Source organism: Dioscorea cayenensis, chromosome 18, assembly GCF_009730915.1.
Source record: "Dioscorea cayenensis subsp. rotundata cultivar TDr96_F1 chromosome 18, TDr96_F1_v2_PseudoChromosome.rev07_lg8_w22 25.fasta, whole genome shotgun sequence".
In the NCBI taxonomy this organism is placed as follows: domain Eukaryota; kingdom Viridiplantae; phylum Streptophyta; class Magnoliopsida; order Dioscoreales; family Dioscoreaceae; genus Dioscorea; species Dioscorea cayenensis.
In genome coordinates, this window is record NC_052488.1 from 5,556,158 (window position 1) to 5,628,246 (window position 72,089).

A 72,089-nucleotide genomic window follows, 5' to 3' on the forward strand; every position below is an offset into this window, starting at 1 on the left:
AGCTACTACCATTAAAGCCCAAATGTACTTGCCGTGTATGAGTATATGTCAGAGGCTTCAACCATGTTTTTTAGGCCTCCAAGGGAACAATTTAGGTTGAGAATTGTTCAAGCTCAGTAGATACATAGGTGGGTCATGAGATGGATTAAGTTTCTTTCCCATATTTTCCTCAATTTCCAACATTTTCTTCTTGTCCGGGATGACTTGATCACTCTCACAAGAAGTTGTGTTCCATTACTTTGGAGTTTGCTTCTTCTCAGAACATTTCATCTTGAAAACAAATATGTTTCTTCTGGCTGCAACTTGATATGTCCTTTGCGTAACCGCAAGTACACGGGTTGTACAAGTAGTAAAATATAACCGAATTGGTCCGGTAGTCGAATGCACAAGGACTGGTAATCTTTAAATACTCATTGCTCTTCTAATATCTAGCCACATCAAAAAGGGTAAAAGAATAAAATGGGCTAATTGCTTAAATAAAAGTAGAACTGGAAGATGAATTGGGTGAGGATCACAAAGATAGAGTAGTGCCCCAGACTAATCTCCTTGACAAATGCATTGACTAGGCAATGATAATATGTAGATCTCCTTGGACTGTAGTGACCACCGATAGAGGGTTTGATAATTGATAAGTGTCTAAATGTACGTATTTTAGTATATGTATTTGCCACGTATAGCATGTATTTGTATGAGAATTGATGCTCGTTTTATGCTTAATCGTGTGTTATTTGTTTTGCAGGGAAAGGAAACGCCATGGAGGACATGAAGATATGATTTGGGTGAAAAAGAGAAGAAAACCAGGTTGCGGTACTGTAGAGTATTCACTGTAGTCAAAGTACTGCAGCACCGACACTGTAGTAAGATCACTGTAGCTCCACTGTATCACCTAGAGAGTTTCCAAGACAGAAATTGAATCATGGCATACGACCTCAATGCTGCCCGGTATAGAGCCTGGGATGATCACTGTAGCACAAAGGAAGTTGATTGACTGAAGCCGTACTGGCTCAATGAGGTGCTCATTGAGCCAGTATGGATACTATTTGGAGTGCATTTGAGGAGTTTTCTTGCCCTGAACAGTGTCAATGAGGATCTCAATGAGGTCCTCATTGAGCCAGTATACCACCTCAATGAGGTCCTCATTGAGCTTGGGGTTCCACCCGGGATTGAGGGATCTTGGCGTTGATGATGAGGGGTATAAAAGGCATTTTTGGGGAAAGAAAAGAGGATTTTTGGGGGAGACTTTGCGGGGTTCTTGGCAGCTACCACTTGGGAGGAATGAGAGAAACGAAGACATCATATTCTTGGGAGATTTGGCTTGAAGCTTGGGAAGATCAAGGGCATGAACTTTAAGGGGAAGCTTCATCATCAAGGGAGGAGAAGCATCCGGCACCTTTAGGGCTAGAAGAAGCGTCATTCGGCCGGCATTCTCCCTCCTCTTCATCATTCGGACTAGGGAGTGCCATTTATGCATTTACTTCTTGCTTTTGTTGTGTTTGAGACATTTATTTGTATGATGGCACACTAGACCCCCAAGGCCACCGGATGTAGGTGAACCTTGGGGGGGTTCATCGTGTATTTTGGATAGTTCACTCTTATTTGGAATGCATTGGTGTGATTTGTGGTTTAGCTCATGTTGTTTCATGCCTAGAACTATAATATGGAGAAATCCTTAGTTCTTATTTGAGTTGTATACGTTGACGTGACCTACTCACGTGTACAAGATCATCATTGAGCTAAAAGGGGAGATCCTTGACCAACATGCCGAGAAATTGGATGTAGGTTGCCCCTCCGAACCATGAGGATGAACTTAGGTTAAGTGCGTCTTTATTTCGCCATCTCCATGCACTTAATGCAATCATAGGAATATGACTAAGGAGAAATCCTTGTCATCATTTGTATGGGATTAGGGTTTGACTACCGAGAAATCAGGGTTGAACTATTGTTGAGGTCCGTCGGCCTAAATCACCCATGTCATCTATTCTTATGCATCCGTACATCATGACGAATCCCTCTTGGGAATCCTCATCCCTAGGCCTGTTCTTATCATTATTGCTCTTGTGATTTTCTTGCTTGTTGTGGGGCTGCTATACTTGTATTCTTAATTACGTTATTGCACGTACTAGAGTAAGAACATGTTTGAGTTGTAAGGTTAGAAAATAAGTGATGGAGGAGTAATAGGAGCTCCTTAGCCCTGTGGAATACTACGACCCCTGTGTCACTCACAGGGTATTACTTGGCGATCCCGTACACTTGCGGGTACACAGCCAATAATGTATATCTTCACTCAAGGCTCGGAACTGACTCAACCCCTTCTCTAATATGTGCCCTAGCTAGACAAATAGGGACTATCCTCAAGACAACGAATAGATAATCTAGGGTTAACTAGCGACTTGAATGCAATTGTAACTATGGGGAACTAGCAATGAAAAATCAATGCTCATACGACTATTCTTGTGCTGAAAACTCTTGTAAAGTGCTGGGCAGAAGTGCGGGCGTGCTTCCATTTCTGCTTTCATTGTAATTCACATTTCAACTCCATTTTGCACCGGATTTGTTCCAAAATTCATTCTTTTGTCCCAAGACCTAATTTCTTGCATAATTAAACACAAATACCCAAAGTAGCATCAATTTACACCAAAATATATGGCAATAGATAAGAAAATCATATAATGGAGCTTGTAAAATGTCTATATGATATGCACTCATCACTAACTATTTAAGGGTCAAGAACATATTCGAGAGGAATTGAGTACAATCAGATCACTGCTAAACTGTATCCATTTATTTCGATGTTTGTCTGCTCACCTGTATCAATTTATTTTCTGAACTGTGATAGGCTTCTTATTGTTTTTAGGACTAATCATGAGGAAGCTACACACTCCCTGATCCTCGCAACTTACCCAGGTCAGTGCACATTTGACATTCATCTCATCGACCAATTGGGGAAGTTTCTTTACCTTGTCCCTTTATTTTTCTCGCATACCTTTCACCATGATCTGCTTATTTATTTAGAACTTCCTAGCTTGAAAGAATGATAGAAGTGAGTTGTATTTTTTGCTGTGCTTGAATAAAGTTTTGTTTTATCTTTAGTGCCCCTTCATGCTTTTTCATAATTACTCCCACCTTGTACACTCCAACAAAACCATCACAGTGATTTTGGCATTAAAATGTTAAATTTCATCTTCAATATTCCTTTAAGAGCCTTTAGGTCCTTTATTATTTCCTTTAGCCTTAAGTGAAGTTGTATAGCAAGTTTTAAATTAGGGGACATGAGATATAGTATGTACATTCGAAACAAAAATAATTGAGTCTATGAAAGTATTCCTCTACTAGTTTAGCATGAATGCGTCTATGTAGACTTTAATCGAGTAGGTTGGGTGGCTCTTGTGCCTAATCAGCATGTGTATCCTTCAAAAAGATTTTTTTTTAGTGCGGTTTACATTAGTCAGACTCAGAGAAAAAAAAATGTGTATGTATATACGTGAGAAAACAATAAAGTATCTCTATTGATCCCCTAGAACTTGTTGTATAGTCACTTGAGGGCTAAAGTTTTATTTAGGAACCAAAGGACTTTTAACTGAGTATTGAGGGTGCCTTTAACACTTTTAATGCTGATCTCATTGTGTGTGGGGTGAATGGACATCCTGGGGTAATGCAGGTTGTGGAGGTTAAGGCAGGGAGTTAGCACACACTCACAGGAGAACATTAGATGAAACAGAACTATCATTACTCGATACTCATAGAACAACTCACTGTCTGGATTCTTTTTCATTTGTGCTTGTGGAGTTCCTTACAGTTGAGCTTGAGATCATACATTTAGCTATTTATCTTCTTACCCCTATTCTTCATGTTTGTTTGCTTGGTGACAACCAAACGCTTAAGTGTGGGGATGCTTGATAAATGCCTAAATGTATGTATTTTATATGTATTTGTTATGTATGATCTATGTATTTCTTGATGATTTGATGCCCTTTTTCTGTCTAAATTGGTTTCTTTCATGTTACAAGTACAGAAAAAGCCTAGGTAATCTTGACAATAGGATTCAAGATGAAATTAACACCGAAAATCACCGTTTTAGAACCCAAAACTATAGCAGCACAGTAGCACAAAAATTGGACAAAAAGGCTAAGTCTGGAGTTTCATGCGGTCAACCATATGGGCGCGAAGACAGCCGCATGCATTAATGCAATAGTTTTACTTTAGCAGCTATTGTATAAGTTCATTGTAGCAGTTACTATATCAGTTTCACTGTAGCAACTTAAGCGAATTTCTGGAATCTTCACTGCCTTACCGCATGGCACCCTGAGATGGGGTTTTAAATGAAGTTTTAGGGCATTTTTTATAGAGAGAAGACTCTTGTTCTTAGAGCTCACCACCACCACTCTAGATCTAAGCTAGAAGAAGAGTTTAGAGGGCATTTCCGAGTGGAGAACGATGGGGAAAGCGAGATACAACGAGATCCACCCTTTGGTCTACACTTTGAGGAGGTTAAAGACTAGGGAAGCCACCCCTTGAGTGGCGTCTTTAGAAGCTCATCTCTGAGGGATTCAAGCCTCATTCGGCCTCCAATCTTTGAGGGAGTTTATTCTTGCTTTGTTTAGTTGTTTCTATGGCTTTGATTGTGTGTTTTGTGACTATGAACAACTAAACCCCCAAGGTCACCTGATACAGGTGAACCTTGGTGGTGAACTTGTGTAGAATAATTGCTTGATTTGTTTATTGAATTTAATATGTTTGTGATCCTTGTTTGGTGTATTTGAATTTACTAGGTAACATGACCATTATCCTAGTATTAGACTCACCAAGCTTAGAAGGAATACATGTATGAATACGCTGTGACCATCGGGTATTTGTACCCCTCCATTGTTAGGGGTGCCCTCGGATGTGTTGCAACCCTAACTTGAGAAATCCACCACCCACATTGGAATCATTGGAGGATTTGGGTGGAAGAGATTTCATATACAATACTCGTACTGGATTAGGAGCCAATTGTTGTGACCATCGGGTTGGCCTACTTAAGGGTTTCTCTTTCCAAACTACCCAATTGCATGCTAGTTATAGTATCCTTCACACTTAAGTAGCTCCCAAGGGGATCCACATCCGTATCCCATTTCTTGGTCTGATTATCACTCAAGAATTGTCTTTATTGTAGAGCTTTATATTAGAGTTTGAGTTGTTATTTTATAATTTTGTTACAACACTCGAATTTGTAGGCCAAACAACACATGAAGCGGAAGTAAGGGTAGCTCTTCGGGCCCTTGGGAATACAACCCCCTCGTGCTTGTGTGAGGGGTATTTCTTGACGACCCGTGCCCTTGCGGGCATACTGGCCAACTTTTGGCACCATTGCCAGGGACCCACATGAAATACTTGGAAAACTTAGAACTTGTTTATTTGACCATTGTTTTGTTTCTTTGTTTATCTTGTTTTTGTTTATTGTTCTTGTATATATTTCTTCATTTCTTGATTTGCATTGACTATTCTTGGTTTCGTTCAATTTCTAGGTCTTGACTTTAATTATTTTGCAAGGTACATCTTATGACACGAGCTAGTCAAGCGAACTTAGTAGAGCCCGATAACGAGATCGAAAGAACATTGCATCAAAGATTAAGGGAATTGGCCGAAAGTTCAAGTCAATAGGAAATTCGTGTTGAATCTAGTGAACCCTCAATCATGGCCGAGCCTAGGAGGACTTTATCAGATTATGAGAGGCCATAATTTACTGGGGAGGAGTTCAGTGTGCAAGCACCCATAGTTCCAACAAATAATTTTGAGATCAAAGCAAGCACAATTGGGATGGTACAGAACTCAGTATAGTTTGATGGTCTAGCTGATGAGGATCCACATGCTCACCTATCTCGCATCCTTCAGATTTGCTCAACCTTCAAGATCAACTCAGATTCTAATGATGCAATTAGACTAAGACTCTTTCCTTTCAGTCTAAGAGGAGCAGCTTATAGATGGCTTACGTCCTTGGCTCCAGGATCAATCACTACATAGAAAGAAATGGTGGAGAAGTTCCTTGCGCGATATTTCCCTCCAAGCAAGGCAGTTAGGTTGAGACAAGAGATTTTAGCATTCAGACAAGGTGACTTTGAGACCCTTCTTGAAGCCCATGAAAGGTTTAAGGACCTTTTAATGGACTGAATTATCAAACTCGTCAGCTCCTTGATGCCGTAGCAGGTGGTTCTTTGAGCAATAAGTACCCTGAAGATGCCGAGAAGCTCATTGAAGACATGGCAAACAATGAGTGTCATTGGAGCACACGACAAAATGCACCAAGAGCAGCAGGTATCTATGAAATGAATGATAATACTGCACTTGTTGCAAAGGTTGAAGCATTGACACAGAGATTTGATCAATTCATGTTGGGATCTAGATTGAATTATAAAGCAATTATGTCATGTGATACATGTGGAGCTAGACATGCAACAACAGAATGTCCCATCTTTGTTTCCCCCTCAACAGTAGTGGAGACAGTAGATTATGTAGTGGCGGACCAAGAGGGCCAGGACACCCTTATGGTAACACCTATAAGCCAGAGTGAAGGAACCACCCAAACCTTTTTTGGAATCAAGGCCAATAGCAGAACTGTAGCACAAAAACACTAGGTTTGGAGTTTCATGCGGTCAACCATACGGGCGCGAAGACGAGCGCATGCATTACTGCAACAGTTTTATTGTAATAGCTACTGTATCGGTTCACTGTAGCAGTTATTGTATCAATTTCACAGTAACAACTTACGTGAATTTCTGGAATCTTCACTGCCTTACTGCATGGCAGCCCGAGAGGGGGTTTTAAATAAGTTTTAAGGCATTTTTTTTAGGAAGGAGACTCTTGTTCTTGGAGCTCACCACCACCACTCCGGATCCGAGCTAGAAAAAGAGGTTAGAGGGCATTTTTGAGGGGAGAATGACGGGGAGAGCGAGATACGACGAGATCCACCCTTTGATCTACACTTTGAGGAGGTTAAAGATGAGGGAAGCCACCCGTTGAGTAGCGTCTTTGGAAGATCATCTCCGAGGGATTTAAGTGTCATTCGGCCTTCAACCTTTGAGGGAATTTATTCATGCTTTGTTTAGTTGTTTCTACGGCTTTTGATTGTGTGTTTTGTGACTATGAACAAATAAATCCCCAATGTCACCATATGTAGGTGAACCTTGGGGTGAACTTGCGTAGAATGGTTGCATGACTTGTTTATTGCATTTGATATGTTCGTGATCCTTGTTTGGCATATTTGAATGTTTTGGTATGCATGAGAACTCGGTACTAATTTCTAGGCCTTACTAGGTAACATGGCCATTTCCCTAGTATTAGACTTACCAAGCTTGGAAGGGATACATGTACGAATACACCGTAACCATTAGGTATTTGTACCCCTCCATTGTTAGGGTTACCCTCAGATGTGTTGCAACCCTAACTTGAGAAATCCACTAACCTCATTGCAATTGTAGGAGAATTTGGGAGGAAGAGATTTCATATCCAATACTCGTACTAGATTAAGGACAAATTGCCATGACCATCGGGTTAGCCTACTTACTGGTTTCTCCGTTCAAACTACCCAATTGCATACTAGCTATAATATCCTCTTCACACTTAAGTAGCTCCCAAGGGGATCCACATCCGTGACCCATTTCTTGCACTAATTATCACTCGAGAATTGCTTGTATTGTAGAGCTTTACATTAGAGTTTGAGTTGTTATTTTATAATTTTGTTATAACACTCGAATTTGTAGGCCAAACAACACACGAAGAGGAAGTAAGGGTAGCTCCTCAGGCTTGCGCGAGGGGTATTACTTGACGACCCGTGCGCTTGCGGGCATACCGACCAAATATTTACTTTAATGCCTTGAAATTCTTTCTATTCTGTTAAGACTCTTCATTATTGATGCTTGAGGTCAAGCACTTATTCTGCCTTTGTTGTTATTGTTTTGTTAACTTAAGGACAAACAAACGCTTAATTATACAGGAGTTTGGTAAGTGCTTGAATGAAGATATTTTACCATTATTTTTTGACACATTTTGTATGTATGTCTTAGATTTATAGGTAAACATGGTGCTTAATTATCTTTCATTTTACTTTCAGGGAGAAATAAAGGTATATGGATCTATAGAAGTGAATCCGAGCTAATTTTAACAAAAATCAGAATATGGACTTTTTAGAGGCGTTTACTGTGAGGCTTATGAGCACAACCTAGACTGTAAAATTGAGATTACAGACGATTAAGACTTGAGGTAAATTCAATGCTCATAGAGGACTTTACAGTCTACCTTGATGACTAGATTATGCCCGTAAGAATATTTTATGCTCGTAAGCAATAAAGGGAATTGCCCACATTACTATCATAAGGATCAGGATGATTTTTAGAATTTCCCTTCGAGTATCATAAAAGGGTGGGAGTCATTACGGTATGGGGATTCCTTTTAGACTTTCGACTATTAGAAGGAGAGAGCCTCTTGGGTGATAGAGGAGAGATATTTATCACTGAAGGAAGTTACGTCACTAAGGAATTCCTAGAGGAAGTCACTTGAAGAGATTCGAGGTGGTATATTCAAGTCTCCGGGATAGAGGGAGTTTACTTTATGTTTTCTTTATCTTTTGTGATGTATTCCTTGATTATGAGGAACTAAATATCCTAGGGTACTGTGACATTCATGAACCCTCTGCTTAATCTTTTCTAGACATTAGTTTTGGAATTGATTTACTTGTGTAGGCTTGTGATGCCATGATTCTGAGTATAGTGAGAGCTTGGTTTCAAGTTTGATTACATGTGTGAGATTGAGGAATCCTCTTGTATCTGGCACAATTGAAAATTTTTTTTGAATAGATCTGAGGGTGAGACACACAAATTCTTTCATAATATAAATATTGCTTTTTGATTCAATTGTTAATGTAATTATAAAGGGTTAGATTAAAGAAAGATCTCAGAATAACATTCTTGTATCGGATTAGGCACTTATCACCTTGAGAAAGGGATTAGTGTAATTTAGGGAATTTAATTCAATTCTCTTCCAAGGTTTATAAACCGTAATGGAATTATTAGGGTTGGTAGATTGAGAAAAGATTCTAACTGAACTTCATATGAGATTAGTTGTTAATCACATTGAGAAATAGGCTATCATACCTTTTGAACACCCATGTTCTTTATCCAATCAATACTAATCCATTATCCTCGTCTAGAGTTTCATTAGAAACCCTTGGCTAATTCCTTATCTGTATATCTCCCTTTGATGATTGATTCATTTTTCTGATTACTTAGAGAGTTTTATAATAGAAGTCCAATAAGGTTCTCTTTAACTAAGCCCTTCTTTCCAATTGTTATATTAGATAGTTGGTGAGTAGATAGTACTAGTGCTTCTGGTCCCTATGGGTTTGACATCTTGTAGATTCTTGTTCACTTTATTACTAGAGAAGAAACATACAATTGTGCATAGTGTGGACACATTTAGGCAATTATAGGGAGTACGTAGATTAGAGTACTGATCACATGATTCTCCCAATTTATGTTTAATCCCACTTTCATGGATCATAGTGTTAGTACAATGGTAAGGAATGTAGAGTAGAGAAAGATTTTGATTTCGGTCAGTATAGGATTAATTAGTTGCTAATCACTTTGAGAAAATGGCTAATGTGCTTTAGGAGTACTTGTAGTTCAATTTACTCAGTCACCAATTCAATATCCTTCTCTCTAAGCTTCTAAAAGCCCGAGGGATTCCTTACTCGAATTCCCTCTTCTCTTGATTGATTACACCATGATTATCCACAGCTCTCATAGTGTTTGCTAGATTATGTTTAGAAATATTTACAATTTAGAAGGCATTATTGCTTCTATAGGCCAGATAATAGGTGGATAGTAAGTGCTAGTATTTTCATTTCTAGCGGAATCGACAAAACCCTACTTTCATAGTACACTCTACTACTTGATTGATGTGTGCACTTGCGCTAAATAGACACGACCCACATTAATACCAACTTGTTAGAAGTAATTAATGATAATAGTATAAGAAAATCAAATAAGAAGACACGAATTTACTTAGAATAAGAAAAAATTAGAAAAACCAAAGGCAAAGGAGGAGATGATCATACTATGTTCAAAAGTTCAGACAATAGTGGTCTTCTTGGTGCGTTGACTTAGTTTGCCAAACACCTGTGTATAATAAATCCTAAAATATGTTTAAAGACTCTAGTTTGATTATAAGTAGAAGCCCTAATTTGATTACAAGTCGGAATGCTGAAGTGGCAAAATACTTAAAAGAACAATAGTTTGCCCTTGTTCGGATAACATGTTATAAAACAACTGTGTGTGTGTGCGCGTGCGCGCGCGAGAGAGAGACAATCAAAATAAATAAATAAATAAATAAATAAAAAACATCAAAACATTGAAAAGAAATGAGAATGATCAAAAGATTTAAATAATATATAATTAATTACACATCTTATAGAATTTTAAAAAAAATTGTGATATCAATCTTGTCAAAAATCGTTATACTATTAATTTCATTCCGTGAAATTTGGACATACCAAAAATATGTTTTGTTTTTAATAAAAAGAAATTAATTGAGTTTACATAGTCTGGAAATCCTTTAGTCTTGCATGCAAACAAAATAAATTAATTAATTAATTAAAAAAAATTTACTACACCTCATCATAATTGCACATAATTTCAGAAATATTCATCATTTTTCCAGAACTCCTTTACTTATAGTTTTTAATTCATTGCTAACCATTGGTTTTCTTTAACTAAAATTTTAAAATGTCTAAATTAGTGACATGCTAATTTTAAGATACAGATAATTACTTAATTCTCTTAAAGGAGCAAAGGGAATGGAGAAGAGAAACCAATTCTAAGGCATTATGAAAGGAAAGAGAAATTAACTATTCTCTTTCAAAGAATAATAATAACGGAGAGCGGGTAAATTTTTTGGTGGGGTACCTTATTATGCCCGTGCTTCATTATGAGCACCTTTTTTCAATTCATATCAAAATGAATACTTTAATTTAATTTGCTTTCACAGGGAGGGCACTGGGGCTATTCCGGTGATTAAATGCTGATGTGTCTATCGGAGATCTGACATGGAATACTAATTTTCACTTGACTTGCACTAGTGGAAAAGCCATGTGGACAACTTATTCACGTCACCAAAAGAAGGACACGTGGATGAGCCCCTTCTTCTTCTTCTTCTTCTTCTTTTCCCCCAACAAGGATGGCGGTCCATTTTAGGCTAGTGATCGCTTCCCCGCAAGTGTACGTGATCGCCAAGTAATACCTCGTGCAAAGACACGAGGATCGTATTCCACGGGGCTAAGGATCTCCTATTACTCCTTCTCGAGCTATTATCTAGCCTAAGATCTTAAGTGATGGATTTACTCTACTAAATACAAATAAAACTAAACACAAGATTTGCTAGCAAATTAGAGAGAACAAGCAATAAGCAAGCAAGAGAATCAATGAAGTGCAAAGGCCTATGGATGTGGATCCCCTTGAGGGGTTATCATGCAACATGGATGATGATTTAAAAGATGCAAGGGTAAATTGGACCATGAGATTCCAAGATTAGAACAACCCCAATTTCTCGGCGATTGAACCCCTAATCCCATACGAACATAGATAGGAATTTCTTCCAAATCTACATTCCCTACGATTGCATTAAGTACAAGGAAATCTCGCTTAGGAATAAACCTACTCTTCTTCGGATTAAACCTACATGGAGGGCTACCAAACACCCGATTTCTGCGTGATGATACAAGTATCCCCTTCTAATCCATTCATGACCTAATACATGCGAGCAAGTCACATCTACATGCATCATTCATAAAAAGAGCTACGGATTTCTCCTTGGTGTAACACTTAGCATGAAAACAATGGATTAGATCTCAAACATACCCAAGCATAGAATTAACAAGTAATCATCCAAAATACATGATAAAACCCCCAAGGTTCACCAACACCCGGTGGCCTTGGGGGGTCTAGTGTCATCATCTCATAACAAAAGCATACAATCAAGCAAAACATGAAACAAAAGACATAGTATGACACTCCCTAGATGAAATGGTGAAGGATGAGGCGAGAATATGCCGAATGACGCTTCCCCGCCAAAGGAATGCCGAATGAGCGCTTCCTCTAGCCGTGGTTCTCCTTCCTTCAAGTCGTGATCGATCTCCCCTTTGAATGATGTTGCCTTCTTGCCTTGAGAGCCTTGGACCTTGGGCTTGAATGATCTTCTAGCTTTCTCGCCCTTTTTCTCCTCCCCAAGGTCGCCCAAAATCTCCCAAATGATCCCCCAAAAAGTCGGCCAGCAAAAAGTCCTTTAATCAGCCCTAAAAGTGAGTATATATACCCCCGAGGGCATACGGGCCGTATAGGGGGTCGTATGGGGAGTCGTATAGCACTCAGAAACCCTAGATTCGCGTTCCATACGGGGTGCATACGCCTCCATACGGCCCCGTATACTGGGTAGTATGGAAATCTGGACAGAACACCAAATCAGTCCAGTCCCTTTCAGATTGCATACGGCCCCCATCTTGGGTAGTATGGGGGTAGTATGAAAATTCTATTTTTCTTCTCTTTTTTTGCCAAAATGATATCTTCTTGTTCTCCATGGCTTCCATATGCCCTACAAAGCAAATAATAGAGCGATTAAGCGCGAAAGCGGGCATCAAACCTCACAAAATACATGCAAAGTGCATACGATATATATATGAAAACACCTACATTTAGACACTTATCAGCTAGCGAAGTTGCTTCGTGAGCAAAGAGCGCTGCTAGACTTGTGAGTCATGGAGGTCAGCTTTATTCTACTAGATCTGGCGGTGCCGATGGAGTTTCTACAGGAGAAAGGACATATATAGATGTTGAGCTCGGTGTTGACACCACCACCAAAGCTGGAGCTGGATTTTTTTGTCTTTCTTGTCATCTGGCTTCTTATCGGACACTCTGAAGAAGTCTTTTCAGCATTTTGAAGAGGAAGGAGAGGATGTGAAGGAGCTAGGTATGGAGAGGATGGAGGGGTATAATCAGAGGGTGGTGGTAGTGGTGGGGGATGGGAGGAGATAATGTGAAGAGGAAGAAGAACAATACTCCTTGCTTTTTCTCCATAGAAGGATTGTTTACCATCCATGGTGAAGAGGAGGAAGAATAACAAGCTCATCCGTGGTGAGAAGGTTGGGTTTCGACATATAAGGGTTGTTTACCATCCATAACTCAAACTCACAAGAGGAACAATACTCCTTGCTTTTCCTCCATGTGTTTTGCCTTTCTTCTTCTAAACTACAGTCCATCAACAAGATGAAGATGAAAATCAATGAAGATGAGAAGATGAAGACTTATGTGTGTGTGTGTGTGAAATAATGGAGAAGATGAAGAGGAATTAATGAAGGGTTGGAAGGATGAAATATATGGAAAATAAGGAAGTGGTTGAGAACTTGAGAATGTGGCATGCTTTAGAAGAAAGAGAGAGACACATATGCCTATATAACTTGGTTTCTAGGGTAATTGTGCTTTCTTTTTGAGAACTTTGGCTGGAGTCATGGTTATAGCAAATAAGTCTCAATGGTGGAGAAAGGATATCTCTGCTTTCTCAGGGAAGAAGAAGAAGAAAAAGAAAAAGAAAAAGAAGAAAAAGAAGAAAAAGGGGAACTCTGCTCTTTTTGCTAATGTAAAAGAAGACGAAGAAGTACAAGGGGAGAAGAAGGGGCTAGCGTCCACGTGGCTTTTTTTTGGTGACGTGGATAAGTTGTCCACGTAGCCTTTCCACGTGGGTAAGTCAAGTGGAAATTAGGATTCCACGTCATATATCCGATGGACATGTTAGCATTTAATCACCGGAATAGCCCCAGTGCCCTCCCTGTGAAAGCAAATTAAAATAAAGTATTCATTTTGATACAAATTGAAAAAAGGTGCTCAAAATGAAGCATGAGCATAATAAGGTACCCCACCAAAAAAATTACCCAACGGAGAGCAGTGAAAGGAAGGATGCAACATTGAAATAACAAGGCAATTTTGAAATCATAATTAAGGGTATTTGTGGAAATAACCATAACATTAATAATTTTTAAATTAATATTTCTCCATATTTCTAAAGCCTTCTTAACAAAGAAGGTACATGTAAAGTAAAAGTTGCTACTTGGAAAGTCGTCGTTTGAGGAAAGTCTGACCACAAATTCGGTCTTCTAACCAAGGTTGTCACACCCGGACCGGCTCGGCCGGTTCAACCGGAAAAACCGGGAATCTGCCATGAGGCCGGTCCAGTTACCATCCTTAACTCGTCCTTGGAGTAACCCGTCTAAAAACCGGATAACCCGGCCGATTTACCCAAAAACTCGGAAACCGGTTGACCCGGTGGTGAGAAGAAGAGAAAAAGTTGCCGGGAAAAAAAGAATAAGCAATAATGAGAGAGGGCCGAGAGCCGGAGAAGAACGAGCGAGTGCTAAAGAGAGCTGAAGAAGAATCAGGGAGAAGCGGGAGGGAGAGAGAGAGAGAGAGTCCGCAGTTTTTTTTTAATTTTTTTTTAATTCTTTGAGTCCCGAGACCAAGAGAGATGCTGAGTATAGAATTTTTCCTTTTTTTAATTTTTTTTGAGTCACGAGATAAAGAGAGAGGGTGAGTGGAGAAATTTTTATTTTTTTTAATATTTTTATATTTTTAAAACATCAATGATATCATGATATTATCGGTTTAATTACCAGATTGGTCCTTCTATTATAGTGAAAGTGCCCTTTCAGTCTCCCTAATATTTTTTGTCCTTCTGGGATCCCTCTATTTTACCATTTAGTGAAATATAAGTCCCTCTCTCTCATATCATTTGTCCCTAGAAGGTCTCTAAGAGGGACTTACATTTCACTAAATGATAAAATAGAGGGATCTCAGAAGGGCAAAAAATATTATGGGGACTGAAAGAGCACTTTCACTATAATAGAGGGACCAATCTGGTAATTAAACCGATATTATCATATAAAACTAAAATTTTAAATATTAAATTTAATTATATTTCAAATATTTTTAAAATAAAAAATATATATAAACTTAAAGTTTTAAATATTACATTTAATTAGTTGTTTTTTAATTATTAAAATATAGATTGTATTATTTTTTATCATTATTAATTACTTTAATATATTTTTTAATATTTTATAATTAACTCCGGTTCAACCCCGGTTCAACTCGGTCGAACTCATCGACCCCTGACCCCTGGGCTTGGCTGGGTCAATGTCCGAGTTGGGTCTGACAACCTTTTTTCTAACCAAACATAAGCCAAAAGGAGTACATAAATTATAGACAAAACTTTCCGGTATTTATGCATAATTATGAATTGAACATGGTGTTTTTCGAAAAACTAAATGATTTCAAAGTTGCATATATAAATATTTTTGGAACTTTGTTCACACCGAGTGAAAAGAATACCAACTGCCTTCGGGTCAATTGGTACTTGAATACTTCGTGGAGTCGTTTTGCAATTGGTAATAGATTGATTTCGTGTAAAAGCTATGAGCACAAACTGTGGGTAGTTTTTTAGCCCACATGCATGTTGGCATCATAAACTACAGCAAAAGCACGTGCACTCCTTTGCCTTGTTAGTGGTTAGCCGCTCATCTTATAAGTTCAAAAATTAAAAAATAAAAAATAATAATAAAATCTGTTGAGTGAAAAAATGGGAAAATATTAGGATTTTTTTAATGAAACATCACAGAAAATTAGATCTGTCTCAAGGAAGGTTTCTCGTTAATATATTAAAATAGTCAGTTCTATCAAATGGGCATGATTTAGAGAGCATTTGATCCATAAAATTATTATTTTATTTTATTATTTATTTTTTACAAATACAACAAGTGCAGTATAATTAGAGACTCAAAGACATGCGTACAGGGTAGAAATTTGACTATCTAATCGTTGCACCCTCACCTTGTGAAATGAGTCTCAGGATGTGAGTCTGCTCCCACGACTGAAGATCTGTTATTCCACTATGTTCAGCAGAACTTAAACTCAAGACTCTTAAATTTTCACACCATCAAGCTATGAACTTTTCGACTCATAATACAATACTATGTTTCTTGTTAAACCATATATATATACACACACTTTCTTTATCCCCTTTTAATATCCCAAATTCGTTTCAACAAAACGCAAATCCTGGCACACAGATTTTTCAGGACAAATATATATACATAAAAAAATTTGGGAATTTTTATGAACTTTTAATCATCATATTTATTCTTGTGAGCACTTAAACAAAATCATAAAATTTTTTGGAGTCAAATAACAGCCCAACCATTTTAAACCAAGTCTTGATTCCAATCACTTGTTGCTCAACTCCTTTTCATTGTCCATTCAGTTGCTCCTCTTTTTGTTTATTCCAAATATTTTTATAATAATTACATTATAATTGAAAATATAAAGATTAAAGAGCACCTTCCATGGGTTTATAAGAGAAGCCAAGAGCTTCCACCTCACAATCACACACAAACACAAACTTGGCTCTTTCTCCAGCTATCCTTGAGCTTGCTCTTGCTATGGGGCTTGTACTTGTAATATTTTCTCTGCTCTCCACTCTCATCTTCCTAAGAGCAGCATGGATCACCTTATCATGCTACTACCTAACTCCAAAGAGAATCAAGAAGATCATGGCTTCACAAAACGTGTCCGGCCCAGAACCCGGCTTTCTTGTCGGAAACCTCACAGACATAGCTTCCCTCATTGCCAAGAGCACCTCCGCCGACATGGAATCGATCGACCATGACATTGTGGGCCGTCTCATGCCCCATTATGTTCTCTGGTCCAAAATTTACGGTATGCCATTGTGTCTACATCTTGCCACACAAATAATACCTAGTAATTTTCATGAATTATTTCCTAAAGTTCTGTCTGTTTTTGGCATCTCAGGCAAGAGGTTTATGTTTTGGTATGGGAGTGAGCCAAGATTGTGTTTAACTGAGATTGATATGATCAAAGAACTCCTCTCTTCCAAGTATGTTCACATCTCCGGCAAGTCCTGGCTTCAACAGCAGGGATCCAAGCACTTCATAGGACAAGGTCTGTTAATGGCCAACGGCGATAACTGGTTTCGTCAGCGTCACGTTGTCGCCCCTGCATTCATGGCAGACAAGCTTAAGGTCATTAAAGATATGCATCACATATAAGACATAATGCTCTGTCTTATTATATCATATCACCTCATGATCGACAATTAATGTTGCAGGATCATGTTAGATACATGGTGGATTGCACCAAGAAAATGATAAAAGCATTGCGTTGTAGCATTGAGACCGGAGACGATGAAGTTGAGATTAGTAGCTACTTGAAGAGGTTGGCCGGAGACATTATCTCTCGAACTGAGTTTGACTGTAGTTATGAGAAGGGAACACAGATATCACATCTGCTCAATCTATTGCAGCAGCTCACAGCTCAGTCCAGCCGCCACTTGTGGTTTCCTGGTAGCAGGTGAGGATATCCCCATCAAATCTATGCACTGATCTCTTCTTGATCTTGAGCTTCTTTTTTCATCTCTTTTTTTTTTTTGTTTTTTGCCTGAAGTATTCTCTCCACCACTGGCATGCTTGTCATTGTCGGTGAGTATTTAGACATGGGCACTCACTTCAACTCCAGTGGAGCTGTTTGATTCCTCCAACTGGCTTTGTTTATTGCCTGCATATCTAAAACTTATACTATTGAATATTTACTGGACTGGTGTGGTTGTTGACAGATTTTTATTTAATCAATCACTCAGGTTCTTTCCCAGCAAATTCCGAAGGGAGATTAAGGCTTTGAAAATGGAAGTGGAAAGGCTACTCATGGAGATAATTCAAAACAGGAAAGACTGCTTCGAGATCGCAAGGAGTTCTTCATACGGCAAAGGTTTACTAGCAATGCTGCTTGCAGAAGCACAGAAGAAGAGGGAAGGATTCCGTTACTCCCTTCAAACTGTGATGGATGAATGCAAGACATTCTTCTTTGCGGGTCATGATACTTCAGCATTGCTACTTACTTGGACCATCATGCTGCTCTCAACAAACACATCATGGCAAGACAAAGGGCGAGAAGAGGTTGAACGAGTGTGTGGCGATGAGCCTCCATTAGCTGAGCATCTCCCCAAGCTCAACATGGTAATTAGTTAAACAGTAAAGAACAATACGAAATAATTCACTACTTGTGATCACTCAATCTTAGTTTTGTTCAATCCTTGCAGCTACAAATGATAATCAATGAATCACTGAGGTTATATCCACCTGCATCCCTTTTACCAAGGATGGTGTTTGAGGACATTAAGCTAGGTGACCTTAACATCCCTAAAGGGCTCTCAATCTGGATCCCTGTCCTTGCAATACACCACAGTGAGGACATATGGGGGAAGGACGTGAATGAATTCAATCCAGGGAGGTTCTCCGGCAAGTCATTCGCACAGACCCGGTACTTCATGCCCTTCGCAGCAGGGCCACGGAATTGCGTTGGACAAGCATATGCAATGATGGAAGCCAAGATTATTCTTGCCATGCTTCTATCCAATTTTAGTTTCTCCATCTCCAAAAACTACAGGCATGCACCAGTAAATGTACTAACCTTAAAGCCTAAGCATGGTGTCCTAGTCCATTTGAAACCATTGCGGCCTTAACCATTCAGTACTACTTCTCAATTCAATACCTAAGATCATTCTGAGAGTTTGTTGTACCTTAAGGCTTTGAGTGAGTCAGACATATATCAGTTTTTCAATGTACCAATAGAATAACTCATTACACAGAACAACATTTATATTTCTATTTATATGTATAAAGTTCGGCATTACTAATTAATCCAGCTCATGTTCCATCATTTCCTCACTTGTTTATAAGCATGCTTGTGCTTTCGCCTTTGAATATAAACATTTCAAGTGTAAATATAAAAAAAATGTGAAGAAAGTAAGAAATCATTGCTGGGACCATCTCCTTCCACTACGAATATGGACTAGCACCATCAACAATTATATATATATTACACTAATGCTACACTCTATATGTTTCTTGACAATAAATAGTTATATAATTAATGGAGAGTGCAGTTGAGCTCGCTAACTAAGATTCTTCATGAGCAAATTTACCATTTGGAGAGGAATCCAATCTCAAGTTATCAACTTTTGAAAACAATAAAAAAGATTAGAATTAGTGGCTATAAGAGATTCAGCTTCTTCTCCTCCTCTTCTTTGCTTAATGATGCTTGAAAGTGCTCCATGAGTTCCATTAGAAGCTAATCTAGTGGTAAAAAAAATTAGTGGATAATCCTGTTGAAGATTAAAGAAACCAATCCACCAAGTTGCATGTGCCCTTTAAATGATGCTCTCTGGGATGATCAATTGATTATGCTCTAATTTGATAATCTGAAAACTTTCATAACAAATCATTTCCACATCATCCAAAGCCGGTGCTTGGGCATGTGTTATAATCCGTCATTGCCATGCATATTAGTTTACCCTGCATGATAAATTCTTAAATATCATTAAATTATTGTAATTTTTACATTTCTATATCTACTTGTCATTTTTTATGGTCATCGCTTTTGTCAATATATATATTGTGAGAAATTTTATATATATATATATATATTATTGAAATCCATTTTATCAGTTGTTTTTCATTAACAAGACTTATAAAAGTTCTATAATGGAAAAAAATTTATATTTATATATGTTGCTAGAATTATAACAACTTTACTAAAATAGTGAACAATATCATCAATGTTCTTCTAAGAGAAAAAACCAGTTAGTAGAAAATAGTGAACTATATCGTCAGTGTTCTTCTAAGATAAAAAACCAGTTAATTATTTCTTTATTTCCATTCCTTTTTCGTAAATATTTTTAAAAAAATACATAACTAATAAAAACCTACATGCATATAATCATCTTGTCTACTTCCACATAATAATATTGGCTAAACAGATCACTCTACTTTTGAACTGCCAATATACTTGTCAATTAGTTTCCATAATTAAACTTGTCAATTTGTTAGATTTGTAACAAAGGAATTCAAATGTGGCTTAATATTTTCTTGATAGCAATGTTTCGAAATTGATATATTGGGTTGACTAGCTAGTTCGTTGCATGCTCCACTGTCGTTAAATTAATGTCACCAAAGTTTTTAGGCAAACACTCAAGGTTAACTTGGAACAAACATTAAAAGCCCATGTCAAAGAATAAAGCTCTCCACAATTGAAAAAAAGAGGAGGGTCAAAATGGTATTATGATTAAGCTAGTGAGGTTTGGTTGTGTTACTAATAAAGGTTCATGGCCAATGAGGAATAAGGTCATAGTACTTTTTTATATTCCCATCATTGACCCAAAATTAAATATTATATGTATATATATAAAAGAGAAGAAAGCAAAAGAAAAGACCAGAACAAGAACAAAAAAGACAGTTTGATGATGATGATTAGCAGCTAATATGTTCTTTAACATTTCTTACACGAGTGGGAGTTCAAGTGCTCAAAAAGTTAAGCCACTCAAAACAAATCCTAGAGATGCCTCTTGCTCCTCACTATGATATTGTCATGCCAAAGGTGGGAGATAACCTCAACCGTCAAAACATACGAACGCCAAGACAGTGCCTACCCACTGATCTTATAGCTTAGCATAGCAGAAAAAAAATATCAACATCTTTCTTAATTAAGCACACCATGTGTCACTCTTATCATTGGGCTAGGCCAGACTGGCTCGGCCTAAAAAATTGACGTTTTGACCCATCACAGCTCAAATCAGATGAGCCTCATGAATAGTTTGGGCCGGGCTAAGCCCACTCCAATTTAAAATATGAAACTTATGACCCAGCTCATGGGTTTGGCTATTTAGATCAATCATCTAATCAAGCTATGATCTGCCAGTTGGATTTGGCTCGATTGTCCTGTTGTTTAACTTTACTTAATTAAATTTTGTAATGATTTAAAAATAATAAGGTAAATAAAAATAAAAACAAATAATTTTATTAATTGATTAGTATTATTACATTTTTACATTAGAAAAATATTGCATCACCACAATATAAGTATATCCTAACTAGGTTAGCATCTATTCATTTGTTAATCATATATATTTTTCCATTGTATATAAAATCGGGCCTCTATGTACTTGATTGATCAATGAAAATACAATCCTCTTCCAAAATAAATCATGGAGGGAGTTGTTGGTTGGCACATAACAATTAGCCACTTAGGTAGTTAGCTCCCTTATATAATGGGCTTATCTCAATCAATTAATTATTTGTAATATATTTTATTTTTATTATTAATATTTAGTAATAAATCCAATGGACCAGATCATGGGTCGCCCTATTGGATCAGCCTGAAAAAAGGCCAAAATGGTTGGCCCGCGGACCAACCCATCACTTAAAAATGATATCCATATCCAGTTCAAAGTTTATTTAAGTTGGGCTTGGAGTGGGCCATCAAATTTGATTTTGGATCGAATTTGAATCGGGCTTGGACCAAACTTGGGCCGGTTCGTGGGCATTGACCAAATGATGAGAGTGAACCATGTGTGTACTAATTGGTTAATTTGAACTCCTCTAACAATTTTATTTTTTGTTAATTAAGTGGACATTAGAAAATTAGTGATTGGTACTATTTATTATTGTCATCATCTTGGACTCTCTTATTAAAATTAAAACTATAGTGACCGTACCAAAGTAAAGGTTAGCCAAAATGGTGGGGTCATACTTATTCAATAGATGATTATTACTTTCAAGAATAAATAGAGCCTTTACTTTCTTAATGTACTTTTAAAGTATGGTTAATTCTTAGATTCAAGCAATACAATACAGTATAAATAATTAAGGTACAATATAAGTGTTTAAATTATTTTAAAATTGTCGAAAAACGGATAACACCAAATTTTTGTGCTATTTTTTTGTTGAATTCATATAAGTACTGGAAAAAAAATTATGAAATTACTATAATATCATTTGTACCGGTTATGTTTGTTTTCTAAATTAAAAAAAAATTTAAAAGACAATATTTTAATAAATTCTCTAGCCTTACCAATATTAACCACTTAATTTTTTATCATTAAAAAAATTATTAACTCTTAATTACATTTTTTTTAATATTCAAAATATATTGATTAATAGTTGATTACCGAACACATTTTAGGTAAAAAATTAGATTTTTTTAATCACTAAATATATTCATTCATAAATTATATATATAAACTTTTCATAAAAACAATGAATATGATTAATTAATATAATTATTAGTTAGCATCCAACACTTATATATATGTTCATACATATACTAGATAATGATATTGAGCATCCTAATATAATTGCAGTTGACTTTAATTGAGTTCCCTGCCACTTTGTGGATAACTTCAAGGTTCTTTCTTGATGAGAAATTTCCTATGGAGAACGATGGGGATTAAATGATGAACAAAATGACATTGTTACCCATGTCCTTTTCTAATTCTTAATTTATACAAACGGTAGTGCATTAAAAGTAGAGGTACTACACATTTGTCTTTTGTTTTGTAAAAGGAGGAGCAAGTGGCAGTTCCGGCAACAGGGTTGATTGCAGCCTTATAACGAAGGTTAAGAGTAACGATTCTATCATGGCAGCAAAGTGAGGTTGTGTACCCAAGTTTGCTAATGTGTGTTATTCTAAGAATTTGGAAACAATAGAGGTTCCACCAGTTTTTGAGATGAACTCGAAATGGATTTGAAACATGTGTAAGCAAACCTGGTATCTGCTACAAGTTTTAAGTCTCGATAGAGTATATGTACACTTCCCAAAATGTTAGAGCAATAACCAGCCATACAACAATTACGATGAGTTAGTTAATGAAAATACAAACTGGTAGGAGCACAACACCAAGGAATCACATATTGGAGGCACATGGCCTAGGAAGGGAACAAGGAAGTTTAAACCGTCACACTGATGACTGAGATAAGAGCATCAGAGGAAAATAGAGAAGAAGATTATCTAAATACTTGAACTGATGATCTTCAGTTCATACTGCTTTCATTACTTCATTGAGACACTAGATAAGCAACAACATGAGTCAACTAGATTCTCAAACAACAACTAGGAGACACACCGATTAACTTACACAAGTAACCAAGCAACAAAAAACAGTAAAAAGAATAAGCTAGGATAAATACATACAGTAAACAGCATGCATAACAAGCACTAACTACAGTGCAACCTACTCATCACGTGGATTCTCAGAGCAACCAACACAACATTCGCTCCCCTTGCTCTGAAAATCCACAACACCTAGCTGATTTCTCAAAAGCTTCATGCTTTGGACCTGGAAGAGCTTTTATAAGGATATCAGCCAGCTATTGGTGAGTACTACAATGAACCACATCACTTCCTTGTTGGAAATCAAGCACCTGATAAAATGGAATCGCACATCTATATGCTTAGTCCTGCCTGTTATGCTAAATTCCGGGCGATAGCAATAGCTGATAAGTTGTCACAATGGAGAATGGTTGCTCTTGTCTGAGGGACCTCCATATCTGCAAGTAGACGACGCATCCAAACTGCCTGACAAGCTGCTGAAGTCGCAGCAACATATTCGGCTTCTATGCTTGAAAAAGCAATGATTTCTTACCGTTTTGATGCCATGCGACTGCCCCTGAACCTAAATGAAAGATCCATCCTGTGGTGCTTCGGTGATCTTCTACTGAATCTCCCCAATCACTGTCAACATATCCTTGCAAATGAAAATCTTCAACACTCTCATATTTAAGTCCCATGTTGAGAGTTCCTGCTATATAGTGGAGAATTCTCTTCACTGCTCCAAAGTGGTGCTTTGTAGGTCTTTGAATGAACTTAGAGATTAGGCTCACAGCAAACATTAGATCAGGACGGGTGTGTGAGAGATACAATAGACTTCCAACTATGCTTCGAAAACGATTCTCATCTGCTCTCCTTGAATTATCCTATGATTGAAGCTTTTCATTGGCGTTTAATGGTGTGGATTGATGTTTGCTATTGATCATGCCAAACTTCCTTAATAAAATTTCAACAAATCTCTTCTGTGAAACTAGAATTATCCTTGGATTTTGATCCACTTCAAGAACCATAAAATAGTGCAATAACCCTAAATCTGTCATCTTGAATTCATGTTTAATGTTTTTCTTGAAATCATCCACCATTGATAGTGATGAACCCATCACTAAGATATCATCAACATACAAATAATGAAGCAAAACATTTGAGTGTTTATCAATCTTTTTGTAAACTGTTGGTTCATTCTGATTCCATGTAAGACCAAGCTTATTGAAATAAAGATCAATCTTCATGTACCAAGCTTGTGGTGCTTGTTGAAGCCCACAAAGAGCTTTATGATGTCTGTAAACCAATCCCTCATTGCCAGCTTGAATGTAACCTTGAGGTTGCATCACATATACCTCTTCATGAAGCTCTCCATTGAGGAAAACTGACCTCACATCTAGCTTGAACACATGCCAATACTTCTGAGTTGCAACAGCGATAAACAACCTCACTATTTCCAGTCTTGCTACCGGAGAGTAAACTTCATCGAAGTCTATTCCATTCACCTGAGAGTAACCCCATGCGACTAGTCGAGCTTTTCTTTTGTATAGTGTGCCATCTGATAGAAATTTGGATTTGAAGATCCACTTTAAGCTGATTTTGTTGTGGTGAATGAGGGGTTGTCAATTGTTTTCTAATACCATGACTTTCACATTATGTTCGAAACTTATTTGAAGTAAATTCACCTCCATAGTCTGTTCTCAAAGCCTTCAGCTTGTGTTCAAACTACTTCTCAACTTGAGCTTTAAATACCTTGAAGAATTCCAATACTTGAGATTTAACCTGCAAGAAATACACCAAAGCATACCTTGTGCAATCATCAACCAGCAACATGAAGTATGAGTTGCCTCCCCTCGACTTGGTTTGCATGGGACCACAGAGATCTCCATGAATTAACTCTAGGGGTTTGGTTGATCTCCTTAGACTTTCAACAGGAAAAGGGAGATTGGTTTGTTTCCCAAATGTACAACCTTCACAGGAATGTGTTGTAGTTTCTTATGGAAGTCCATTAACCAGTTTGTCCTTCGCCAGCTTCTGCAAGTTAATAAAATTAATGTGATCAAACCTCTCATGCCATATGAAAGAGTTGTCTGGTTTGTTCGCTGCTACATGTGCTGATTCAACATCATTAATTGAAAGAGGACACAAGTTATGCTGGGACTTTCAAATTTGAGCCAGCTCAACATCTGTTTTCTTGTGTTTAATAACACATACTTGATCATCAAAGAGGAGCGTGTAACCTCCTTCCAATAGTTGCCCAACACTAAGAAGATTGTGAGCAATTTCTGGTACAAATTAAACTTTGTCAAGTTCCTTCACTTGTGCTCCTCTTGTCTTAATTCTCACAGTCCCCATGCCTTGTACTTTCATAATTCGATTGTCTCCCAATCGAAAAACTTGCTGATAAGTAGTATCTAGAGACTGAAAGAGAGACTTTATACCAGTCATGTGGTTGCTACACTCACTGTCCAACAGCCACACATCTTCAACTTGTTCATCTGAAACATTTCCTGCCATGAACAACTGAGTAACCTCATAGTCTTCTTCCACAACATTAGCTGAGTTATCCTTCTGCCAGCATTGGGATATATAATGTCCATATTTCTTGCAATTATAACATTGAATGTGACCTTTATTTTTCTTGTCTTCTACTTGAGTTTCCTTCTGTTCAGACACACGACCTCTTCCTTTGCCCCTTCAGCGACCTCTGTAACCTCCACGCCCCCTTCCTCTACCTGTAATGACATTAGGATTTGATGTAGAGCCTTCTTCCTTAGCATGAAAAGCCTTCACTTCAACTTGATCTGCTTTCATAGCCCTTCAAAGAACCACTCAATTCATCCACTGTGAGGGTAGAGAGATCCTTAGCTTCTATGATGGATGAGACCATGTATCTGAACTTCAGTGATCGACTACAAAGTATTTTTCCAACCACCGTCTGCTCAGTGAGATCCTTTCCGAGGCTTCTAATGTAGTAAGCAACACTTAGCACCCTGCTAACATAATCCTGAATGGACTCTCTATTCTTCATCCTCATGGTCTCAAATTCCCGCCGATATGAGTACAACTTTGCAACTTAACTCTTTGAACACCCCTGATACTCTTTCTTTAATATATTCCTAGCCTTTTTACCATTTTTCATCTGAGAAATTCTGATGAGGACTCTCTCATCCAAGCTTTGCTGTATAATGACAAGTGCCTTAGCATTCCTCTTGATATTCTCATCCAACTTATGCTCATCCTTTTCTTCCTCATCATATCCATTATCAATGATCTTCCAAAGGTCCGGAGAAAAAAGAATGGTCTCCATCTTTAGACTCCACAGCCCATAACCTTCCCCACTGAAAAGCGGTACATTGGTTTGGGATGAGCTTCTTAAGTTGGTACCTAGATTGGCCATCTCTGATACCACGTTCACTGAGATAAGAGCTTGAGAGGAAAATAGAGAAAAAGATTATCTGAATAGTTTAACTGATGATCTTCAGTTCATACTGCTTTCATTACTTCATTGAGATACTAGATAAGAAATAACATAAGTCAACAAGATTCTCAAACAACAACTAGGAGACACACTGATTAACTTACACAAGTAACCAAGCAACAAAAAACATTAAAAAGATTAAGCTAGGATAAATACATGCAGTAAACAACATGCATGACAAGCACTAACAATAGTGTAACCTACTCATTATGTGGATTCTCAGAGCAACCAACATAACACATGCTTTGTGGAACATTATTTAATGAAAGCTTTTAACTACAGTTACGACACTGTGGTGCAAAACCTACGAGAACTAGTTTACATAAAGGGCTCGAAGATATTGCTTATTAAGTTTCTAGGTAAATATCTTGAGTGGGTACTATACTATGGGCAAATTTCACTTTAAGCATCAAACTTCAATTTGTATCATGTCAGTTATCCAACTTCAATTTAGTTTTACAAGAAGGGTATCATGAGGCTTCTAGGAGGAATTTCATGATGTTCCAGCCAGAATTGCCTTGTCAGTAGTAATTGACAATGGCATCTACTAAAGTGTACATACCACATCATCAACAATGTCCATGTTGCCACATATTATTGACACGAGGACATCATTAAATTGCATAATAGGTGGCCACATTGACATAGTTGATGATGTGATATGTACATGTCAGTAGATGACGCCATGAATTGCTACTGACAAGGTAATTCTGGTAGCATTGCAATCAAATTCCTCTCAAAAACCTCTTTATACCCGCTTTATGAAACCAAATTGAAATTGGGTAACTGAAATAATACAAATTGAAGTTTGATACTTAAAGTGAAAATTGACCATAGTATACTACCCACTCAAGATATTTACTCTTATGTTTCTTATAGCATTCCTGCTAGGTATGTTTTACTTTTGCAACAAACAAAAGTCAACACCTGATTGGTTGGACAAGTATATAAATAACTTTGATAATATTGGCAGTTACGTTTATGTTTAGGTTGTTTACTAATTAATTATTGGTGATATGGCTACTGATGATATGGTTAGACACTCATGATATAGGTCAAACAATAAGACAAATGGTTGCCTGGTAAAAAGGGATACATCCTAGATTGTGTTATTGGATAAATGATATGATTCTACAAGTTTGCCAGTTTCGCCGAATGGAAAGGGTATGTTCACTTTCCAACGATTCTCAACTATAGTGCACATCCTTACATCAAGCCCAACATAGTCACCACACTGATAAAGATATTTGCTAATAGAAGGATAATGTTCCCTAATGTTAACTAGATAGAACTACTCAATCCATTGTAACCTCTCATGGCCAATATGTTATCCTTTGAATGCAGTTCTAGCTACTTAAACCCAATAGCAGTAGAGAGGTTACCCAACAAGAGTTGGTTTTTGGTACACACCACTAAGCACCAAGTGTGAGATAACACTCGGTAAAGTCCTCTAGCTTAGAGGATCATAGTAGCAAAAGACCTTGTGTGTGGTGTTTCCTTGTTCTATGGATGTTTGGGAGAACAAAGGAAAGGCCCTCGATAAGACATACTCCTCTTTGTTTCATTAACTTTAAGTGATCCTAGACACATTCTAGAGGAGGGACTTCCATATTGACAATGTCAAATTGGATGTGGATGACGTATATGAAAAAAATTGGTGAATTGTAGAATTTTGATCACTAACCATTTGGGTCCATTGTTGTTATGCAGAATAAAGGCCCACTGTGATAATGACAATGTTGCCTCACCACCCACTATCTTGGAAAGAGTGGATATTGTATAGAAGCACAAAGTGAAACATGGGCATGACCCCAAGAACAAATGGATAATAGGCCCGAGGGAACTCTTGATGGTGACGGTTGGAACTCGCCTACTGCAGTAGGTGGATCCTCACAACCAACCTGTATAGGGGGCATGAAGGGTCCCATCCATGTTGCCCAATTCTGGAGATGTACAGAAAGCCCCGATGGGGACTAAACTGAGAACCTGAAGTCATCACACAGGGTCTTAGTGCCCACCGTGTTGGTTATGAAGACCTTGATGGCTCTCAACTTAGTTGCGATGGTGACTAATATCGGAAAGTGTTTTTAGGCCATTGAATTTAGAATGGCTTTTCATTTCAGTCATGTAACACCATGTTATCTTAGATTGTGATGAAGGAGAAAAACCCAGTTATCACTATTGGGAGGATAGTCTCTAACAAAATTATATTCCTTGGAAAATTTATTTAATTACGAGTTGCGATGAGTTTTATATTTTAATGCTTTAAAAACTTGTATTATGCCAATCTTTCATATTCGGTTTTGAGACGGCTTTACGTTTTAGTTCTTGCAAAATTATAATATTTTTGGATTGAATGCTTAAATTGTAAATTCTTTGTTTTGTCTCTTTAAATATCCAAGATTTTCAGGCATATATTCTTAGAAATCATGTTTTTGTGCACATGAAATCTTTGAGTTATGAATCCCTTTATTCTTTTGGAAAGTTGGTTTATTGTCAAGTTTTATGATGTATATTTCTTTTGAAACACATATTATACAAATAGTGATTTGTGAACGTTGGAAAATTTCATTTAATCAAGTTGGTGTTTATGCTTATTATGATACTTATGTATAATTAATTGTTATACCAATAATGATATGCTTTCAGTCTTTAAGCACATTTTTGAAGGCCTATGTTTTGGTTTTAAATAATGTGGGTTTACATCCCACATTTATAAATTGTTTCAAATGTTGAAATATTACAAAACTATATGTCCTATTTCAAAAAGTTTGGCTATTGGAAATTTATTGGTTTGTTTGGATATCCTTTTAGAATTGTGCTAACTCATTCATTGAGTGACTATAGTTATTCACCCTCTCTCCCTATTCTAGGCTTTAGCTTGTAGTGGCATTGCGGCGGGAGGAATTGCTAAGCATTGTCCTATCTATCTTTCTTATTTCCACTCTTATGTATGTTTCTTCTTAATCATTTTGCATGGTATATGGACTTGGATCCTCTAGTGTATTTGCCACTCTATTTGCATGATTTGTATGTCATCTATTTCTTCTTGAAAACCTTGTGGTATTTTTGATCAATACATTTCTTGAACTCTATTATCAGGATTTGCTGTTGATGCTTCCTCTATGCTATTGTTGTACTCTTGGCCTTGTATATTTTTTAAGATATATGACTTTTGGTTAAGAATTATGAAACTTAGCCTCAGTGACTCGAGGGTTGAGTGGAATGGGTGTTCCTCCTCGGGTTGTCGAGGTGGTTGTAATGTGCCGGTCCAGCAAGATGGGGCGTGACACATCATACTTCTATTCGATGCATAAATCCACTTCTTTTTGCATGGATCGTCAATAAATCCATGTCTTTCTGATGAGTATAATTTGCACTCAATATATAGACCTTCTTTAACTCATAATAAATTAAATTTGAATTATTTTGAACTAATTTTACTCCTAATCTTATTATTATTGCATTGTAGGAAAAAAAGAGAATGATTTGAAGGAAGAACATGTAAAAAGCACAAAATTGGAGGAAGAAGAGCAAAGTTTCAACAAAGAGGGGACAATCAAAATAGAAAATTTAGTGCCTAGGCGCTAGCATGCAGCGCTTAGGCGCTACAAATCAAGAGGTGCAAAACAGAAAGTATAGCGCCAAGGTTGAGACGAACGATGGGGGAGAATTTCGGAGATCAAGAGAAAGGGAGCAAAGATTGGGCACAGATTCATTGCCAGGCTTTAGTTTTTAGGTTTTTCTGTTTATTTGATTATGAACCTTATTCATATGTCGAACTTTGCAATTATTATGTTCTAAATACTTTTTCTAGGGCTACGATGTAGCCAGACTATGAAACCCTAGATTCATCTTTGTTTAATTTAATTGATGCTTGTTTCAAGACTATGTTAGAAATTTTAATCTATACTTAATGCTTGTGATTGCTTGATCACCAATTGCATGATTATTAATTTGATTTGAGTCCGAGAGGTGATAAGTGAATTAGGTCTTGGTTGAAATATCGTACAATCATCATAAGATAGAGATATTTATGAGGTTGTATGCATCATTATAAATTTCTAGAGCTTAATGAGTTCTATAGGTTCACAGTTATCTCAGAGATGATGTTAACTTATCTAGTGGAATATGCTATTGATGCTTGAGAAAGTTCAACATGTAATTTAGGGAAATTTGATGACAACATAAGAAACAAACATTGATTGATTGAATTAGATGATCTAGGTGGAATTAGTCTAGGTGAACTCGGAAACCCTAGAATCTCTTGACATTGATTTCTCCTTATCTCTCTCTCTCTATAGTCCTTGAATTAGATTTCCTAAATTAAACCTCTTCAATATCATTAATCAAGTAGAATTAGGGTTAGTAATTTTGGTAATTAATAAGCTCAATTCTCGTGGGAACGATATTCTCTTATCACTATATTACTTGTTTGTGATAGCGTATACTTGCGTTATATAAATTGCAACCAACAAGTTTTTTGGAGCCGTTGCCGGGGATTGTGTTCTTTATTAATATCAAGATAAAAAAACTCTAGTTTTACTTCATAATTCATTGTTCTTGATTTTTTTTATCTTTTAATCAACATTTTTAAAATTGAATGCGAAAATTTGGTACTGAAAGTCTCATACCTTTTGACTCTGAAATAGAATGTACGTATCGCAGGAACAGGAAGGAGACAATACTTACAAACAATCAATTACCATAAGCCATGAATAATCCTGAGGAAGCAAGAGCTAGGGATAATGCACCAGCAAATGAGCAAGTATTTAATAATCCAATGGTGGTCAATTAACCAATGGTTTTGCGTGATTATGCGATGCCATCAAATGGCATTCAACCTGCGATTAGGCGGCCAGTCATTCAAGCAAACAACTTTGAGTTGAAGCCGGTAACTCTTCAAATGATTCAAGCAATTCAGTTCAGTGGGCTACCTAATGAAGAACCCAATCTTCATATCGCGAACTTTCTTGAAGTTTGTGATACATTTAAGTATAATGGAGTGGACGATGAAGCAGTTCGCCTACGTCTATTCCCTTTCTCTCTAAGAGATAAAGAAAGAAATTGGTTAAATTCATTGCCATCGGATTCCATTGTTACATGGGATGATATTGTTCAGAAATTCCTTGCCAAATTATTTCCACCAGCCAAAACAACAAAGATGTGGATTGAAATCAATAATTTCGCTCAACATGAAGGTGAAACTTTATATGAGGCATGGGAAAGATACAAGGAATTATTAAGGAAATGTCCTCATCATGGGTTGCATAAGTGGATGCAGATCCAAAATTTTTACCAAGGTCTGAACAACACCACTAGAACACTAGTGGATGCATCTGCAGGTGGAGCCTTAATGAAAAAAAACTATTGATGATGCATATGAATTGCTAGAAGATATGGCTGCTAACAATTATTAATGGCCTAATGAGAGAAACATGCCAAGGAAGGTGGCTGGAGTACATGAGATAGATGCTATTACCAACCTTTCAGCCCAAATAGCAGCTCTCTCAATGCTGGTACAGAACAATAATCTGGCAGCAAATGCAGTAAAGACTACATCTCTGGCTTGTGAAATGTTTCATGGGCCTCATTAAAGATTTGAATGTCCAGCTGGTTTTTCTATGTCACAAATAATAGTAGAGCAAGCTCAATATGTGGGAAATTTCAACATGCAACAAGACAACCCCTATTCCAATAGGTACAATCCAGGATGGCAGAATCATCCTAACCTATCTTGGAAAAATAACTCAACCATGTAAAAACAAATCAATCTACCATAAGAGAAGAAAATAAATCTGGAGGAAGCAATGGCCCAGTTAGCTACAACTCAAACATAGTTCATGAATGAAACTCGCACTAGCCTGCAAAATCAGTCTGCACAAATTAGGAATTTGGAGGTTCTGCTAAGTCAAATGGCGAGTATGTTAACAGAGAGACAACAAGGAAACTTGCCTAGCACATCTGAGGCAAATTCAAGAATGAGTGGCAATGAACAATGTAGTGCAATTACTTTGAGGAGTGGAAAGGAATTGAAGATGCCAGAGAAAAAGTCTGAGTCTGTAGATCAGAAGCATCATCAAGATAACCTTGAACACAATAAATCGGAAGCTCAGATTGAAGCACCATTACCACAAGATAGATTTACCAGAATCCTTTTTCCTCAGCGCCTGAAGAAGAATAAGCTTGACCAGCAGTTTGCTAAATTCTTAGATGTATTCAAGAAGCTTCATATTAATATCCCATTTGCTGAAGCTCTTGAACAAATGTTAAGCTATGTGAAGTTCATGAAAGAAATTCTTTCAAATAAAAGGAAGTTTCAAGATTATGAGACAGTCGCACTTACTGAAGAATGCAGCGCAATCTTGCAAAAGAAGTTGCCACCAAAACTCAAGGATCCGGTAGTTTCACCATCCCGTGCTTGATTGGGAATGTGGTGTTTGAAAGGGCATTGTGTGATTTGGGAGCAAGTATCAATTTAATGCCCTTATCAATCTTCAAGAAGCTTAACTTGGGAGAAGCACGACCTACTACAGTCACATTGCAACTAGCAGATCGTTCATTGAAGCATCCCAGGGGAGTAATTGAAGATGTTCTTGTCAAGATAGATAAGTTCATATTTCCAGTTGATTTCATTGTACTTGACATGGAAGAAGACAAAGATATACCAATTCTGCTTGGCAGACCATTTCTAGCTACTGGGAGAGCGCTTATTGATGTGCAAAAGGGGGAATTATGTCTTCGGGTACAAGAAGAAGAAGTGACTTTCAATGTTTTTGATGCTATTAAATATCCTCAAGCCAGTGATTGTTGCTTTCGTATTGATGATATGCAAGTAATACTGCCGAACTCAGTGAAATTACAAGATTTCTTGGAGGCCAGCTTGACTCAAGAGTATATTGATGATGTAGAAGAGACGGAGGTGAAAGAATATCCAAAGTGGATGGATTCTTTTGAGCTAAATAGGAGGAAGTACTTTGAACCATTGGGACCAAATCCTATATGTCTCATTCCATCAATTAACAAACCACTAATTCTTGAATTAAAACCTTTACCAACACATCTCAGTTATGCATATTTGGGAGAATCCACTACCCTACCGGTGATTATTTCGTCATCACTTTCTCTTAAAGAAGAAGGCAAGTTATTGAGAGTCTTGAGGGAGCACAAATCAGCAATTGGATGGTCATTAGCTAATATTAGAGGAATACGACCATATATGTGTATGCATCGAATTTATTTGGAAGATAATAGCAAGCCATCTGTAGAAGCATAAAGAAGGTAAAACCCGGCCATGAAAGAAGTGGTCAGAAAAGAAATATTAAAGTGGTTGGATGCTGGGGTAATTTACCCAATTTCAGATAGTTCATGGGTGAGACCAGTGCAAGTAATGCGTAAGAAAGGAGGTATGACAGTGGTCAAAAATCAAAACAATGAGTTGATTCCCATAAGAACAGTAACTGGCTGGAGAGTTTGTATCGATTACAGGAAGTTAAATAAAGCCACATGAAAAGATCACTTCCCTCTTCTTTTATTGATCAAATGTTAGATCGATTGGCAGGACATGAATATTACTGCTTCTTAGATGGTTACTCAGGTTATAATCAAATTGCCATTGCTTCAGAAGACCAAGTGAAGACCAACTTTACAAGTCCATATGGCACATTTGCCTTCAGAAAAATGCCATTTGGACTATGTAATGTGCCAGGTACTTTTCAAAGATGTATGATTGCAATTTTCTCTGACATGGTAGAACATATAATTGAAGTTTTTATGGATGATTTCTCTGTTGTTGGAAGCTCATTTGACAATTGCTTGGATAATCTACAATTGGTGCTGAAACGATGTGAAGAAACCAACTTAGTGCTGAATTGGGAAAAATGTCACTTCATGGTTCATGAGGGTATAGCATTGGGTCACAAAATTTCATCCAAAGGCATTGATTGAAGTTGATCGAGCAAAGATTGAAATAATTGAAAAGTTACCAGCCCCAACATCAGTTAAAGGAGTTCGGAGTTTTCTTGGTCATGCTGGATTTTATAGAAGGTTTATCAAAGATTTCTCCAAGATTGCCAAGCCATTATCTCATCTTCTTGAGAAGGGAGTCTCTTTTGTGTTTGATGAAGAATGTAAACGGGCTTTCTTTATTTTGAAGGACAAACTTGTGTCAACACCCATAGTTGTGACTCCAAACTGGGAATTACCATTTGAACTGATGTGTGATGCAAGTGATTATGCAGTTGGAGCTGTTCTTGGGTAACGTACTAATCGGGTGTTCCGTGTCATCTACTATGCAAGTCGAACTCTTAATGAGGCACAACTTAATTATGCAACAACAGAAAAAGAATTATTGGCTATTGTTTTGCCTTTGACAAATTCCGGCCATACTTGATTGGGAACAGAGTTATTGTTTTTACTGATCACTCAGCAATTAAATATCTCTTAGCAAAGAAGGATGCAAAGCCAAGACTTATTCGGTGGGTATTATTATTACAAGAGTTTGATTTGGAGATCAGAGATAAGAAGGGTTCAGAGAATCTAGTTGCAGATCATCTTTCTCGACTAGAGTTAGCTAATGACATGTTGCCATCAGAAGTGCCTATTGGTGATAATTTCCCATATGAGCAAATACTTGCAGTATCTCATAATTGGCCTCCATGCTATGATGACTATGTAAATTACCTTGCAGCTAATATTCTTCCACCCGAATTGTCATACCAACAAAGAAAAAAGTTTCTCTCTGATGTGAAGCATTATTATTGGGAGGAACCAGTATTGTACAAGCATTGTGCTGATCAAATCATAAGCCGTTGTGTTCCTGAAGAAGAAATGGAAGATTTGTTGCATCATTGTCATACACATGAGTGTGGAGGACACTTTGGGGGTAACAGAACAGCTGCAAAAATTCTTTAGTCAGGATTTTATTGGCCAACCTTATTTAAAGATGCTCATGTTTTTGTCACTTCTTGTAATCGCTGTCAAAGAGTGGGAAATATTTCTAAGCGGAATGAAATGCCTTTGAAGAACATGATTGAAGTAGAACTGTTTGATGTATGGGGCATAGATTTTATGGGACCTTTTCCTTCATCATATAATAACAGGTACATCTTGCTTGCAGTCGACTATGTATCCAAGTGGGTAGAAGCTGTAGCAACTCATACAAATGATGGTAAAGTGGTGCGCAATTTTCTTCAAAAGTTTATTTTCACAAGGTTTGATGTTCCACGGGCAATAGTAAGTGATGGAGGTTCACACTTTTGCAACAAACCATTTGAATCCCTATTATTGAAGTATGGAGTCAAACATAAAACATCATTAGCATATCACCCGCAAACCAATAAACAAGCAGAAATATCTAACCGACAAGTAAAATAGATTTTGGAGAAAATCGTAAGCAATTCTCGTAAAGATTGGGCTAAGAAACTAGATGATGCATTATGGGCATATCGCACTACTTTTAAAACACCAATTGGAATGTCCCCATATTTGCTAGTCTATGGTAAAGCGTGTCATCTTTTCCTGTTGAGTTGAAACATAAAGCTTATTGGCTATGAAGCAGTTGAATATGAGCATGCAAGCAACATGAGAGAAACATATTTTGCAATTAAATGAGCTCGATGAATTTCGAAATGAAGCTTATGAAAATGCAAAAGTTTATAAGGAATGAACAAATGCTTAGCATGACAAATTCATCTTGCGCAAAAACTTTTTGCCAGGATAACAGGTACTTTTATTTAACTCAAAGTTGCGATTATTCCCAGGTAAATTTAAGTCAAAGTGGTCTGGACCATTCAGCATCACCAAGGTGTTTCCTTATGGCGTCGTGGAGATCAATCATCCCGAAAAAGGAGCTTTCAAAGTTAATAATCAGAGGTTAAAGCTATATTTTGAGGGGAATTTTGACAAATACAAAACGAACATTGTCCTTAACTCACCATAAAAAAAAATAAAGAGAAGTCGTCGGGTTGAGGACAATAAACCAAGCGCTTCTTGTGAGGCAACCCAGGCATTTCTAATCCTTTATTTTATTTATTTTATTATTATTTTTCTCTATTTTTGAACCTGTGCTAGTTTTATTTTATTTTATTTTATTTCCATTCTAGCTATCTTATAGGTGTGTCAAAAGTGTTAAAAAAATATAAATAAATAATAATTAATTAATTAAAAAAACCTACTACTTAAAGGTGTAGATAGAAAGTGGGGCGCTCAGGCGCCACATGTGTAGCGCCTGAGCACCTTGTTTCTATTTAAAAATTAAAAAAAAAGAATAATAAATATATTCAATGTGGGGCTGAGGTTGTGGAGCCTCAGCGTTGCTACCTTAGTGTCTAAGCTTAGGAGGCGATGTTGATGTGCGCCACTTTGCATATTCCAAACAGAGAAATCAGCGCCCAGGCGCTGTCTTCATGGAGCCTAGGCGCCATAACACACTTTGATTAATTTCAAACAGAGATATTAGCGCTTAGGTGCTGTGATTCTGGCGCCTAGGCTCTGGCCCAAATTTTAAAAAATATATATTTATATCTATATTAAATAATGAAACCCTAAACCAATTGAAAGGTAAAAAGTAAAACCCTAGGCTTTCACTTTCTCTTCTTCCTTCTCACTTTGCCTCTTCTCTTATTTACTTTCAATCCTTTGAAATCTATGAAATCTTGGTGTTAGATCTTCATCTTGTTGGTGTTTTTAACAAAACTGTGGAAAATCATCATTATGAGTGGAGTTGCTTTTGATATGCTTAATTTAAATAATATGTTTGTGGTGAATTGTTTGAATTGCGATTGAATTCAAGTTTGGGGGTAATTATTCAAGAATTTAACTACAAAACCCTAGACACAAAATTATTCCTCACCATGGATCCTAAAAGACATAGAGCTTCCACTTCATCTGAACTATTTGATCGTCATCGTTTTGTTGATATTGAAGCATCGAAGAGATATTATGAGTCGGTAGTCAAGAGAAACCTAATCCCTGAAAGAGGATTAAAGTCGTGTTGTTCTAATCAATGTGAAATATTTTTAATTATTAGGGATCAAGAATGGGAAGACTTTGTTAAACAACCTAAAGCCGAAGTTGTTTCTTTAGTAAGGGAATTCTATGAAAACATGGATGAATCTAGTTTAAGTGTCATTGTAAGGGGAAAACTAGTGAAATTTGATCATTCCACCATCAATAGATTTTATAAACTCCCGAATATTGACAATGATGAATATAGCACTTATATAAACGATGAATTAAATTTAGAACAAGTGCTAGAGACTATTGGGAGACCGGGAGCTCAATGGACTATGCGAGGAGATGACCCTCTATCATTTCAAACTTCTGAATTAAATAACCTTAATAAAGCTTGGCTTAGCTTCATTGGAGCCAAATTGAAACCTGTGACTCATTATAGTGATGTTAATAAAGATAGAGCAATTTTGCTATATGCTATTGTCACAGGTAAATCAATTGATGTCGGAAGAATCATTTAACAATCCATTAGACACTCTAGATGAGCATCAACAACTGGTGGTTTAGGACATCCTTCTTTGATTACCGCCTTATGTAGAGAAGCTGGTGTTACATGGCAACAAGATGAAGAGTTATTACATCCTAAAAGTCTCATTCATAAGAATTTTATAGCAAGATTAAAAAGTTGGGATTCACCACTTGCAAGTAACACAGGTGCTAGCTCTTCTAGGCCACCTTGCCTACCAAGACACCCTTCCTCTAAATCTCGTAAGTCCACGGAAGAACAATTTGATAATTTACAAAGGGAAGTAGAAAACCAAAGGCAAGAGTTAACACAATTTTTTTCTTATCAAGTGGCATTTAACTCTAGTCTTGTGCAGTTGTTCAATCAATGTGGCTTCAACACAGGACCCAATGCTGTTCAATTTCCATCAGCCCCAACCTTCCACGAACACCCACCACCAAATAACGATGAAGAGGATGCTAGTTGAGACACTCAGGGGAGTTTTTACTTTTATTTTGTGCTTTCTATTTATTTATTTATTTCTCTTTACTTACATTGAGGACAATGTTTTCTTCTAAGTTTGGGGGTATGGTGGTGTTTATAAAAAAAAAAAAAAAAGTTATTTGGTTTGTGGAACAATGGTGGCCGATGATAAAAATTCTAGTGACTTTCTAATCCATGAAAAACAATAGATGTGTCTCTCTTTTGACTATAAGCTTGTGTTGCTCTATTTTTGGTTGCTTTACACAATTAGCACACCCAGTTATGCTTACTAAGTTGTCCAAATACTTAGAGATCATTTATGCAAATTAGGAGCTTACTAAAGCCTTGAAAGACCCTATAATTAGTTAGTTAGGTCATTTGTTTAAAAAAAAAAAGAGATAAAAAAAGAAAAAAAACAGAAAAAGCTACCACCTTTGATGTGTGAAGCCACTTCTGAAAAGTCGGATACTAAGTATGCCCTATTGGGAGAAAGGGCTACCTCAAAAGATGTGTGAAAGTTACTGTTGTAGAAAAACAAATGATGATGGAATAAATAAAAGAAGGAAAAAAAATGACGAAATATATTTAAGTAAATAAGTGTGGGGGTTCAATTAGAGGTTAAGTGGCTTCTTATTTTTGCATAAATTAACAAGAGTTCAAGGATAGTGAAGTAGCAAAGACTGGACACACACACACATGGAACCTTTAATGGAGTAAGATTTGCCCTTTAGTTGAAATTGTGGACCGTGCTTAAAATTTCTTTTTATGGGTTTGAAAAATCTAACTTTGAGACCAGAGTTTCACTTAATGTTGCCGTTAATCATATTGCTTTGTTTGACAATATTTTTCTTTCTCTTTCTTTTGTTCGAGGATGAACAAAACTCTAAGTTTCGGGTATTTGATGAGTATAATTTGCACTCAATATATAGACCTTCTTTAACTCATAATAAATTAAATTTGAATTATTTTGAACCAATTTTACTCCTAATCTTATTATTATTGCATTGTAGGAAAGAAGGAGAATGATTTGAAGGAAGAACATGTAAAAAGCACAAAATTGGAGGAAGAAGAGCAAAGTTTCAACAAAGAGAGAATAAGCAAAACAGAAAATCTAACGCCTAGGCGCTAGCATCCAGCGCTTAGGCGCTACAACATCAAGAGGTGCAAAATAGAAAGTATAGCGCCAAGGCGCTATAGTCTTTGGCGCCTAGGCGCTACCCCGATTTTTATGTGATAAAAGGGGCTAGGGTTAAGATGAACGAGGGGGGAGAATTTCGGAGATCAAGAGACCGGCAGCGAAGATTCGGCGCGGATTCATTGCCAGACTTTAGTTGTTTAGTTTTTTTTTTGTTTATTTGATTATGAACCCTAGAATCTCTTGACATTGATTTCTCCTTATATCTCTCTCTCTATCTCTCTCTCTCTAGTCCTTGAATTAGATTTTCTAAATTAAACCTCTTCAATATCATTAATCAAGTAGAATTAAGGTTAGTAATTTTGGTAATTAATAAGCTCAATCCTAGTGGGAACGATACTCTCTTATCACTATATTACTTGTTTGCGATAGCGTATACTTGCGTTATATAAATCACAACCAACACTTTCTCTTTCATGATTTTTATAAAGGAAGAATTTCCAGCTCTAAACTTTCTATGTCAATATGTTTTTATTATAGATTTAATCTACGTACAAGTCTAATGGCAAATTGTTAATGCTAGGCAGGACATCTTTTGAGTATATAATTCACATACTACTCTCACTTAGAAGTCACAAATGCTAAAATATTTCTTTGTCACAATTTCTTGAAATCAAAGATAATGTATAGTTATAAGTCTTGAGAGTATAGAGGTGTACAACATATCTATTCTCTCACCTTTCCCTATAACCATTGCCTTTTCATAAACTTGTACTGAATATTTCAAAATGACACATGATGACCTTCATTGTGTAGTTTATTAACGTATATAAGTTTTTTTTTCTTTCTTTTTTTTTCTTTACAAATATAGTATATATCTAGCCACATCCAATAGAAGCAAACCCGCATATTAGGCAAGTTTAACTAGAGTGTTCTTACTCTTACAATTTTACAAGATTATCTGTTATCGATGGTAACATGTGTAAAATCCCTTTAGACATAGTTGTAAAACTAATCCTTATGAGAAGTACACTAAAAGAAAGCTCTAGAATTAACAAAACTCATTTTGGACCTTATCTTAGTAGAAGTCAACAAACATAATTCTATGTAAGCATTGGCCGTACAAACAACATTTGCATTATCTTCACCTCTAGTCTTATTTCTCTCAAAATAATCTTCCTCAAATATCCTTTTGATTAATAATTAGAATAAATATATTACATCTTTTCTTTAGATTTCGATCTTCTTTTTTGATTTGAAATGCCCCTTTTCTTAAATTCATGTCTCTTTGTTGTTGCTTACCTCCTCAATAGATTAAGCTATACTAATAGCAAAATATGATTTGATTAAAATTTAAATTTTGTATTAATCTTCTTTAACATTTCAAGAAGACTTCAATTGTTAAAAAAATAAGTGCTCTTCAAGTATAAATTTTTTAACAAAACATCCTCTTTCATCATTATAGTTAAATCATATGAATTAAATATAAAGATCAATGACAGTTTTTTGTGATGAATTAATTAGGTAACAAAAAGATGCATAACTAATCCCTTAATATAGAAATAATAAAATAACTATAAATTAATATCTATTACTTTCTAATTTACCATGATATTTTAATATTTTAACTCATGAAAATTCATGTCATTTTATAATAGTTTAGATTTCTTCGTGTGATAATAAAACATAAATAGATTACCTTGATAAAGTTTTCTAAATTAAAGTTAAAAATAATCTATGAAACAATATTAGTATAATTCCCTAAACAGTCCTTCTATTTTTTTAAACTTATCCTTTTAGTCCATTATTTCAAATTGTAACATTTTAGTCCCTCTGCTACTTTTAAATGAGTCATGCCAATCCCCATATACCCTAAACCGTAATCCTAAAGAGAACTAACATGGCTCACTTAAAAGTAGTAGAGGGACTAAAGGATTACAATTTGAAGTAAAAGACTAAAAGAGTAAGTTTAAAAAAGTAGAGAGATTATTTACATAATTATACCTACAATATTTTAGAATTTTTCACTTTAGAAAATTATTAATAATTCTCTTAACTCATGTGCTTAGTATGCGTGTAGGGAATTAAAATTTAATAAAGAATTGAATTTTTTTTTTAATTTATATATCTTTGTGTAATTATATCTTAAAAGTTTTCACTCTATAAAATTTTAATATTTCTCTCCAGAAACTCATTTACTATTTTAATCAATGCCTAAATTCTTTCATGATTAAAGTTTGATTCATCTAGTTCTTTAATCATATACAATAATAGCATAATTAAAAATCAATTTTATATCTAACATGATAAGGAACCTATTTTGATAGTGATTGACTTTGATTCATAATCTTTATTTCAAGTAACCTTTTATAACTTCACTTCAAATAAAACTAGTGACATTTTTGCTTTGTTGTGCTACTCGGTTTATATTCCAATCATAAAACTTGATGATTCTAGAACCAATATGAAGCATCTTCATCTTTAACGAACAATATATTTATGTGAAATTCTCAACCATAGAAACATTTAAGATATATTTACAGATGGTGGAATGATTATGAAACAAAGATTGATTTTCCCACTTAATAAATATATAAATAAGAGAATATTAGTACGTACAAGGAAAACATGCTTTTAGTGAATTATATACTTATTATAGAAGACATATTATTTTTATTAAGAAAGCTATTGGTTTCTTATATATTTTTCTTCACATTATAATCTATTACATCTTGTAAATTATATAATTAAAAAGAAAACTACATTTAGTTTGAGCTATTCCTTTCCTTTACCCTTAGCCACATTCTCTTAATCAACCATTAGCTTCTCTTTGTTAGAGAGCTCACTCTCTTCTAATTTGCACCCCTCTATTCTGGAGTGGATAGTTGGTTACCCGGGGGTTAATTTTGTTGAGCTTGTCCTTGGGGAGTGCTCCATTAGAAGTTAGGATGATTCCTTCACCAAAAATTGTAGGTAGAACTGTAAGGGTTGTTTAGGAACTGATTAGTTTTTTTGACAAAGTTGACTTGCTCAATTGGTCCAGTGCTTAAATTGCCAGCTTGGCACATAGTGCTCACCTAAATTCTACAAGTCCTTCAACTTATGACTGCATTTGGATGTTGCGGGAGTTGTATCACATCAAGCTGCTTGGTAATTGCTTTGACTTAGGCTACAAAAGTAGTGAGGGCCTCAACTTCATAAATCCCAGCCTCCTTGACTACCTCTTTCCTTTTAGAACTCCATTGGTACCCATTGGTGGCCATCTCCTCAATCAACACTTTCACGGAACCCGATTTTTTACTACATAATGATCCTCTCATAGCGCTATCTAACATTTGCTTTGTAGCTACATTGAGTCCATTGTAGAAAATCTAAATTTGTATACATTCCATGATGCAATGTTGGGGGCACTTCCTCAAAAGTTCTTTGTATCACTCCCATGTATCATATAGAGTTGTATACAGCATTTGCTTAGAAGAAGAAATGCCATTCCGCATCTTCGTAATCTTCACAGAGGGAAAATAACAAGTAAGGAATTTCTTAGCAAATTGTGACCATGTAGTAATCGACCAAAGGAACGTTGCTATTGCTTGGCCCTTCATCACACCAAAAAGGGAAAAAGTCAAAGGTGAATCACATCCTCAGGCACTCCATTCTGTTTAAATGTGTCACAAATCTCTAAGAAATTAGTCATGTGCATATATAGATCTTCATCCTGAAATCCATCAAACTGGCACATCTGCTAAACCATTGAGGTAAAATTCAGTTTTAACTCAAAGTTGTTTAATGTAATCACATTTTGAACAATGATAGAAGTAGCACTCTCCATGTTAGGCCTTGAATAATCTGAAATACTTCTTTGAGGCACTGCAATTGGCGCGGTTTACTCAACCTCAACATTAAATTTTAGTGATCATTTTATCTTAACACTGTAATTCTCAACATTGAACAAAAGGTGTGCTCAATTTCAAAATCTTCCTTACTTAATCTAGAAGAATTTCCTCGGATCATGCAATTGTACCCTCAAAAGAGAAAAACAAAATTAGTCCTCAGCTTTGGAAAAATCTCAACGAAACATAGAGAAATAGATATGAAAGATAAAAAGTTAATATGGAAAATGGCTAGACTAATAGAATTCTACGGTCCCTAGAATGTCTGTCACCAACAATGGTTCAAAATAATTGGTACACCCCTTGCGTACGCACCACAGGAGTACATCCCACACATGTAGTAAAAGTGTACCCTGAGGTAGGGTAATCGAATCCATAGGGACCAGTTCTACTAGTACTAGTTCACTCTCTATTATCTACCAGGTAGAATGGAATTTGGAACTACTAAACCTAATTGTGAAAATCAAAAACTAAGGTAGAGAGATGACAAACATTTGATGAAATTAGGAAATGGAGCACTACACTAGGCTGACTGCTCTCAATACCATTGCAAGGATTTTCTATATTGGCTATTGGTAAAGAACTCTTAGACCGTTAAGATTTCTAAAGTAGTTGATCCCTTTAGTTTAGGGAAACAACCCTATTCCTATATTGTAATAAATCATTACCCTATGATTTCATCACACTCTATAAATCATTCTATTAGGTTTAACCCTAATATAAAGAGTTCAACACCATACACTCTAACTCTAGGCGTACACTCAACCCTTATCATCTATGTGTGACCTAACATGATTAATTTCTCAATCCTAACCATGTCAATCAGATATGCAATTAAAGCTCTCGCATAATGTAATTGCAAGCATAAAGCAACATGAAAGATTTGCAACAATACTCATAGCCGATATGAAAAGTAAGGAAATCAAATATGATTAATCTTGAGATTCATGGCCCGAGGCACCAAATGATGGTTTAGCCTCTCATGTTTAGAAATAACAAGATACAATACAACATTAAAGACAAGAAGGAAATCATAATGAAATCTCCCTTAAGCTTCTATCAATGGTTGTAATGAAATCCGAGGATGAAGGGCACCGAATCATTAATTACTCACCCACAGATAGTAAATGCAGCTTCAATCCACCCTTGAATGATGGTCTCTGGATTTTTTTCCAAAACCCTAGCTATTCTCCCTATTCTCCACCAAAAAGATTCCCTTTAAGTCTAACCTTCGGGCTTTTAAAAAATGTATGACTAGTACATGATTGTGTTGAGGGCGTGTTTGAGTTTGTGCACTTTACTAGCAAAGTTTAGGGCTGGAATCTGGTAAAAATATCACAACATAGAATTTGCACGACCATGTTTATCCCAAACATGGTCTTGCAATAAGTGTGCTACTTCGTGTTTCTTCATTTCTTCTTTTCTATATTTGCATGAGAATAAGCATGGCCATGCAAGGAGAAAATGGGTCATATTGCATTTTTCACTCCAATTTCTCCTCTCCTGTGATCTACACCTTAAGCACGGCCAAAGCACAACCTTGCTATTCTCTCGGGTGCTCTTTTCTCCCTTTCTTAGCTCTGATTAGCTCGTATTTTGCTTCTTTTGTCCCAAAACTTGCATACTTGTTCAATAAGGCACAAAATACACAAAGTAGCACTAAAAATATAAAAAGTTATACAAAAAGGCAAGCTAAGTGCATACGAAATACATGTAAACATCGTGTACATTATACACTTACCAAAGTGTTATGATTTATGTAAATTAGCCATGGTTGACGCAATGTTTGTTCTTCTTAGGAATTGACTTCTTGAATTAGGCCTCTTATCACAACCATGGCTTTAAGGAACCATGACAATGATTTAGAGTGTGGTTTTCGCAATCTTCAAGTTTGGTTATGATCTCAGGATTAAGTGCAAGGCACTCCATGATTGATACCACAGTCATAGTAATGGCCATATGATTCTAAAAATATATTTTCTTTATGATTTTGCTCTGAAATACTACCAAAATCCATATATTTTTTGTTAATATGATAATTAATACATAAAAATAAAATATGAATGATTTAAGTACCATAACTGATTAATTTTCACTACAAGAAAACAATCCAATACCGATGGAAATTTTTGTCAGTAAAGGTAGACATTCAGTCGGTAGATATCATTATCAACAGAATGTTGGTCCGGAATAATCAGTCACTAAATATCGTGTCGATAAAAGTAAATTTTGTCAGTAAAAATAAAACATTATTGAAAAAAATATTTGTCGGTGATGTTTATATTTCCATCGGTATTGAATTTTTAAAATATATTCATTAAAATGATTATGTTAGTGTTATCCGTCATTAATAAACAAATGTTTGTCGGTAGAAAGAATTTTGCCCGTCTGTGCTGATTATAAATTTAATATAATACCGTCGGTAAGGGGTACTTTTTCGTTGGTGAAAAGGATTATTTTGTGTCACTAAAAAGTATCCATTTATGAGATTCTTGTGGGCAAAGATTGTTTTTATGTCGGTAAATACATTATCATCCCTCGGTAAAGGGTATGAATTTATAAAATATACATTGGCAGAAAATATTTTTCCATTGGCAAAAATATTACCGTTGGTTAGTAAATAGAATTTGTTAATAAAGATTCCATCGTTAATAGTAGATTTGTTTGTTGGTATAAGATAATAATATATATGAATTTTTTCTATAAAAGTATATTTTTTTTAATCAAACATTACATTTTCCATCGGTAAAGAATATATTCTGTTGGGAAACATATCCTTTTTCGGTCAGTAAAATATTACTTATTTATTATTTATACAAATTTTTTTATATTAAACCTGTATGGAGCATGATATAAACATAGTATCAAATACATTGAACTGTCTAACAAACCATAATAGAACCACTTGTTCATGTCAACCAAAAAACTATAAATTGATAATACAATCCAACCATACATGATAAAATATGACAAGTTATAAAGTTTTAAACACTCAACCAAAAAACCAAAACAAGTAAGACAAGTTCAAATGCAATCCAACAAAATAAAAAACAAAAGAGTAAGATTACCAAACAAAGTGTCATCTCCATCTCCTTATGCATCTTCTCCTTCTCCATCTCATTCAATGCCTTCTACACTGGCATCCCTTGAATTAATTCCCGATTGGCTTGTTTGGGAAAACAATGTTGAATGTCTGCACTGCACCAACTCTAAGATTTTGTCCAGCTTACTTTGCAACCCTGCTTGACCTTGTTGAATACCCAAAACTGTATTTTCTAAATTTATGACTTTCTCCTCAAGTTGGTTTTGTAATATAGGTTTATTTGTTGCAAAAGGCTGATATATGAATGGTCCACAAGTTGAATCAGATGTGGAAGGGCTAGTAAATAATGCACTAAACAATTGCCTTGAGTCCACCTTGCTCCAAATCCATAAACACTTGTGCAAGTAGTCTTCAATCCTCCAATTGCATCAGATAATGATTGGCCATCGAAACTTGGATGGGAGGATGTATCATAGCCATATTTGTCAACAAGTACGACATTATATTTTTTCTGTAGCATGTTTAAAAGCAACTATTATCATATATAATTTAGATAATATAAACTGAATACAAAAATAATACAATGAAATATGAAGATCAAAAACAAAATATGGTATTTAGGCTTGTCATAGTTTGTATTTAATTCCTATGCAAAGATGGTAAGATTATCTCTTATTTAATTCCAGTCAAGTGATAATTCCTTGTTATCATAGTCTGTTAAATATCTCACACTGCAATACATTTCACTATTAGGTAATTGATGCAGCGATATACTTGAAACCCGTTGATTCGCCTTCGAATGCCTGATAACAAGTTATCCAAACCCTATTGATCAAAGATAGTCAAAAATAGGAAAAGAGTAAATCTTATTACTCAAGAAAATAGTGATAACAAAATTGATTTTTTCTTGCCCATAGGCTTACATTAAATAGGCGAAAACAGCACTAAGAAAGGAAACAATTCAAAAATTTACCAAAATAGTAAATTCTCAAATATCAACAAGAAATAAAAAAATCTATCAAAATAAAGATTATTGCCACAAACGGCTCACAAATCAGAGATTTCTATCCTAAGATATAACGAAATTAATTATTACTAAAAACGGAAAAATTAGGGGTTTCAAGGCCCAAACTATGGAATTTGGCCAAATTTTGATATGACGCACAAGCAAAGCTAGTGACTTGTGTTCGTTGACCCGTTTTCCTTCAAGTGAGACCCTTAAAAACAAAAACTCCACTGGTTGAAAAATTACCAGAATATCCTTGTTAGGCCATATCCCTTTTGTCCAGAAAGACACAGGCTTGCTCCTCAATACGCCCCTCATCAGTAATGCTATCCTTTATTGCCTATTTGACATACTGAGGTGCTTCATTTGACTATTAGGTAAGTATTTATTATTGCTGGATAAATAAAATAAAATTTTTTGCTTGTCCTTTACAAATAAAGAGTATGATCTGAATTTCTAATAATTTGATTTTGTGGTATGGAAAAATTAAAGGCAAGAGACTAGGGATCACAAAAATCTGAACATGCATTTGCATTCAAGGAAAGAAGATAAGAAAAAGTCATAAAAGGAAAGGGAAGGAAAAAAAGTGATATCACATATTTGCAATAGTGCATATATATATATCATCAATCTCAAGCAACCTAATAGATCTTTATATATGTGATTATTTGAACTCATGTTCATATTGTGATATTAATTAATTGGATTTTTTTAGAAAATAACACTGGCAATTAGCAAGAGATGAAAATCATCTATACAAGGTGTATAAAGAGGATGGGGTGACTAGGCAGTTGTTAGTCCAATGCTTGACCAACCTGTTAATGTGCGATAATGAATTAGTAATGAACAAACATGAAATTTAACTTACCCAAAAAACAAGCTGATTGAATTGAATCAAAAGGTTTACAAATCCTATAGAAAAGAATTTGAGAGGATGTGTCGATAAATAGAAACTTCTCATCTTTCTTGGTCATGTAAGCAGGATCTGCTTGACATTGTTCTCACCTCACTATTCCTGTATGTTTTTTAATCCTGTAGGCTGTAGTACATCAGATACCATTATGGAACCATCAAGTTGTTAATTCAGTTTGCCCACTGATTAATGAAGTTAAAAGCTATAGTAGAAATACGGGAAAAACACCAACTGAGCATGCTATTCCGTCCTCTTAATGCTGATCAAGTTATCTTTTGAAGTTATTCCCTATTTGATTTCTATTCCACAACAAAATTTAAAATCAAAGGTCAATTATGCAAACTAAAAGAAACATTTTCTAACCAAATAAGGAGTAGAATGACAATTAGATAGTTTTCCACACTCCCGTAAGATATGTGCACTGTTGTACTTTTAAACTAAATGAATTCAGTAGGAAATGTGTTCTTGGATTGCAATATTTTAGATATAAAGCCAAGAATATATATTCCCATCCTTAAAAATGAAAATTAATGCATACATTACTCAAACTCATCATAACAAAATGAAGAACACAATCACAAGTATCATGAGAACCTCTTATTTTCTAAATATAATGATCAAAATAAAAGCATATGATTCCAAATTCCATCAAAACATACTACTCTCAAAATGAAAATCAATGAATTACAAAAAGAATGCAAGTAGGGTTTGGATCGTACCATTCTCCACAAACCAACTACTCAGATTTTCCATACAATAGTTGTTCGTAGACCTACGGGTTGAAAATAAAAGATCCTTACCAAGGCAACCTTCAACATAACGGAGATAAATAAATAACATTCAAGTGCAGTTTCATAACATGTAATAATTTTTATTTTCCAAAGTCAATTCAAACAATAAAATTAAATACAATTTCAATCAAATAAAAAATTGTTTAGGTTTCGATCATATTCATAATGCAACTGGATGAAGAAAAAATGCAAAAAAAAAATTTTAAAAAAAACATTATACCTTATTTACTTGAATAAATTATATGACTACAAACACTATTCTTTTTTTTGTACCTTTTTAGATTGAATAACAACATACAATATAAAACACTAATTAGAAAAGACTATTACAGCTCCCATCCCATAAAAAAAATTATAAATGTCTATAATCTCGGGTATATATCAGTAAATATAATAGCTAGTTATCGGGTACGATATAGAGATGCCCTTGAAATGTCTATAGTCTCGCTTGTGCTTCAAAGCCATTCACATGATATTTTTCCTTCTCCATCTTTGTGGGTGACAATTTGAAATAATAAGACTTTTGCTATGTATAAATATAAATGTAGTTTGCACTTGCAATATTATGCTAAACCACATCAAAGCACAAGCCCCACTACACCAAATTAAGGCTTTTACGACGCTTACTTCACGCCGTTTATCAAAAACGCCACCAATAATTTTTGTTTTCCGGCGTTTATTTTAAATAAATGCCACCATGTTTTCCCCGGGATGTAAATCATTGTTCTATAAAAATATATTTACCTTAGCGGCGTTTTATTTTATTAAGCGCCGGGAAATTGGAGGCGTTTTTTTAAATCAACGCCGCCAAATTAATTCTCGAAATTGGCGGATTTAACATAATAAAATTTTATTTTAATTAGTGGCATTTATTTGATTAGGCGCCGGTAAGTTGGTTTATTTAGCGGCATCTTATAAATAAACGCCGCTAAATAATTTACTAGCTTGAAGAAATAAAACAGAGCAATATATGTACATATTTTAGTTTGTGGCGTTTATGTAATAAGCGCTGGTGAGTGTGTCTGATTTGCCAGCATTGTTAGAATTAAATACCGCAGGAATAATTGCCAGGATCGGCCTTAAATTAATCCGCGAAATTAAATTGTATTTGGCGGTGTTTAAATTATAAAACGCCGGTAATATTTTTGTTTGGCGGTTTGTATTGATAAAACGCTGGGAATTACTTTCTGTAAACATATACCTGTGAATTAGAGTGTTTCTTTTGCTCTCTCTTCCTGCGTTTCTCCTTACTCTTTGTACACACCGCAGAAGTAGAGACATTAACGGAAAGCTCTCCGCTCATACTCCCAACCACCAGCTTCATCACCGCCGCTGCGGCCGCCGTCGCTTCCTCCTCCTCCGAGATTGGCCTTACATAGAACGACTTGCCGGCATTCTCCCTGCTAAATACACACCAAAAGACAAATCCAAACCCTAAATCACTCACTCCAACCCAAAAATCTAGATCAAACCAAACAAAATCATCACTTTTCCACAACAAAGAAAGAAAAAACCCTAAAAGCTCACCGATTTTGACCAGTTGTTGAAGAAGAGGCATCTGTAAGATAGATCCAAGATTACCAAAACCAAAAAAACTCACCGGGAATTAGGTAGGTGATCATTTCTACCTTTTATGTTGTTTGATTATGAATTTCATGTTGTAGAGTTGTTGATTTAGTTTTTGGTGTTTTCTTGTTTTTGTTTTTGGTGGTTGATTGGGGTTTTGTTTGTGAAGAATTGAGGGATTTTCTTAGGGTTTCTGATTAGGGGTTTCGTTTGGATAAATCAGTTACCGATCTCTACTCCTCCATCAAGGTAACCTCTTGTTGTTCTTATTGCTCTCAATCAAATATCTTTATTTTGTTTTATTTAATTTGTCTATTTGATGATGAAAGAAAAGTTCATGTGGTGACAATTATGGATAGGGTTTCCCGTTTGGCGGGTGGCTCACCGGAGATTCGGGCTTGGTGATTCCTTTTCTGCATCTGGGAGCATGAGCTTCTTGCCAAACAGGTAGCTTGAATCATTGGATTGATAGATTAGGGTTTCAATAGTTGAGGCTTTTTTTTATATGTGAATTCTTGTGTTTTTTGTGTGTGAGTTTTAATCTTCAGCTCATTGTGTATCTCTTACCAAATACATGTTAGATTAATTATATAGTTAAAATGAATATTCACACCTTTATTTAGGCATGCTATATTATTTATATTTTATTATAATGTATTAACCGGCTTGATGAATTTTTTTCTCCAAAAAGGGAAAAAATTACAAGTTGCTAGCACGTGTTTATTTAACCTGGAGTAAATCACTCATATAGGTAAATTATAGAAAAAAATTGCAATAGTTGAACGAATCTTTGGGCTTGTAATTGAATAATATTGTTCATGTTTAGATGCATTTTTCATCTTGGGTAGCAAAGAAAAAATCATTGAGGGCTAAAAACTCTAAAAAATTATTAGTATAGAGAGTGACAATGGATAGGGCAAAACATTTTACAATAAGGGACCTAGAAAATTGAAACACAGATAAAATACCAGACTTTTTCTTAAGTGGATAAAACCAAATATAGTGAGTAAATTGATTCACAAAAATGGCTTAGTAGTTATACCAACTACAAGAAAGAATGGGAGAGGTCCACACTTCATGAAATATTAAGTCAAGGGGAAAACAAGAAGTAAGAGTGGAATCATAAAATGGTAGTTTATGGCTTTAATTACATTGATAAGAAATGCAATCAAATTGACTCAGATTATTGAATGAAAACCTCACAAATTTAGACTTTAGTAAATGAATTAGAACATCACTAGATGGATGACCTAAAAGATGATGCAATAAAGATAAAGACTCAGAAGATGCAATAAATGTCAACAGTGATGCCAATACATTCGAGGAGGACCAAGTGTAAATATGGGTGTAAATGCCAGAAGTTTAGGTCATCCAAAAATGAAATAAATTGCAAGTTGCTAGCACGTGTTTATTTAACGTGGAGTAAATCACTCACATAGGTAAATTATAAAAAAAATTGCAGTAGTTGAGCGAATCATTGAGCTTGTAATTGAATAATATTGTTCATGTTTAGATGCATTTTTTTTTTAAATGCATTAACAAGATATTCATAGAATGACTACGATTAATAAATGCTAAAGTTAGGGATATTTATTTTCCTTGGTGAGTTCTCCATTGTTGTTTTCCGACAATGATATTTATTTATGTAAGAATAAACCTTTGGAAATGCAATAAGAATTTTAGATTCATTTGTAAATATGTCTTCATTAATGTGTAAAGGTGAACTATGCTTTAATTTAGAAGAAATAAAATAATTTTGTAATATATTAAGCAGAAATGGATAAGAGTTGGATGCGTAAGTCACGATTGAGTCAAGAATACGTAGATGGAGTCGAACAATTTCTCAATTTTGCGTTTTCCAACTCAAGTGAAGATGATAGGATCATTTGCCCTTGCGTAAAATGTGTGAATATTCATTGGCAAACACGTGAGATAGTGATTGAACATTTAGTATGTGATGGCATTGTACAAGGTTACACATGTTGGTTTTTCCATGGAGAGCATGTACCGTCACCTACGCCTAAGACGACAAACACATTTACAGCTCCATCAAGCTCTAATCCTCACATCCAAACTTCTCATATAAGACCAAATAACATGGAAGAATTATTGCGGGATGCTTTCAACATACATCAAGTTGATAACGAGGTTCTACCATATACTACTGATAAATTCAATGTTGAGGTGAATGATGGAGATGAAGCCCTTAGAGAAGTTGATGAACAACCTTCTAAAGAAGCGGCAAAGTTTTATAAGTTGCTTGAAGATATAAATGACAAAATTTACGAGTGATTGCAGCATTCTAGATTGTACTTTTGCATTCGACTTTTCCATCTGAAGTGCATATGCGGGATGACTGTGAAAGGCCTTGGCCACTTGATTGAATTTTTAAAAGAATTTTTTCCGACATCGGCTATTCCTAAAAGTAGTCGTGAATCAAAGAAAGTCATTAAGGATTTGGGTCTTGGGTATGAAAAAATTCATAGTTGTCAAAATGACTGCATGCTATATTGGGAGCATAATGAAGGTTAGCAATCTTGTCATGTGTGTGGTCATTCTCGCTGGGTGTCCACTGATTCTGATCAACATTTGAAAGATGACAAAGAAGTGGTTCACAAGTGCCCTGCGAAGGTTTTATGCTATTTTTCTTTAATACCACGACTGTAGAGAATTTTCATGTCAACTAAGACTTATGCTGATATGATCTGGCATGCTAATGGTCGGACCAATGATGGACAGTTAAGATACCCTGCTAATGCTGAGGCATGGAAATCATTTGATGCAAGATATCCTGACTTCGCTTCTGATCCTAGAAATGTTAGTCTTGGTCTTTCTTCTGATGGGTTTAACACATTCAAATTATTAAGTACTTCTTACAGCACTTGGCCAGTGGTGTTGATTCCCTATAAGTTGCCACCATGGATTGTGATGAAACAAACATCTTTCCTTTTGTCAATGATTATTCCCGGAGACAAAGGTCATGGAAACGATATTAACATCTACTTACAACCTCTTATTAAAGAGATAAAGCAATTATGGGTTGGTGTGAAAACGTACGATGCATCTGTAAGGAGAAATTTCAATATGCGGGCTGCTTTGTTATGGACTGTTAATGATTTCCCTGCTTACGCAAATTCATCAAGTTGGAGCACTAAAGGAAAATATGCTTGTCCTTGTTGTGCTGCGGATACTTCTTCACAATGGTTAACTAATGGCCAGAAGTTTTGTTATATGGCACATCGGAGATGGATAGAACATAATCATCCATATAAATCTCAGAAGCATCTATTTGATGGTAATGTAGAGTTGCGTGGAGTGATAAGTGCTTGTGCGATATGAATGCGAAGCGTTCATTTCTTATGTTGAGCATTACTTTTCTCAGGTTTTTACATTAATATGTGTGTTTTTATGTTACTTTTATGCAGATAGGGTTGTGAGGCCGAGTATGAAGGAAATAGGCCAATGTGGATCATAATGCACCGATTTTGGAGGAGATCTTGCTAAGGTTCAAACGCGAAGATATAGGTCAGGTGTGAGATGCTAGAGTGTGTGCCAACCTCCTCGTATTCGAGTGAGCAAACCCCTGTAGCAACACTGTTCACAGCCGGCCGAGAAATCAGAGAAACAGAGAATCCACACGGGCGTGTGGAAATTATCCACGCCTGCGTGGAAATTCCACTGGGAGTGTGACATCATACACGCCCTGCGTAGTCGCCCGATTCCAGCCCCTATTTAAAGCCGATTTCAGTGATTCTTTTTCTCCATCTTTTTCCCCAACTTAGCTAGAGGGTTTCGCTAAGGTTTCGAGGTGTATTGGACAAGGTTTTGGAGAGGTTCTACGGCTCCAACATCGTGATTCCATTAGGAAGAAGGTTGGTAGGGGAGCTTTGATTGAGGCGTATCCTATACCCGAATCGAAGGAATCCTTGGACGACTAGTAGAGGGCTTTTCCACAAGACCATCGACACGACCATCGAGGGGTTTCTTTTATGGATTTATTGCTTTTTACATTCGATTTCTTTGATTGTACTTAGCTCCATGGAGAGCTAAAACCCCTAGTGGGTACTTGGGTGATTGTGAACCATAGGATGTATTCGCTTTCATTGAACTTCTTTATTATGCTTTCAATAAATTGATGTTTATTGTGAGTTCCAACCTTGAATGCTTGATTGTATGAACATTTCCCCTGAGTGACACTAGGGTTGAGAGTTCTTGTTGGTAACCTTGTGAGTGAGTGACACACCACGAGCGTTAGACAAAAGCTAGGTTGGAGAGGGTTGAGAGGGTGAATCGAGAGGCACGGGGAGCCGCCCCTTTTCCCTCCGACGTGATAGATTCTACCTCCGTTCCTCGAGTTCTTTGCGGCCATAATAGAGTGAGTGGTCTAAGGGATGAACCTCCGTTGGGGCCTAGTTGCGCGTGCAATGGAGTGAAGCGTTGAGAGGATCTTAGTATCTAGGGCTTAATTGTGGCTAGGGACCTTCCGCCTGGACCAAAGGGTTAGGTCTACTTTTAGGAAGAGATTTATCACTTGGAATCCCTAGAGCTCATTGCAACTCTATGCGAGTGCGAGGTGTTGAGATTGTTCGATTTCTCCTCCGGGATATGTATAGAGTTAGGCATAGTTGACCTTAGATTTGGGACTATGTATGTAAGGATTTCCACGACTCACCATGGCATTGATTACGAGGTATAATAAAGAGTTCTTGCACTTGAAACGGTTATCCTAGGTGAAGCATCATCCGAGTACCCCATCTTTATCGATTGCCTTACCCTTTTCTTTATTCTTGCTCTCTCACTTGTTTCTTTTATTATTGAGAATTGAATCAATTTCACACTAATCACTATTGATCTTCCACATAGCTAAGAACCAAATTAAGTATTTTCACTCCCTACTCCCTGTGGATTCGACCCCGCTCACCCGGGATTATTACTTCGACAAACCCGTGCAATTGCAGGATATACGCAAGGGGACCTTGTCATGGAGCTGCTTCAATTACCACTGGAACTGATATTTTATTAATGTTGAAAGAGTTGCAATTTCCTTATGGGAAGCAAGCCAAAAACAAAGTGAAAAAAGTGAACACTAATAATGAAACTAGGAAAAGACCACGGCAAGTTTCCAATATTGACCTAGATACTGATGATGACAAAGTACAAGAAGAGGAACCAAATGAAGCGGCTTTATGGAAGAAGAGAAGCATTTTCTTTGATTTACCATATTGGCAACACAACCTACTTCGCCATAACTTGTATGTGATGCACATTGAGAAGAATGTTTGTGAAAATATTATTGGGAGAATTCATAATGTTGATGGGAAATCAAAAGATAATTTCAAATGCAGACTTGATTTGGTTGACATGGGAATTCGTCGAGAGCTTCATCCTTAGTATTTTCCAAATGGCAAAACAAGACTACCTCCCGCTTCTTTCTCCATGACCAAGAAGAAAAAGACCTATTTTGTCAAGTCTTGAAGACTATAAAAGTCCCAGATACTTACTCCTCAAATATATCAAAATGTGTAAATCAGAAGGAGCGAAAACTTCAGTCTTTAAAATTGTATGATTATCACATATTGCTGCATGATTTGCTTCCAATTGCTTCGAGGGAATCCATGTCAAAGCAAGTGACTCATGCCATTTCAGAGCTTTGTAACATATTCAAGATTATTTGCGGTAAAGTTCTTAAGGTGGAAGATCTTGACAACCTTTAATATCAAGCAGCAATAGCTCTGTGCCACTTAGAAAAGATATTCCCACCTTCATTCTTCACTGTAATGGTGCACTAGGTCGTTCATCTACCATTGGAGGTCAAAATCAGTGGACCTGTGTACTACCGATGGATGTATCCAATCGAGAGGTCTTATTTCGTTAAACATCAATTTATTATAATGTCTTCTTAGTCAAACTTCTATAGGTTAACAATTGCAACAATTCTATTATAGGATTTTGCTCAAATTAAAATCTTATGTGCAGAATAAACAATATCCTGAAGGATCTATTGTTGAAGGATTTTTAGCAAAGGAATGTGTAACTTTTTGTTCTAGATATTTGGTTGATGTTGAAACCATATTTGATAGACCTGGGAGGAATTTAAATCAAGTGCATCATGTTGCAAACTCATATTTATTTGAAAGTGGTGGAGAACCAATAGGGAAAGTTGAAGTAGCAATGTTGGATGATAGATAATGGTCACAAGCACATCGTTATGTGTTATTTCACTATGAAGCTATTGAATCACTTCAAATATAAGTTAAACACTTCACACTTCTTGTTTGGTGTGGTAGAAGTTTTTAACTTTTTTTATAATTAATTGTAGTGAGTATAGAAATATCTTGAAAGATCAAACAAGAGGTTGACGTTTAAATGCTCAAGATGTTGATAGGAAATTTACCGAAACTTTTCATGAATGGTTGGGAGAAACGGTAAGCAACAAGAAAATCATATAACTTGAACAATTCTCTATTAGTATTTTTATAATTATATTCATGTAACTTGTATAGGTTTCTTATGGGAAAAATGTGTCAGAAGAAATTAAATTTCTTGCGCAAGGTCCAAATAGGATTGTTAAGAGATATAAAGGACTCGTCATTAATGGCTTTCGATTCCATACTAACCATACTAAATCTCGAGAAAGATTTAGGCGAACTCAAAATTCTTAATGTCTTGTTACTTCTTCAACTATGAGTTATGCCAGTGCTAGGGATGTTAATCCATTGGAAGGAAATGTTGACTACTATGGGGTGCTAAATCATATAATTGTGTTAGACTACTTCAACAAGTTCAAGGTCGTGTTATTTCATTGTGATTGGGCTGATGTGAATAATAGTAGGGGGCTCAAGAAAGATAGTTATGGATTTACAATGGTGAATTTCTCTCGCACAATTCACACTGGCAAACATATCCTTGATGAGCCTTATGTGTTTTCATCACACGTGAAGCAAGTTTTTTATTCTGAAGATCCCAAAGAACCTGGTTGGTTTGTTGTGATATGTAATCAACCAAGAGAAGTGTATGACATGGGTGATGAAATAACAGATGATGGACCTCGGACTGGATGTTTCCCTTCCTCTCAAGAGAGTGTCTCCAATGATAATGATGATGGTCAATGGGTCCGTGTAGATGTTGATGAGGTCATTTACGAGTTTTGACACTTAGCAATGTCTTATACCAATTGTAATGACTTTACTTGATCTTTAAGGTAAGCCATATCTTGTTAGTAATGTCTTCTGCATACTGAGTTTCATTACTGTAATGTTTTCCTTTAAATATTATGCAAGTGTTGTTTCATAAGTATATTTTCCAAGGGTTTCATTCTTATAAATGGGAAATTGTGGTATATATATAATAGTATTAGTTTACTTTCTAGTGTACAACAATCTTGGTAATAAATATTTATATATATGTATATATATATATTGATATATGATTATTTTAGATATACAATAATGCTAGAAATTGGTTGTCATCTCGATTTATTTCTGGTTCTCAAATTATTGGTGTGACATGCCAGGGTTTTCATACTTGTGTTGGTTTTAGTGGGGAACGACAAACTCCTAATTGGTATACGGATCATGGTATCGAGGTATATAGTTGCCATAATTTTCATTTTCTTGTTTATATTATGATATGGTAATTTGACGTTGAATTCAATTTGTTCTTGTTGTTGTTGGTTTATAGAAATTTGTTATATGTCTATTGATTGCCATTTCTTGCATTAAAATTATGCCTATTTTACATGCTACGAGTAATTATCTTAGCTAGTCTAGCTAATGTAGCATTTAGGGTGTATAATAATTATGTAATTTTTTAACTGTAATGATTTCGAATGGACTTCCATAGCTTTATATTACACTTCCATTAATTGATCTTTTCATGAAATAAACTGAGAAAGAATTCAGAATGCTTCGTTATAATTATTTGAAGGAAGATGAACATTTATGAGGTTTAGGTTGTTAGTGGAAACCAGAATGTTATTTGTCACCAATGTAAAGGGATTGATTATCATATTTTAAGGGTTCTTTTACATGTAGTCCTCTATAAACCCTAAAGAAATCCTAGGCTCATGACTTCTATACAGCTATATCAACAAGTAATGCCAATTCACAACCTTCTATGTTTTCAGTCGCAACCATTTCTCATTATATGTAAATTCCCATTAACCACAATCCTTTTATGCTAAAACATTTTAGAGTATGTTGTGTGGTTGATATCCTTTGTTGAATTTGAACTTAATAAAGAAGGAATATGGTTGCTGAACTATTTCATGATTCTTGGTTTGGAGTCTTTGGACAATTAAAACATGACTGAAAGTTTTCAATTTTTTTCATCTACTCTAGACCTTCCTCATCTCATCTTTCTTTTTTTTCTTTTTGCATGTGTTGGGCACTCATGTTTGTGTACATGAAATTTTACTTTTCATTTTGTGTCTTTAGATTATTAGGCGGGGATCAAGAAGAATAATTGCTAGGCTTTATTAGATGATACATCAAATTGATGGCCTTTTCCTTTGACTAAAGATTCAGTTTATAATATAGTTATTTTATATTTGTCCCTAAATTAGTCCACTTTTGGTTAGTAAGAAAGACTAAAAGCAATCTTAACTTGATTGGTCCAAAGCTACCTTGAGCTTGCAATTGGCTTGAGTCATTTCAAAACCAGATGAAGCTCAAGTTGAGCCCAAGTAACTTAGTTCGAGCTTAGTTCTTTTACTTTCAAACTGATAGGGTTCACATTTAACTTGAGCTATTCGAGATGAGCTGTTAGTGAATAGTTTGTGTTTATTTAACAGCCACACTAGCAAATGTGACATTGCCATTTGGTTGTTGATAAATATAGGAAGGTCTTATTTTATCGTTAACAGTGTTTGGAAATTGTGTAAGGTCTTTAAACGACACCACTTACTTAGGACTTCTTTTACATTTTCATAAGTTTAATCTTGCTTATTTGGTTAAAATTCTGTATGTGGTAAGGAACATGACCTTAAACAGCTGCTAGTTGTTTTGACCAGGATTAATAGGACCACGAATCCTTTCTCCACTCCATTGAACCTAAAAGTCATTCTTTAGCCCAATTTATTTAAAGGACAAATTTGGAATGAGTCTTTAGAACTTGTGTACATGCTACTTATTAAACCTCTGTGCTGCCTATATTGCCTCCATTCCTTTGAATTCAAAAAGCTTTGTTTGACAGAATTGTATTGACTAATAACTTCGTTAGTCTTTTAACAAATCCTGTTCTTTCCCTTTGCATAAAGCACATTAGTCACAAGCAAGTCTGTAGAGTGTTTTCTTGGAAAATTTATGTTTATGCTTTTTGAAGGAGGATTTGACTTTTATTTTATCAGCTCACTTTGATTGAAGAGAAGGTTGAAGAGATAGAAAAGCTTGTTTCAAATTTGCAGAAGAGGAGTGAGGTAACTATGTTCTGCTTTGTAAATGAGAATTATCTCCTAAACAATTTCTTCTATATCTCATCATCTGTAATCAAATAAGAGGAGTGAGGTAACTATGTTCAGCTCACTTGGACTGAATCTAAGTGATACCATACTTGTGTCTCTTATCTCCCATAATCCCATATGTTAACTGTTCATAAACTAATTAAATATACACCCACCAAACTGTTTCATATATCTCTTTAGTTAATTACCTTCTCTTTGTTCCACTTCTTGTCTTGTCTCCCTTTGATTCTTGCATGCCCACGTCCTCCTGTTCCACTGTTATATATATAGACATGTATTTATGTATGTTTGAGGCTTCTGTAAGGCATATATATTTAGATGGTGACTAGTTTTAAGGACTTAATTAAATGGATCCAAACTAATATATTATGCTGCAAATCCCCTTTTCACAGCTGTTTAGCATCTTACATCACATACAACTCAGCCATTTCAATGATGCAAATTCCCTATCCTTATAATATAAAAGAGTTTGTATTTCGTCTCCCTCTCAAACCATAAGTCATAAATGATAAATCAAGTAGTTGAATTGTTTATTTATCCACATCTCCTGACAATAAATAAATAAAGGAGCAGGTTCTTAAGCATCAAGTTGGATTGTAAAAACAAAAAAAAATGTGCAAGTGTTAATAGATTCAAAGAAATAAAGTTGCAGTCAAAGATCATGAATTCCAAATGAACTTACAAGTTGCAATGAAGATTGAATTGAATGAATCTATTATTCTTGTGCATATCTCTGAATTTATGTTGATTTCTTTTCTTCTCTTTCATTTTTCTTATGTTGGTTTCTTGTCGGCTTCAGGGTATTGTTCATAGATTTTTTTTCTCCTGTTTTAGTATAACTCAATTTTGTTTTCTTGATTGCATGACTGTTAAGATGTAATTGCAAAATAGAATGCATTGATGTTTCAGCCGAGAACTATCATTCTAGGATAATAATCAAATATTATACTTGGCAATATCTACCGATTTACTGCTCATTGTATATATATGAGTATCAGTCTAATATTATCCGAGCATGAAATAAATTTTATAAACCAAAACTATATATAATATGTACACACCATTTTTGGGTTATAGTTCCAGAGGTACATCATCTTGTCCTTTGCAAACTTTATTGTTTGTTGGAGATGAATATTAATTTCATTCTTGCTTTCTCTTCTTAGGTTGAAAGAAGATCAATATTCAGTGGGTAATTCCCATCAGGATCTACTGTTGCTGCAACCAGCCAGTGTAAGTATTTTAGTACGTCATAAATTTTAGGATAATTATTACAGCTTTGTGTTCTGATCCTCGTTAATTAAATTATCCAGTAAGAGGTTGTAGCTTTGCCACCCAAATTTACAGAATTTCCCTATTCAGATTGTATGTAATTTGTTGATCAAAGCAATTGAAGCTCAGGTAATGTTCTTCCATCCTAACATGATCAGCTAAATATAGATGCAAATAGCTGACAAATCATTTGAGAAGCAAACCTATATCAAATCATTTGAGATACAAACCTATATCAAATTATAGGACAAAGAGTGAGAAAGAAAAACAACGAATGGATATTAAAATAAGGAAGATATGCTTTTATTGAATTGAAATCTATTATTAGGTTTTAGCACTAATATTTGTTGTAGCCAATATAAATGTTTACATCATTTTGAAAGATTTGTTATTGCCTTTGCAACAGTTGTGCAGTTTTGCAACAAGAACACATTGATCATCCCAAGCACAATCTTTGTAAAAAGGACAAGGTAGCCAGCTTTCTCTATAAATTATCTTTGTTGTTTTTTTACTCATAGAATTGGGCTGCATAAATTTGAGACTTGATTTTTTTGTAATTTTTTGTGTACATTCAATCTGTTCAGCAGTCTCTACATTGTTGCATATACCACATTATAGGATGATCCATTCAATCACAAACTGAAGTCTAATATTTTAGGCTGCAGAATTTTATATATGGTTGATTACATTGCATATTTAACTTATATCGCAAACTGATATCTGAAACACGATTTCTTTCCATAGGTTGATTGCATTGCATATTTAGCTTATATTCATCAAAACATGTTCACATATCTGCATCTTAACTGCATATAGTTTTAAATACCAATAAATGAGCTTGAATTTCTTTAGTGGATTAATTATATTGTTAATATTTCAACTAATTCATCAAAAAATCCTTTCACTAGCTCTGCATCTTAACTCGGAAGCATATTAATCGAAGCTGTGAGTTGCTTATAAGCATGATTAAATCTGAAATGCTTGAACTATTAATGGAACTACAAATTCTTTTAGAAAATTGATTATAATGCATGATCTTAATTTGGAAACATACTAAATCGAATCTGCAATTTCCTTACACTCCAGCATCAAATAAAATTGAATTTCCAATTTTTTTTTAAACAAGTCTTCAGATTAAGTCTTAAAATAGTGAAGTTATGATCGATCCATCACAAACTAGAAACCATGAACACATAAACATTAAAACTAGAAATCCTTCTCTATATACTTTCTTAATATATTAACTTATTTTGAACTTTTTAACATGATTTTTGTTTATATGATGTAGATAAGAGAAAAAATGCCGAAATTAAAAGTGAAGCGTATGAAAATGGTTGTGTCTGATTCTGCTACAAATAGTGCTCCAAATAATTCTATTGGATGTAACACTGGTGTGGGTGCTAGAATGAGCAACACTTGCAACTCCAATCCATCAGTCCCTCTTGGTTCTAACAGATCCGCTCCAACACTTGATGTTGCTCCTCACTACTCAGTTCCATCCTCTTCAGCTGATTCAAATCATAATGAACAAGAGGCAGACCAAAACAAGAGTACCAGATTAGAGAACGTTCCCGCAGTTAATGAAGCAGAAAATTTAAATGCAGGTTAATTACATATCTTCAATTTTAATCATAGTTTATTATATTTGCATTAATGTTCTAATTTCCACTGATATGTAAATTATTGTAGTTGATAGAAATGGACAGCAAAAAAAAAAAGAGGCCGAACAACTTTGAAGGAGTTGTGGTCATTACCACCAGAAGAGAGGATTGTGGTGAGTGCAAATCATTTGGGACAACCAATTGGGCCCGAAGCACACTTATTAGAGGGATTTCTTGGCATGCTTGCTCGAACTTGTCAACAAATTGGCCTCCATTATGAGAGTTGGCATAAAGTTCCAAAAACATTGAAGGATGAATTGTTCAAATTTATTGAGGTAATGCAAATGTTGTTTCTATAAATATATAAACATCAAGTTAGATTAATAAACTAAATTGTTTATAATGTCTTCATATAGTTACGATTTGCTCTTGGAATTTCGAAAGAGTATGTGCTAAAGTCTTTGGGGAAGAAATGGAGAGATTACAAGCATGATTTGAAAAGCGTCATTTCAAACGAGAAGATGGTTTGCAAGCAAACAAAGATAAACATCCAAATGCAACCATTCGATGGCAATGGGACCAATTAGTCGATTTTTGGTATTCAAGTAAAGGAGAGGTCTGTATAGTTATTTTACTTACTTTATTGAAATTATCATATCTTTATTAGTTCTAAGTTAGTATACATGTCATTATGTAGGATTCAGATAAAGACTTGGGGTTGCTAGCAGAAAACAACAAAAATATACTCATACCTCTGGATCGAAGAGCTTTGCAAGAAAGAAAAAGGAAATGGTAAGCAAATATATATTCAACAAAAAGTATAAATGTTGTTTTTACTTTCCTTTGTATTTTAATGATGTCTTAAAGTTAATCTCTTGATGTTTGTGATTTGAAATTTTCTTAAAAAATACTTGTAGGAGGTTAATAGTGGAAGAAAAGTAGGACGCCTTGAATTTTTTAAAGCAACTCATACCAAAAAGGATGGTTCTCACATGAACGTGGAAATTGAACAAATTATGGTAATAATTATGTTTTAAGAATTCCTTAATTCGTATGTTTTGAAATATATTATTTCTTTAAAATATTTTTTTTCAATATATATAGGAGAAAGAAAATGGAAAGTTAGCTGAATGTGAAACAATAGATGAGGATTCGCAGATTGTTGAAACTGAAATTCTGACAGAACTTATTGGAAAAGAACGATGTGGGCGAGTAAGAGGGGTTGGATTAGGTCCAACACCCAAAAGTTATTATGGGGGTATGAGTAGCAGAAATTATACTTACTCAAGAACCCAATCAAGTGATTTTCCTGAGTGATTTCATCAAATGGAACAACAAATGCAACAAATGAAAGAGGAGCGAGACCAAGAACTTGTGCAACGTGAGCAAGAGCGTGATCAAGAACGTGCGCAACGTGAGCAAGAACGCGAGCAAGAATGTGCTCGATATAATGCTCTTCTTGGGTTTTTACAAAATCGTTTTCCTGGAGTAACTATCCTTGGAGTTGACATAGCTAGCTCAACTTCTCAGTCATAGGTATTTCGAAAGTGCCAATGTTATTGTGTTTGTATCTATTTTGTTATAATTTTAAATTCATTGTGGAATATTTTCTTATAACTTTTTTAATTACAGAATCAGTCTTCTTGAGATCAGTAGTGGTTTTGATCATGCTATGGAGGTCTTTTATTTATCTCTGTTTTCCAGTTGTATTATGGTTTATTTGGAGTAAGACAAGAATCACAAACCTATAACTATTTACTAATGTTAGTTACTTTTTATTTGCTTTTGTATTATGGTGGAATATGAAATATGTTTGTGACTTCTAATTGGCTTGAAATTATTGAACATCAACAATTATGTTTGTGTACATAAATAAGTATGTGTGATTGTTGGTATCTTGAATGTTTAATCCAAGTGTTTTACTAGTATTTATTTTTGTAAAAATGCAAAAAAGTAAAATTACAGGAAATCCTATTCAAAATCAACTTTAGCTGCGTTTTTAAGGAAAACGCCTGCAATATACAACAGTAATCTGTAAATTTAAATTCCATAATTTGATGGCATTCTTGTAAAAAATGACAAAATTTTAGTGGTGTTTTATCACATAGAAACGCCATTAAGGCATTAAATAATATTTATAGGTGGGTAAACTCGTGGCATTTTTTGCTGTGAACGCCATTATTTTAGCGGCGTTTATTGTTAAAACACCACTCTATTAGTGGCGTTCATGAATAAAACGCCACTAAATTAGTGGCGTTCATGAATAAAACGCCACTAAATTAGTGGCGTGTTTACAGAAAAATGGCACCTAGCTAGCGGCGTTTAATAATTCAAACACCGTTAAATTTGTTTTTTAAAAATTCCCACCCAGCCATCTGCCAGCGTTTTTTAAAATAATCGCCGTCACTACAGCGCCGTTTATTTTTAAAAAACGCCGGCATGTTTCTACCTTACAGTGACCTTCATCGCCATATTCAAGCGGCATTTATTTAATAAACACCACTGACATGGCGGCGTTTTATTACAAAAAATGCCACTAATTTACCGACGTTTACTTTAGCGGCACTAGTCGCGGCGTTTCCGAATGTGTCAAGAGATAGATTAGCGGCGTTTAAAAACGCCGCTAAAGGCCGTAAAAAACGCCGCTGATAGCCTTATATGGTGTAGTGCCCACAAGCAGTTTGTTAGTCAATCTTCACCAAATATTCTCATTATTGAACCAGCATTTCCTTAACCAAATAGTCTACTATGACCAAGTTCTAGCAACTTATCGCCCAATCATACACGATCATATTGTCTTCACCTTGCACAATTATATATCCAATACTTCTAATTAAATTAATCGAAGCTAGTGTGGCAACTAAGAGTTGTTAAGCACTACTGATTGTCCAACAAAGCATTTTTAGAGTAACTAAAAAAATGATGCCCAACATACCTAAGATTTTCCATACATCTAGTTCCATCTGCATCGATCCTTGATGGCCAATAACTCCATCCAAAAATATTTCTTTCTAAACATAAACTATAGTTAAACATTTTGTTTTATTTTTCTAAAGGAGAGAGGTATATAATTTAATGAAAGCTGCTTTCCATGCTAAAGGTATTCCATAAACCTAGTTTCATGACATTTAATTGAGCTAGATTATAGCCTCAATCACACAAACTTCTCAAAAAAAGTTATCATCAACCTTAAATCCTAAAACAATAATACAACCAATACCATGATATCAAGCCAAGTTAGACAAAACCTCATCCGTTAAACAATTTCCTACAAACTGCCGGCCAACTCTTTTCTTGAGGATCAAACCAAATAGAGAAAAGCTTGCATTCCAATTCATGAATAAGCAGTAGTAAATAAACCCTAGGAATTTTTTTTACCAATTCCCTTGTTTCCACCTGTAATCCAAGCAATCTTTAAATCAAATTTCACCAACTTTCAATCAAAATCCACAAAAGAGAGTTCAAGAATTCAAAGAAAAGAAGAAAATCCTCTAACCTTACCTTGCCTTCAACTTCCGATCTCTTGGGCTCTCATTTTCTTCTCAAGGTTAGGCTTTTCACCTAACTAGTCATGTTGGTTTGCCTCAATGGGCGGGAGGGAGGGGATCAGGGCTTGAGAAAGGATCAGAAGATAAGGGAGGAAAGAAGGACTATGGTGAGGTGGTGTGGAAGCTTGTACGTGAAGGAACTGGTTGTCAAGGCGAGGGAAGGGTTGGTGAGGTAGAGCTAGTGATGAAAAGGAGATGAGTGAGCCGGAGAAGCTAGTGATGCGAAGATAAGGATGGAAGACTATGGCACTGATCGACAGGAGATGCGAAAGTGGGAAATGAGTAAGTCAGCGAGACTATCTGGGAGAGCGAAGCTGAGAAGAAGGGAGAATAAAGGAGGTTAAGGTTCAGATTAATCAACATGTAAAAAAATATTTTAACAATGTAAATTAATATAAGTAATATAATTAATACAATTAACTAATTAATATAATTTAAATTTAATATTAATAAATAATATAATTAACTAATATTTCTTAGTCATTACATGAAAATTATTTAAAATTAGTATTCTTTTTAATCCATTGGGAAAAATAACTACATTTATTAAAATCCTTACCAACTTAATTATGTCGGTACTCTTATGTCAGTATTATTTAAAACGTATGCTGAAGAATTTCTGTCGGTAATAAGTTGAACATATTTGTCGGTAAATCAAAAATCCTAAAAATTAGAATTACCCACAACATACCGACAATGTTCCATCGGTATTAGTACGTGTGTAATAATAAATATTAATACCGACAAAATTCTGTTGGTAATAGCATAAAGATATTTGTTTAAGTTTGGGTGCCAAAAAATTTAGTATGGCGCATAACATACCGACAAAATTCCATCGTTATTAGTATGTTGGTATTATTAAAAATGTGTACCGACAACGTTCTGTCAGTGTTAACATGAACATATTCGTCAGTAAAACTTTAGCCCTAAAAATTTAGCATGAACCCTACAATACCAACGGAATTCCATCGGCAGTAATACATCGGTAATTTTATTGAATTAGGCCAATGGGATTCAGTAACTAATAACAAAAATATGTGTCGGTAATTCTTCGACGCAAGAAATAAATATGGCGGGTAATGTAGCGAGAGAAATCTGTCGGCATCGTAGTTGGTATTGTGATCACTATTAAAAATTTCACCCATACAAAACTCTGTCTGCATTTTTTCTGTAATCTATCGTTATTTTGTCAGTAAAAGAAAATATTACCAACGGAAATTAATCCGTCAGAAAAACTCCATTGGTATGAACTATTTTCTTCTAGCGTTTATTAGGAGTACAACTCAAATACTTTAAATATTGGCACAAAAAAATATGTAATCAAGTAGTTATTAAACTTCCCCAAGCTTTAAGCATATTCTTGTCCTCAAGCAAATAGAAAGAAAAATAAGAAGAGATAAGAGTTTGACTTTGGGCCTCAAGGATATGGGAATATCACCGAAAAAAAGTAAAACTACAATGCCAAGTTAGCAATCCTATAACAATGTTGTAGCACCATTACAGCTTTATGTAGCTCATATTATAGGCCTCACAGAGGGGCTTTAAAGGTGTACAAGACACTTGTGCGCTAGTATGAGAGGTCACACAGAGTGTTCTCTAGGCTATAAAAGCACCACTTTAGCATTTGAAGAGAGCTTTATTTGTTGCCTTTTAGGCCATCACTCCATCTTCTTTTAGGCCTCTAGATAACCCTTGGGTGGCCATTTTAGAGATCTATTACACATCTTCAACAAGAGGGAGGTAAACAAAAAAAAAAGAGTATTTTAGCTGATTGTCTAAGGCTTCGAAGAAGCATTTTGTGGAGGGATATCTACATCGTCCTTTGCGAAATTTCAGAGACTCCATCTATCTAAAAAGATCATGAGGTTAGAGGAAGCTCTCATACTTTTGTTTAATGAATTCAATTTCCTTGGTATTGTATTAGTGTTCCTCTATCATAAGGAATTAACTTAATTGGTATTTAGACTTAATTAAACTAGACGATTGATGTTTGTAACTTTGGGTGTTAATCATTCTTAACTTGATGTTACTGAGAGGGATGAAATCATAAGTCACCTAAGATGCAGGTATACATGCCAATCAAAAAATAAAGTGTGCTGAGAAGTAGGGTATCGGTCTACAAGAAAAATAGAGATTACTAGTACTAATTCTAATATGAGAAATAACCTAATCCAAATAGTATGATGTGATAACAAACTAAAAAGTAGCAAAAAAAAATAGAAGTGCTAAAGAAAGTATGGCAAAACAAGCATGGGTAGCGGGTGTTTGGGCTTAAATTCCTTCTAGAGTTTATTAGGTCCAGGACAATGGTTATATTGAGTCTGGCAATCCAAGTTGAACCAAGAGAGTTCCTAAGTTATACTACACCCTTTTTTGATGGTGAGTAGTAACTAATGCAAATAACCCTGTGACTGCAGTGCACTCTATGGACTCTTTCAAGAATGAACAAGTTTTCAAACCATAGAAAATTCTTTTCTTGAACTAATTGCCCCCCAATCCTATACAGAGTAGAATTGAGATCTCTCTTTGAAACTAATCCCTATGATTGCAATGTAGATGAAATTACTTGTAAATTTGCTAATAAGGATTGTGGGAGGAGAATTCTTGACTCCAAAGTGCCCTAGCTCTAAGTGTACTAACAATCGTTTTTAGTTACAATTTGCCTATGCTAGGCAGGTCTCTCAGTTTGTCACTCAAGCGCATCTAACATGAATCTAGGGCTTTAAACTCAATTGAATTCAACAAGAAAAAATTGTAATTAATAATTAATCTAAAAGCATGCAAGATCCACAACCAAAGTCAATCAAATCATCAACCCTAGAGTTCATCTATCCCCAAACAACTACAAATTAGTTCTCCATCAAACGAGAACAATCAAACAAGAGATAATAGATATGATTGAAAGCATAAAACATTATTTTCTATCTTGCTTGTAGAGATTTCAGATGAACTTCCCCTTTCCTTCCATAAACTCTACCAAGATGCTCCTCGATGGCCTCAGTGGTCTTTTTTGAAGGTGGCTAAGTTTTCTCTCCTCCTTGAATTGTAGTAAAAATTCTAGAGAAACTCTTCCCCTCTTTACCTAAGCTTGACCATCAAAAATATCTTCAAAACCCTCATCAGAATCTTTTATACAAGGTAATGTGTCGTGTGCCTTTATAGGAAGACTTACAACCATAAGCACTAGATCATAATCTTCTCTTGATGGCTCTTGCAACCTCTTCACAAGTGCACGTGGCTTCCTGTAATCTCCTTTCGATAGTCCTTACAGTTTGGCACATGGACATAAGCCTGTCTGTAAGTCCCTCTGTTTTATCCCTATACTTCTCCTTATAAGCATAAGAATGCTCACAAGGCTCTCTAGATGAGGCTTACGGCCGTAAATCCACCCGTAAGGTGTTCTGTCTAGCCCCTAATCTTAAGTTGTTAATGTCGAGAGGGCTTCATCTTCTTCATTTTGGCTCCAAATTAATTCTTTTGGCTCTCTCCTCCTTGAGCGCTATTTGATACTAGAAAACATAATTGTCACCATGTTTAGCATTATCTTCCAAAAAAATACTCTAAGACATGTCAAATAAGTTTACAAAATAATATTAAATGATGCACAAATATACACTTATCATTTGGTTTTGAGATTTAATTGTGAGTTCATTATTGTCGTGTTATTTTAAGCTGTGAGAGCTCGGAATTACATGTTTGATTAGCGAGAGTGACTAGTTGAGAAACCCACTACGTTTAGATCTACTACAATTAGAAAAGTTTCATATGTGTCACTATAGATAGGGTATCAAGGGTTAAAATCCTACATTCCTCCCAAATTAAGGTTCCCGACAGCATAATGCAATAATAGGGTGATTGTATCTCCACCATATGAGATTAGATATTGATTACCATGAGAAAGGGGTCAATATAGTTTAGGTTACTATCTGTCCAACCTTGTCAACTCATCATTCAAGCATCCTATATTAGAGCTTAATAATAATCCTAGGGGGCTTCTTTATCCGAATACTCCCTTCTCATGTTTAATTCTCCCTTGTGTGACAATTACATGTAGTAGTTATCTCAGCCTTATTTTAGTTAGTTTATCTTCAGTAGTTCTCACCATCCATTACTAACATTTGGCTAGAAAATAGATGAAAAGTGGGTAATAGTTTTTCCTTAGCTCTGTAGAATACAATCCTTGTACACATATGCAATGTATTACTTGACCACCCTTGTACTCAAGGAGGTCAACCATCAAACATATCGGGGCTCAACCATAAGAATCAATTTTTTTTCCACTAAATAAGGGATTGTAGGTTTCACACATCTTTTGAGTTAGTCCTTTCTCATGGTACATTATCAACTATAAATGGTTATACATACCATTCGACTACTCAAGAGCAGCTTTCACTCAGCAAAGGTAATTCCCCTTTCTATCCTTTTTTTTCTTTACTTTTCTTTCTTTTTATTTTTATTTTTTGGTGACCATGGATAATAGTTTTCACACATCCCCTAAGGTAGCCTTTTCTCTCGGTAAAGCATATATAATATCCGAGTCTTGAAGAGTGGCTTTACACATCAAGGGTGATAACTCTTTCTATCCTCTAAAGCAAAAAATCAATAATTTTACCACCTAAACAAGTCCCTGTTGATGAAAACCTTCCCTAAGTATCAAGATCTATATAGGAAAGAACATGTGCTCCAAAGTGTGAAGGAACCAAAGTGATAAAGCTAAAGAAGAAAATAAATAGAGAAAATAGTTAACTCTAAATGGATCATTTATCAAAAAAATGTTAATTAATAAAATGATATGCCCACATATGTCTACAATGAAATAATATTTTTTAAAATAAGAGTCCTAATTCCCCTTCCCCACCATCTATACATAATGCTAATTTCATCCCTAATAGTCTCCTCATTTGATACATGGTGCATTTTTAATAGAGGTTCTAGTGTTCTGCATGAATATCCTAACCATTTTCAATCAACTTTTTCGTTATCTTTCTCTCTCCTCTCTCTTTTCCTCTCCTAGAATAATATAAAGGTCTCTCTCATGTTGTCATTATCATTGTTATTAAATGTTATGAAGGGGACACATGTGATTTGTTCATTAGATTTACCTTTTACTTGCTATGTTGTAGGCTCCATATTTTTTTTATTAACATGTTCCTATCATGTAGCCAAGTGTAGTCCTGCATGCTTATATTATATGATAACCATCAAAGCATCTCTCCCTTTTTAAGCATGCATATAGTCCACAACAAGCACACATTCCTCAAGAGGCAGCGAAAAACCCTGGTTTGCATCCATTGCTAAAATCAAGAGTAACGAAACCTCTTCAAGACTTTTATTAAGAAGCTCGAGACTGAGATCTAAAGCAAGAATGTCGGCATCCAATTCCTTCAAGACTACCTCTTTCATTTCGATTAGCGGTGCTGACGCAATGGCTTCCTCTAC

The 72,089-nt window shown here is 35.5% G+C and overlaps 1 protein-coding gene and 1 non-coding gene across 2 annotated transcripts; one reads left to right on the forward strand and one right to left on the reverse strand.

The window, feature by feature from the left end:
• Window positions 1-16,437: 16,437 nt before the first annotated feature.
• On the forward strand, window positions 16,438-18,731 carry LOC120281935 (cytokinin hydroxylase-like). The gene is made up of 5 exons (XM_039288626.1): window positions 16,438-16,784; window positions 16,878-17,107; window positions 17,194-17,435; window positions 17,722-18,097; window positions 18,181-18,731. Exons 1-5 carry the CDS (start codon window positions 16,508-16,510, stop codon window positions 18,601-18,603), a joined length of 1,548 nt encoding a protein of 515 aa, XP_039144560.1. The 5' UTR covers window positions 16,438-16,507; the 3' UTR covers window positions 18,604-18,731.
• Window positions 18,732-31,648: 12,917 nt separating this feature from the next.
• On the reverse strand, window positions 31,649-31,755 carry LOC120283233. Its single transcript, XR_005543227.1, has one exon. It is a non-coding gene; the product is annotated as a small nucleolar RNA R71 (small nucleolar RNA).
• Window positions 31,756-72,089: the final 40,334 nt, after the last annotated feature.

Excerpts from the sequence above, each read along its gene's own strand:
- LOC120281935 (XM_039288626.1), top strand. The coding sequence starts at position 16,508 with ATGGGGCTTGTACTTGTAATATTTTCTCTGCTCTCCACTCTCATCTTC. Across the intron at positions 16,785-16,877 it reads TCTCTGGTCCAAAATTTACG|GCAAGAGGTTTATGTTTTGG; the intron begins GTATGCCATTGT and ends TTGGCATCTCAG. Across the intron at positions 17,436-17,721 it reads TTGTGGTTTCCTGGTAGCAG|GTTCTTTCCCAGCAAATTCC; the intron begins GTGAGGATATCC and ends TCAATCACTCAG.